The sequence below is a fragment of the Haliotis asinina genome, chromosome 2 (genome assembly GCF_037392515.1).
Source record: "Haliotis asinina isolate JCU_RB_2024 chromosome 2, JCU_Hal_asi_v2, whole genome shotgun sequence".
Taxonomy (NCBI): domain Eukaryota; kingdom Metazoa; phylum Mollusca; class Gastropoda; order Lepetellida; family Haliotidae; genus Haliotis; species Haliotis asinina.
Genome location: NC_090281.1, coordinates 633,202 through 705,290, shown reverse-complemented (window position 1 = coordinate 705,290; position 72,089 = coordinate 633,202). Strand labels below are relative to the sequence as shown.

General features: G+C 42.5%; 2 protein-coding genes across 2 annotated transcripts; one reads left to right on the top strand and one right to left on the bottom strand.

Moving 5' to 3' along the window:
• Positions 1-30,612: 30,612 nt before the first annotated feature.
• On the bottom strand, positions 30,613-51,145 carry LOC137272177 (barH-like 1 homeobox protein). Its single transcript, XM_067804528.1, has 3 exons — positions 50,423-51,145; positions 42,557-42,791; positions 30,613-31,866 (listed from the first exon to the last, which is right to left on the bottom strand). Exons 1-3 carry the CDS (start codon positions 50,769-50,771, stop codon positions 31,611-31,613), a joined length of 840 nt encoding a protein of 279 aa, XP_067660629.1. The 5' UTR covers positions 50,772-51,145; the 3' UTR covers positions 30,613-31,610.
• Positions 51,146-55,019: 3,874 nt separating this feature from the next.
• On the top strand, positions 55,020-57,586 carry LOC137274732 (uncharacterized). The gene is made up of 3 exons (XM_067808073.1): positions 55,020-55,034; positions 55,300-55,783; positions 55,815-57,586. The coding sequence occupies exons 1-3, from the start codon at positions 55,020-55,022 to the stop codon at positions 57,584-57,586; spliced, it is 2,271 nt and encodes a 756-aa protein (XP_067664174.1).
• Positions 57,587-72,089: the final 14,503 nt, after the last annotated feature.

Here is a 72,089-nt window from a genome sequence, read left to right as displayed (position 1 = left end):
CAAGGTACACTTCCAACTGCTGTAAACCTAACAAAAGACCTAATGTCTTTTTCTCAATGGTTGAATAATTTCTTTGGTGCTTGTCAAATTTCTTTGAAAAATAACAAACTGGATGTTCAATCCCTGAATCATCCTCTTGAAACTCTTGTAACATAAATGCTTTCTCAAAATTTGGTGCCTGCAATACTGGAGAATTCACGAGTATGACTTTGACTTTATCAAATGCAGTCTGACAACTGCTATCCCACTTGAATTTTACCTTTTCCCCCAAAAGGTTGGTAAGTGGAAATACGACATCTGAGAAGTTTTGACAAACCTTTCTGCAATAGCCAGCCATACTTTAGCATGAACTGGTTGTACCTGGCTGTGCACTACAACATGCCCTAAAAATTCAACTTGTGCCTTCCCGAATTCACACTTGGCGAGATTCACAGTTAACTTTGCCTCAGACAGTCTTTCGAAGAAAGCATGAGTCATTTTCAGATGGTCATCCCATTTTATGTCTTAATCGATGACGTCATCCATGTAAGCTTTGACACGATCAAGGCCTGATGTGACATTGTTGTCGAGTCTCTGGAACGTCGATGGAGCATTCTTCAGACCAAACGGCATAAGCTTATATTGATACAGTCCATCTGGCATAGTGAATCCCGATATTTTCCTTGTGAGTGGAATCTGCCAGACGCCCTTCAGTAAGTCAAACTTACTGATATAATTAGCTTGACCAATGCGATTAATGCAATCATCCACACTCGGAATAGGATACGAGTCAATCCATGAGAGCGCATTGACAGTTTTCATGTCAGCACAGCAGCGCTAACCACCTCCACTCTTTGGCACAAGAACACATGGTGAACTCAACGGACTGTCACTACCAATGGACTATCATTGTCCAGCATGTATTTCACCTCCTTCTGTAGAATTTCACGCTTCACTAGATTCATCCGATAAGGGTGTTGTTTTGCAGGCTCAGCATCACCTACATCTATATCATGGCTTACAACATCAGTTCGACCAGACACATCAGGAAGTAAGTGAGAGAACTCATAAATCAAATCTGACATTAGAACTTTTTGTTCAGGAGATAAATGTGATAGTTTCTCATCAAGGTGAGCTAACTCATCAGAATTTCTCAACTTTGGTGAAACATTATCACTAAGATCATCAAACTTCACATTGCTAACACAATCATAAATGTCATCAACAGTTTCACAATTCTCTTCAGTACAATCAGTAACTAGGGAGAGTGTGGCAATACAATTGACATCTTTGGTTTCTAACCTGTCATGATATTTCTTAATCATGTTGACATGACACAATCTCTTTTGTTTACGACAACCAGGCGTCAGAACGACATAGTCTGTGTCGCTAACCTTTTTGTCAATAACATATGGACCTGGATATCCAGCTCTCAGTGGTTGACCAGCAATGGGAAAGAAAACTAACACTTTCTCACCACAAGCAAAATTTATCTCTTTTGACTTTCTGTCATAGGTTAGCTTCATCTTCTCTTGTGAAACTTTCAAGTTTTTTTCTGGCCAACTCACTTGCTTTTGATAGTCTGTGTTTAAATGTAGACACATAGTCTAGGAGGTTGATCTCAGGTCTGTCATTGAGCCATTGTTCTTTTAAGTGTTTTAGTGGCCCACCCACACTGTGACCAAATACAAGCTCAAAGGGGCTAAACCCTAAACTTTCCTGAACTGACTATAACAAATGCACACCCTCATCCCAATCTTTCTCAGTCTCAAAACAATAAGTCTTGATCATATTTTTCAAAGTTTGATGAGACCTCTCTAAAGCTCCCTGTGACTCTGGATGATAAGCACTAGACTTCACTTGTTTAATACCTAACTGGTACATAGCTTGTTGAAACATCTTAGACATAAAATTTGAGCCCTGATCAGCCTGAGCAACATCGGGCAAACTAACTAAGGTGAAAAACTTGATCAAAGCCTTGACAATCACAGGAGCAACAATCCTACGAAGCGGAATTGCTTCGGGAAAACTGGTAGAAGCACACATGATTGTGAGAAAAACTGATTACCAGACTTAGTCTCAAGTAGAGGACAAACATAATCAATAATAACTGTACTGAAAGGTTCTTCAAAAGCCGGTATAGGTTTCAAGGGAGCGGAAGGAATGTTCTGATTTGGTTTTCCAATCTGGCATGCATGACAGGTCTTACGAAATTCAACCACACCCTGTCTCACACTGGGACAAAAGAAATGTACCAAAATTTTCTCAGAAGTTTTGTTTACACCCAAATGACCTGCCATGGGACCTTTATGTGCCAATGAAAGTGCATGTTTCTGAAATAATTTTGGTACCACAATTTGATGGTACAATTTACATTCATCCTCCACGGAACATCCAGCGACCTATATTTCCTCATCAGAACACCATCCTTGTAGTAATAACAGACGGGAACCTTGCTAACCTCCTCAAAAGAAACAGCCTTACTAGCCAACTTCTGCACTTCAACATCCTCACCCTGCGCACTAATAAGCTGCTCTCTGGAAAGAATGTGTTCACCACCTGACAAACTATCTGACTTATCAAAAAGTCCTGAAGAGCTACTACTCTTTGAAGATAAGTCACCTGTCTCCACCTCAGACAAAGAATGATCTATAAAAGTACCTGACAAATCATAAATGGTATCATTCTGCAAAGAAGTCTTGGAAGAAATGCCTTTCGACTTTGAACGAGTCACTGCACAAGAAGGAAAAATACCCAGAAATTCATCCTCCAACTTTTCTGTTCTATCTGAACTCTCCGGCGAAACAATGACAGTTGGATCAGCGCCAACTTTAGTCCCCATAAGATCATTACCGATCAACAAATCAACACCCTGGGAGAAAGTCAAGAGCACCAACGTTCACCTCACCTGAAATCAGATCTGAGGTCAAATTCACAAAATGGAGAGAAGCAGAAAAATTGCCAACTATACCCTGAAGCAAAACATCTGAGTTAGCTGAAGACTCATCAGAAAAATGCAAAATATCCTTCAAAATCAGAGATTGAAGAGCTCCAGTATCCCTCAAGATAATAACGGGCCTTGGGGTAGAATTATCTCACACAGAACCCTTAGACACAAAAGGCAAAAACTCCTTCTGAACTACAGAATCTGGAGACTTACACTCACAGACAAACTCTCCTCAGAACCGCCTGGAAAGAAAAGCTTAGGTGCGATGGACACAAAAGCATTTGGGGAACCTGGAGCCTGATTTTTTAACTGGAGTTTGTAACATGCAGAAATCAAATGACCTGGCTTCTTACAATACGCACAAACAGGATCAGAACCACTGGTAGTCTTGGGCTTAGACTGAGAAGAGTGTGACTGCTTGCACTAGGATTTGAATCTGTTCTAATACCACTGTAACCTGCATGTCCTGAAGTCTTAACCGGGAAAAAGCCCTTTGGGCCAGAAAACTTTCATTACCCAGAGACCTAAAAGAACTCTTGTGAGTCAAGCAGTAATCATCTGCCAACATTGCTGCCTTATGTAAGTCATCAACCTTTAGTTCATCCAAATAGGTCTTAAGGTCAGCATGAACACTCTGCTAGAAATCTTCCCCATCAACACTAATTAACTGTCTCATACCATCAACATTTGTGACCTCCTTAGACCCACACCACTTATCAAACAATGTTTCCTTTTCTCTTGCAAACTCTACAAAAGTCCCCTTTATGGGCATTTCTGAATTTCTGACGATAAGCCTCAGGTACTAACTGATAAGCTTTCAAAATTGTTTTCTTGACAAGATCATAATCTAAGCCTCGTTGTACTGACAAGGCTGAATAAGCATCCTGAGCTTTACCCTTCAAAACAGTTTGCAGTTACATAGTCCATGAATCTCTAGAGTAGAAGGAGAAGGAGAACTATGCATATTCTGGTTTATAACCATGACCATTCTTGCCTATAAACCATATATGAAACTAACCGTATGAGTTAGCTACTCCTAAGGCAAACCACCAGCTTCATAAATGATCCACGTTTTGCTCAATGTGTGTCCGAATACCTTCTGCGTCATTATCCTCAACCATAACCCAATGACTCAAAGTGATAGTAATACCTTTGATATCTTTTGAAGTACAGCACCCATCAAACAAAGTTTTCTTCTCTCCAGGAAACAAAATTAGTACCTCAGCTTTCTAAGTAGGCAAAGGTTTGGTCTGTAAGGTTCAGAAACTAATTCATAAGGTTTTGAAACTATTAATCAGAACTAGTAACAATATTTAAGGTAGAACAAACTTCTACTAAATACACTTTCCAACAGCAAGATCCAATGATTCCCAGACCATTTCCTATGGTTAGCCATCTTTTTTAAATGCAAGAAAAATGTTTCAACATCAACACCATCAACAAACTCAACCGACTTGAGAAGAAGTACATTCAGTCCAGCAACCACCTCACCATGTTTAGAAACTTCTCACTATTTCGTTGTATTCACATTTAGCTTGAAAACGATGTAAGAATCTACATCAAAACGTCGCTCAATGTAATGAACAAGAAGTTGTAATCCAGAAGTTGGAATATCATCGATATCAATCATACCAGATTTGATGTCAAGTTTGTAATATTGGCCACATGTACATGATGAGACTTCATGGGCACAAAGGTTTATTCCTTCAGAGGATAGTTATAACATTTCTCGGTACCCGTGGCGAGCCACCTCTTTGTAGTGGGTGCTGGGTAACACGAAGAGCTCGCCAACCCCGTTATGGACCCGGGTCAGCTAGGTCCATAGCACCCCATTGCTGGTCGCGGTGGGGTGTCAGTCGAGGACGGTAGTTTGGTGGTAGAGGGCAATAGGAGCCTGAACCGTGTTCCTATTTGCTCAACACACCACTTTGGCCCTTACTTCACCTAGACGGGTGGCTCACGGCTGGTTACACAATGCCCTGTGCATGGGAAATATTACTATTCCAAATACGTTTATAGTACTTCCAATCATTTATGATGTGTTTCTACCATGAACTGTTCTAGTTCCAGCTAATGTATTCCGTTAGTACTTCTGCCTAGAGTCCTATGCCAGAAGGCGGTGGCTCATGGGCCAGTCTGGCATTATTGACCTCCGGGTTCTAGTTGTCTTCAGGTAAGTGTTTAGGGCGAAACCAGCCTTGCATTTTCTCTGCCAACTGTAGCTACCTGTGTCTCTTTTGCTGGAGTATAGCATGCCTATAGCCCTGGTTTTGAAGTTGGCTTCGACTTACCGTCTTCATTGACACTCCGTGGCAGGTGGGGAGCAGAGATGCTGAATTATATCATCACAACATGTCTCAAACAAATTCTTCTGCTTCTGGCAAGACAATTAAAACGCTGACATGTAGACTCTACTTCTTCAGATGAAGATGTTTCTCCGGAAATTACAGATGCTTGGCCTCGGTTTATTGTGATATCATCTTCAGATGTACAGCCACTAAAATGAAATTGATTTGCTATCTCCAAAGGCATATAAAAGTGCCTGTGAAGAAATGGAAAATGTGACACGCCTTCGAAATGGCTCCATTCTAGTAGAATGTATAAGAAGGCAGCAGTCAATCAATCTGCTGGGTTTACACCAGTTAGTTAATACTCACGTTGTTGTGTCAGCTCACAAGACGTTGAACTCAAGCAGAGGCATTGTAGGAGATTTAGCTCATTGTCTGTCTGACATGAGCGAGGAAGAGATTGCTGCAGAACTGAAAAAGCAAGGAGTAACACGTGTTAAACGTTTCACAAGGAAAACTCCAGATGGCAATATTGTTAAAACGCATTGTTACCTGTTTACCTTTTCTCTCCCAGCTATACCAAAATGTATCAAAGCAGGTTACTTCAACTTCAATGTTTATGTACCACACCACTTCGGTATATCAAATGACAAAGGTTTGGTCATGGGGTCAAGTTCTGTCATAGCAAGGAGGTAGTATGTTGCCGTTGCAGTGGAGCACATGACAGCTCTTAGTCCACACATGATATAAAATATGCCAACTGATATTCTCTGTTGCTCTTCATCAGTTAAAACGTACTCAGCGACAATTTCTTCCCCACCTCCAACCTCTAGAATTGTTACTTCATCAATATCGGGCTCCCGTGGCGAGCCACCTCCTCGTGGTGGGTGCTGGGTAATGATAAGAGCTCGCCAAGACCTCCGTGTGGATCCGGAGGCATATTTGGTCAACCAGCCTGTTTGCCGTGGGTTGCGGCCCAGTGTCGGTGAAGGACGGAAGTCTGGGGATTGAGGGCACTGGGAGCCTGTAACTGCGTTTCCTTTGCTCAGCACAGCCCTTCGACTCTTACTTCACCTAGACGGGTGGTTGAATGGGCCCGGTTCAACCAATCGGCTGGTCATGCCGAGGCCTGAGCATTAAATTTCATTGATCAATAACTTTTTGGCTTGGTTTCATTGTACACAATATTGACATAATTAGTTTTGAGTATATATTGTATGCTATATGAATTTTCTAACTTGATGCAATTTGCCTAGATGCTGATGCTAGAAGGTGATGGCTCATGGGCCAATCTGGTAGACTGATTACTTGTTTAATTCTTCTGCTGGAGTACATCATCCCAGTATCCTTGGTGCTGCAAGTCGGAGATGCACTTGTATATAGCATTGTCTTTATGATACTCCGTGGTGGGTGGGGAGCTGGGATGATGAATCTATAATACTTCAACATGGCTCTGGAAACCCCAATGAAAAAGAAGCGTCAACTTGACAATGATCATGATGCTAATGAAGGCTGTCTACCTCTTAATCAAGTTGAATACTGGCCAAGATTTCTGGTTTTAGAATCTCCGGACAAGCAACCTATCAAATTGAATCCATTTGCGATTTCAAAAGGAGTGTATGGTATAGCAGGAGATGTTAAGAATATCAAGCGTATGAGATCTGGATCACTTCTAATTGAACGTGCCAAAAGACAGCAAGCCACCAATGTACTGTCTGTTGATACCTTGGCTGGACTCCCTGTTTCAGTGTCTGACATGGATGAATTCCATCAATCCTGAACCCTCCTGCATGTACAGACTCCTGTATCATCATCTACTGTTTCTGTAACTCCAGTTCAACGAACAGGGACACAGACTCATTCGTCACAAAGTTCACAGCCTCAGAAAAGAAAAAACCCTACGTTATACAGATATAAACCTGACTCTTCTCGAAACAATGAAACGGGTAGGGTATCAAAAGGCACTGATGATTCCATCAACCTTTATAACAATTTTGGATCACTTGAAGAGATGGATGTTTCAGAGAGCATCCCCCAGAGAACAACACGTTTGTCGCCGAAGCGTAGTGGGCGAGCAAGATCTTCAGTTCACCCACCAAAGAGATGAATAGTTCTCAGCCTTTGATTCAGTGGAATTGCAGAGGACTAAAGAATAACTTCAACGAAATACAGCTACTCATACAGGATCTTAAACCCTCAGCACTATGTCTTCAAGAGACATACATTAAAAATACAGATAACTTCAATCAGAGACAGTATAGTGATTATCACTCTTTTTCTCCTGCAAGAGGTAAAGTGACTGGTGGCGCTTCTATTTTGGTTCATCACAGCATCATACATAGCCCTGCCGCTCGAAATACACAATTGCAAACTGTTGCTGTACATCTTACCCTGCACATCGCGCTCACCCTGTGAAGCTTGTATATACCTCCCTTTTCAAACATTCAACAATCAGACCTTCAAAATGTATATGATTAATTTCCGAAGCCATGTCTCATCATGATCGATCTTAAAGGACACAACCCACTTTGGGGAAGTGTCAACACAAATACTAGAGGTAAAATCATTGAGGATTTTGAATCCGATAATAATTTATGCATTTTTAATGACGATTCAGCCACTTATTTACATCCAGCTACGGGAACATATTCTCCCCTTCCCTTCATTTGCTGATTCTAATTTATGTAATGAGTTTGAATGGGAGGTCCATGATGACCTATGTGGGAGTGATCACTTTCCCACCAATATCAAAAACATTACCCCTGGGGATGATCCACCTTCACCTAGACGAAACATCACCAAGGCCGGCTGGTCATTATATAAAACACTTTGCACTGATCACTTAAAAGCTGACGTTTTGTGAATTTCGAAGATCCTATACAGCTGTTTCCAAAATTAACTCTCGTACACCTGTAACAAAGGTGTGGAATATGATTCAAAGAATTAAGGGCAAAGGTTCCAAATCTACTGTCCACCATCTCGAGGATGGTAATAATATATTAACTGATAAGTCTGATATTGTCAATAGACTTGGTGAAACTCTCGCTAACATTCGTCTTCATCAAATTACGTGCCAGAATTGCAACGATACCAGAAACAACTGGAGAAGAAGAGAATCTATTTTAACTCGGACAATGGCGAAGACTATAATGAATTATTGTCATTAGATGAACTACACACTGTCCTTGAGCAAGCTCACGATACAGCAACTGGTGCTGATAACATACACTATCAGCTCTTGAAAAACTTACTGGAACCATGTTTGGAAACACTTCTAAATATTTTTTATTCAATATGGACTTCAGGGAATTTCCCAACTTCCTGGCGTAATGTCATTGTAGTCCCAATTCCAAAACCTGGCAGGCATCATACAGATCCATCTAATTACAGACCAATCTCTTTAACGAGTTGTGTATGGTATATTGAAACTAATAACCTTATCACAAATATTCAATGTGATTTCTGGAAAAATCGTAGTACCATTGACCTTTTGGTACGTTTAGAATCCTTTGTCAAAAATGCAATAGTAAATAAACAGCATGCAGTATCGATTTTCTTTGATCTCGAAAAGGCATACGATACTACATGGAAGCATGGTATTTTAAAGGATTTACAGGATTTTGGTTTAAGGGGTCGTTAACCTCTTTTTATGTCACAGTTCTTGAAAGGCAGGCAATGTCAAGTTCGAGTGAGTTCTACACTGTCTGATCATTACAGTCAGGATCAGGGTGTTCCACAAGGCAGTATTTTCTCCGTCACCATATTTAGTATTAAGATCAACAGTTTATCCAAGGTTTTAAACGATTCAATTGATGGATCACTTTTTGTGGATGATTTTAATATTTCTTCTCGCGGAAAGAATATCCATACTATTGAACGGCAACTACAGTTTTGTTTAAACAAAATAAATAAATGGTGTCTAAATTTTCTAAATCCAAAGCTTATTGTATACATTTTTGTAGAAAATATAAGCCACATAAGGACCAAGAACTATCTCTAGATGGCACTCCCATCAGAGTTGTTAAGGAGGCCAAGTTCTTGGGCCTAATCTTTGACTCCCACTTAACATTTCCGCCTCATATTAAGTTCCTTAAAACTAAATACCTGAAGGCTCTTGACTTGTTGAAAGTTGTTTCCAACTCAAACTGGGGAGGGGATCAAGCGACCCTCTTACACCTACATCGATCACTTGTCCGTTCAAAACTTGATTATGGCTCCATCGTATATGGTGGAGCCTGCAGAAGCAGTCTTAAACTTCTTGATTCTGTCCACCACCAAGGCCTAAGACTTTGTCTTGGGTCCTTCAGAACTTCACCTATTGACAGTCTCTACGTTGAGGCTGATGAACCATCTCTTGAGCAGCGCCGTATAAAGTTAGCTTTACAGTGCATTACTGAGTTATACTCTAATTAATCTAACCCTGCCTATAACTGCGTTTTTAATCCCCTTTATGAGGATTTATACAACAACAAATCCTCGCTTGTCCCGCCTCTAGGACATAGAATTAAACCCTTCCTTTCTTCGGCATTGAGGTGGAAATCATAGCTCCCTCCCGTCTTCGTTCTTCTCCTCCTTGGCAGTTGGTCAGGACCCAAGTGGACCTAACATTGACCACATATAAAAAATCAGAAACAAATGAATTACAATATAAACAAGAATATCATCAATTGAAACATAAATATAACAATTATAAATCCTTATTTACAGATGGGTCCAAGGACGGTGGCTCTGTGGCTTGTTCCACTGTCATTGGATCCAGAAAAATGTCTTCTAGATTACCAGACAACAGTTCTATTTTTACAGCTGAAACTAACGCCATATTAACAGCTCTTAAATATATCCAAAGACACCATAAACATAAACAGTACATAATCTATTCCGACTCTCTTTCTTGTCTTCATGCTATTGAAAATATTTCTTGTAAACATCCACTTTTAATTGATATTAAAATTGATTAATTGAATTGTATAATAATGTTGCCACTGGCCAATACGGGCACCCGTGGCGAGCCACTTCCTCGTGGTGGGTGCTGGGTAACGCTAAGAGCTCGCCGACACCCCCGTAGTGGACCCGGGGGGATATTTGGCCCACCAACCCGTTTGCCATGGGTTGCGGCCCTGTGTCGGTGGAGGAGGGGATCCTGGTGGTTGAGGGCAATGGGAGCAGGACCAGTGTTCCTATTGCTCAACACACCACTTTGGCCCTTACTTCACCTAGACGGGTGGTAGAACTGGCCCAGTTCTATCAATCGGCTGGTCACGCCAAGCCCTGAGCTACAACTATTTCATGCTCAAAATTTATGAAACTGGTAATTTGATTTTTCATGCTTGGCTCTTTGGAGATTGCAATTTGAAATTCATCATTTGATATATGTCGTATGCCCAGAAGGCGGTGGCTCATGGGCCAGTCTGGTGGAAATATTAATCTTTTGATTTTTCTACTGGAGTATATCATCCGGGTATCCTTGGTGCTGCAAGCTGGAGGCCCGCTTGCTTTAGCACTGTCCTTGTGATACTCCGTGGTGGATGGGGAGCTCGGATGATGAACCATTTAAAACCAACTATGGCTAACGAAACCCCCATTAAAAAAGCAAAACGTCCACTGGACCCTGATGAAGATGATAATGAACACAGACCGACCCAATCAATTGACTACTGGCCACGCTTTATAGTGATCGAGACTCATGATAAGACACCACTAAAGTTGAACCCGTTTGCAGTATCGAAGGCTATTCAAGGCATTGCGGGTGATATAAAAATGTTAGACGCTTGCGTTCAGGAGCTCATCTCATTGAATGTAGTAAACGACAGCAAGCTACAAACCTGATGACAACTGAAATGTTGGTAGGAATTCCCGTATCAGTCTCAGCTCACAGGACGCTCAACACTAGCAAAGGCATAATTCGAGATCGTGATCAGTTGTTTGCGGACATGACGGAATTAGATATTGGGACAGAGATGAAAGATCAAGGTGTCATGCATGTCAAAAGGTTTACAACCCGGAAAAATAAAGAAACTGTTCCAACAAACACATATTTGTTTTCTTTTTCCTCGCCAACTGCTCCAAAATCTGTGAAAGCTGGATACTGTAACATCACTGTTGATACCTATGTTCCTAACCCATTAAGGTGTTTTAAGTGCCAAAAATTTGGACATGGAGTGAATAGTTGTACATTGTCTGTCACGTGTGCTCACTGTGGTGAGCAGACACATACAACAGAAGATTGTACCAACAACTTTAAGAAATGCGTTAACTGCGCCGGAAGTCACTCGTCTTTCTCAAAAGACTGTCCAGTTTGGAAACGGAACATGGAAATTAACAAAATCAAATATACACAAAACATTAGCTTTACAGATGCAAAAAAACTTGTCCAAAGATCAGACTTAACAGAAACTTATGCTTCTGTTACCGGAACATCGCCTTCACCAACCGTGCATGTAATCAAGTCTTCTGTTTGGTGTCAAACCAACTTAACATGGATTAATACTGACACTCCTCAGACGTTGCTACCTGAATCATCCACTCAAACTGCTGACGTACTTCCGGAGCCCATGGGCGTTCAGGATGTACCTTGTACACAGGAGAAATTATCTCAGACAAATGCAAAACGGACGTCTCAATCCAATGTGAAAGAAACTGAAAAAAACAAGCTTAAATCTAGATGTGAATCTTCACAAAAGGGTCAAAGTGGAAGAGCCTCAAAGGGGTCTAGTAACAAAATCCAACTTTTTAATAAGTTCGGATCATTAGAAGATATGGATGTTTCCGAAAACATCCAAACAAGGGCACATAGCTTGTCGCCCTCCAAAAGAGTGCGGGTTAGATCCCCAATAAATCCCCCCAAAAGATAGTTTATTCCAATAATATTGTACAGTGGAACTGCAGAGGAGTGAGGACTAACTTACATGAATTACAGCTATTAGTCCAAGATTTTACACCTTCAGCGATATGTCTCCAGGAGACATATTTAAAACAAACAGTCATTATAATGCATATCATTCTTTTTCACCTCCGGGTGATAGGGCCACTGGCGGATCATCCATTCTTGTCAGACAAAACGTTATTCACAGCCCCGTTTCACTTAATACTCACATGCAGGCTGTTGCAGTGAGAATTACTTTACATGTAGCGTTTACACTATGCTCTCTTTATATTTCACCGTCTTCGGCGTTTGCCAAAACCGATCTTCAAGCTCTGTATGATCAGCTCCCGAAGCCCTGTATTATAATGGGAGACATAAATGGACACAACCCACTCTGGGGTAGTGTAACTACAAACACTAAAGGTAAATTGTTGGAGGACTTTTGTTCTGACAATGATTTATGTATTTATAATGATGGTTCCAACACATATTTACACCCCGGTACAGGGACTTATTCTGCTCTTGACTTGTCACTCACAAATTCAGAACTACTAAGTGAATTTGAATAGTCAGTCCACGATGACCTCTGTGGAAGTGACCATTTTCCTACTGTACTAAAATCTATAACTGATGTTCCTCCGTCATCAAGGCGGAATTTTAAAAAGGCTAACTGGGCTTTATATGAAACACTATGTGCTGAAAAACTTAAACCCGAACGTTTTATTGACGTTCCTGATGCTATTAAATGCTTTTCTGATGAATTGAACTCTATAGCTGATGAGTGCATACCAAATTCCTCTGCAGTTCCACATATTCGAAAACCATGGTTCAACGATGACTGCAAACAAGCTAGGAAGGCAAGGAAAAAAGCAGAACATTATTTCCGTCGCCATCCTATGGTGCATAATTTAAATAAATTTAAAATTTTAAATGCTAAAGCACGGCGTACTTTTAAACAGAACAAACGCCAATCTTGGCAAAATTATGTATCTAAAATAAATTCTCGGACACCCATGGCCAAGGTATGGAACATGGTCCAGAAAATTAAAGGTAAAGGTACTAAATCTACAGTCCATCATCTTAAACATGGGGATCAATTACTTACTGATAAATCAGATATTTCTAATAAACTGGGCGAAACTCTTGCTAAACATTCTTCCTCTTCTAATTATATACCTAAATTTCAGCAATATCAAAAACAACAAGAAAAGGAAACTATTAATTTCAATTCTGATAATGGGAAAGATTATAATGAAACTTTTTCTATTCATGAACTCCATACTGCTTTTGATCAAGCTCATGATACTGTTTCAGGAGCTGATAACATACATTATCAACTCCTGAAGCACTTACCAGAATCCTGTTTAGAGACGCTCTTGTATATATTTGATCATATTTGGACTTACGGGAAATTTCCTCCTTCATGGCGTGATGCCATAGTGGTGCCAATACCTAAACCTGGACGTGATCATACGGATCCGTCCATTTATCGTCCGATTTCATTGACAAGCTGTGTTTGCAAGACCATGGAACGCATGATAAATAATCGACTTGTTTGGTATTTGGAAACTAATAACCTTATCACAGATATACAATGTGATTTCCGGAAAAAACAGAAGTACTGTCGTTGACTTAGTGCGTTTAGAATCATTTGTAAAAAACGCACTAATTAACAAACAACACGCTGTGTCTATCTTTTTTGATCTTGAAAAAGCTTATGACACTACCTGGAAATATGGCATTTTACGAGATTTACATGACTTCGGCTTGTGAGGTCGTTTGCCTAAGTTTATAGCCAACTTTTTAAATAACAGACAATTCCAGGTGCGTGTGGGTTCTACCCTGTCTGATCATTACAATCATGATCAGGGTGTTCCACAAGGCAGTATTTTGTCTGTCACACTTTTTGGCATCAAGATCAACAGTTTATCTAAAGTTTTAAACGATTCAATTGATGGATCGTTATTTGTGGATGATTTTAATATTTCTTGTCGTGGTAAAAATATGCATACCATTGAACGGCAATTGCAGTTGTGTTTAAACAAGATTAATAAATGGTGTCTTGAAAACGGCTTTAAATTTTCCAAATCGAAAACTAATTGCATACATTTTTGTCGAACATACAAACCACATAAAGACCCTGAACTATCTCTAGATGGGACGCCCATTAAAGTTGTGAAGGAAGCCAAGTTCTTGGGTCTTATCTTTGATTCACATTTAACGTTTTTACCACATATTAAACCACTTAAAACTAAATGCCTGAAAGCACTTGACTTGCTGAAAGTTGTTTCAAATTTGAAATGGGGAGGGGATCAAGCTACCCTTCTCCATCTCTATCGATCACTCGTTCGTTCTAAACTTGATTATGGCTCAATCGTCTATGGTGGTGCCTGCAAAAGCAATCTTAAACTTCTTGATTCTGTCCATCATCAAGGTCTGAGACTTTGTCTTGGATCTTTTAGAATTTCACCTATTGACGGTCTCTATGGTGAGGCTGATGAACCATCTCTTGAGCAGCGCCGTATAAAGTTAGCTTTACTTATACTCTAATCATTCTAACCCTGCATATAACTGTGTTTTCAATCCCCTTTATGAGGATTTATACAACAAAATGTCTTCTCTTGTCCCGCCTCTAGGACATAGAATTAAACCCTTTCTTTCTGCTGCTGGCATTCTGGAAAACATAGCTCCCAGGCATTAGAACCTACATCCGTGATCTGATGCAGAAGAAGTGGGACACCCAAGTAGGCATAAATAAATTACATGAAATAAAACCGTATATTGGTTACACCTACTTGGGCTGTCAGTCCAGATTTGAAGAGGTTATTTTACGACGATGTCGTATTGGTCATACACGATACACACATGCATACCTATTGAAAGGTGAGGATCCTCCGTTTTGCATCCCTTGTGATGAGAGAGTCACGGTCAAGCATATCCTGCTTGACTGTGTTGAATTCTCCATCACAATGGATAAATATTTCAATGTCAAAACTGTCAATGATCTTTTTAACACTGTTAATTCTCATTTAATCATTGTTTTGTAAAGGAAATTGATTTCTTGATTGAATTATGAATAGCAAAAAGATGTATTTTAATGATTGGTAGTTTATATTAATAACTAGAATTGGTAGTGGCTGTACCCTCGAAGGGGGTTGAAGTATTGTAAAATTATTGTCCTCCTGAGAGGGTACTTAAGTCCCAAAACATTCGATGTAAATTTAAATCTGCTAGGTTTTTGATCGTAGTATTCTTGTTTTAATTTTGGCTAGCATTTTGTACACTCGCCCGCAGCTGAAGGGATGATGTCAATCCAGCTAGGGTCCATGCAGGTAACAAAGGTGCTGTAAGTCCCCACGGTCCCTAGTATGGTGATCTACCGTCTGTTGTTGCGATCTATAGCCTGATTTTATATTGTATTGTCTAAATAGTCATATTAGTTTTAACTTTTCATGCTTGTTTTAATTAAAATTGTGATATTCTAGTTGTTTTACTGTCCTTCGTTGACATATTTTTTATCATATACATAGATTCCTTTTTCAGGAATGCTCTCATCACCATATGGCTGCAATACTGCCGATGTGGCGTTAAATATTAACTCACTCACTCACTCATCAATATCGTGCCAGACTGACATCTCGTGGGTCCAGGATAAACAGGTTATCCTTGATGTCTCACCTCCGGGAAATCAATCAGTTTCCACAGCTTCATCTCAGACTGAACCAGAAACTGAACCCGATACAGTAAAGTTATCTGCAAAGGGAAAAAGAGACTAAGAAAAAACCAGAGCACTCCAGACAGTGGAGTCTTCTCCAGTTTCCTCTCTTGAGGTTCACAATTCATATGAGACACTTGAAGATATGAATGTGTCTCCTCATCCACGTGTACACGACAACAGTAAGTCGCCATGTGTTGGCAAACGTATATCCCCAGTACTTCCACCATCACCATGAGTCCTAGTTCTTTAATTCAGTGGAATTGCAGAGGTATGAAATTATTCATGTCTCCAGGAGACGTATATAAAATCTACAGACACTATTAAGTTACGGCAGTATAATGGTTATCACTATTTCCCTCGCCAAGGAGATAACGCAACTGGAGGTGCTTCAATTTTGATACACCAGGGTATTATCCATAGCCCTGTTGCTCTCCGTACCAGTCTCCAGGCTGTTGTTGTTCGTCTGACCTTGGGCATTGTGCAGCTTGTATATACCTCTATCTTCTACCATTCAACAAGCAGATCTTCAAACCCTGTATGATCTGCTTCCGAAACCATGCCTCATCGTGGCGATCTCAACGGACACAACCCACTTTGGGGAACTGCTCACACTAATGCTAAAAGTGCAATCCTTGAGGAATTAATTTTCAACAACAACTTATGTATTTTCAATGACAACTCAGCCCCTTACCTACATCCAGCTACGGGAACATATTCTTCCCTGGATTTATCACTCAGCGATTCAAACTTATATAATGAATTTGAATGGATGGTTAATGATAACCTGTGTGGGAGTGATCACTTCCCCACCATTCTCAAAACAGTTAACCCTGATGATGATCCACCTGTGTCAAGAAGGAACTTTACCAGAGCTGATTGGTCATTATATAAGATTCTGTGTGTTGAACACTTGACGCATGATCTTCTTAGGAACAATGAAGATCCTATACAGTCTTTTTTCGGATATCTTAAATGACATTGCTGACAGGGCAATTCCACATTCCTCTGCAACTCCACACATTAGTAAACCATGGTTTGATCATGAATGTAAACAGGCCAGAAAGTGCAGGAAGAGAGCGGAAAAACATTTTCGCAAACATCCTAAGGTCCATGATTTAGATAAACTTAAAATTCTAAATGCCAAGGCTCGACGCGCATTTAAACAGAATACGCGTCAGTCTTGGAAGAATTATGCATTAAGAATAAATTCACGTACACCAATGTCTAATGTGTGGAACATGGTCCAAAAAATAAGGGCAAAGATTCTAAATCTACTGTACACCATTTTAAGGATGGTGATAATCTCTTAACTAATAAAACTGACATAGCCAATAAAAATGGCGAAACTCTTGCCAAACATTCTTCATCATCAAACTATGTCCCGGAAGTTCAGAAATACCAGGAACAGCAGGAGAAGAAAAGAATTAATTTTAACTCAGACAATAGTGAAGATTACAATGAACTATTTTCACTACATGAGCTATATGGCTCATGATACCGCAACAGGGGCTGATGATATTCACTATCAGCTCCTGAAACATTTACCTGAAACATGCCTGGAAACACTACTAGATATATTTGATAAGATATGGACTACGGGGAATTTTCCAACTTCATGGCGTAATGCCAAAGCCTGGCCGGAATCATACTGATCCTTCGAATTACAGACCAATCTTTATAACGAGTTGTGTCTGCAAAACCATGGAACGAATGGTAAACAATAGATTAACATGGTATCTTGAAACCAATCACCTTATAACAAATATCATTTGGTACGTCTAGAATCCTTTGCTAAACATGCTATAGTATATGATTCCACCATGCCATTTAGAGAGTGGTCAAATGCAACATGTCATATTTGGGATTTCACTTTCTTAGTAAAGTACAAATTCTCGTACTTTTTTGGCTGAGTCCCATCCGGGATTCGAACCCACACCCTCAGAGTCAGGCACCTAATCGCCAGCACACAAAGTCAGCCGCCTAGCCCGCTCAGCCACCGCGACTTCCACAAAATCCCGAATGGGAGTCACCCAAAAAAGTACTAGAATTTGTACTTTACTAAGAAAGTGAAATCCCAAATATGACATATGTTGCAAATGCTATAGTAAATAAACAACATGCAGTATCGAGACCACTTGGAAGTATGGCAATTTAATGGATTTCCATGATTTTGGTTTAAGGGGTCGTTAACACCTTTTTTGTATCACAGTTTTTAAAAGAAGGCAATTTCAAGTCCGAGTAGATTCAACTTTGTCTGACTGTTATAATCAGGATCAGGGTGTCCCACAAGGCAGTATTTTGTCTGTCACACTTTTCAATATCAACATCAACAGTTTATCCAAGGTTCTAAATGATTCAACAGATGGATCACTTTTCGCGGATGATTTTAACATTTCTTGTCTGGGCAAAGATATGCATACTATTGAACGGCAGCTACAATTGTGCTTAGACAAAATAAATAAATGGTGTGTTGAAAACGGCTTTAAATTCTCTAAGTCAAAAACAAATTGCATACACTTCTGTAGAAAATACATACTGCAGAGGCAAAGGCCATATTAACAGCTCTTAAATATATTAAAAGACACCCTAAACATAAACAATATATAATCTATTCAGACTCTCTTTCTTGCCTTCAGGCTATCAAAACTTTGTCATGTAAACATCCACTTTTAACTGAAAGTATTGAACTGTATAATGATCTTGCTACTGGCCAATACATCTTCTTTTGTTGGTTACCAAGCCACGTAGGCATTTCTGGTAACATGATGGCCGATCTTGCTGCCAAGGCAGCACTCAACAAATCTGTGACACCACTTCTTATTCCATACTCTGATTACAAAGCTAGCATTAGAACTTACATCCGTGATCTGACCTCGGGAGAAGGCTTTTCTAAGTTGGATAATTTGTGCCCAATCCTTTTCTTAATGAATTAAATATGTTTAAATCAAATCAAATAAAACAAATCTGATGCAGAAGAAGTGGGACACCCAGGTAGGTATAAATATATTACATGAAATAAAACCGTATATTGGATACACCTACTTGGGCTGTGAGTCCAGATTTGAAGAGGTTATTTTACGACGATGTCGTACTGGCCATAGAAGATATACACATAAGTATTTGCTTATGGGTGAGGATCCTCCGTTTTTGTATCCCTTGTGATGAAAGAATTACAGTCAAGCATATCCAGCTTGACTGTGTTGAGTATTCCATCAGAAGGAATCAGTATTTTAATTCACAGACTATGAAGGGTCTTTTTAGCAATATTAGTCCTCGTTTAATTGTTTCATTTTTAAAGGAATTAGATTTGTTAATTGAATTGTAAATAAATAAATATTTTATAATTGGTAGATTAAATTAGTAACTCAAATCGTTAGTGGCTGTACCCTCAAAGGGGGCTGAAGTACTGTAAAATAATTGTCCTCCTGAGAGGGTACTTAAGTCCCAAAACATTTGAAGTGAATTTAAATTTTCCAGATTTTTAGTCGTAGAATAAGTGTTCGTTTACTTTATTGTGGAATCCGAGAAGGGACATTGTCGCGTTGTCGCCCTCTCAAAAACAAGCAAAATGAGGCAAAAATTAACCAAAACGCGACAATGCGATAATGCGACATATTTTGACCTTGAAAAGTGTCGCTATGTCGCGTGTCGCACTTTGGAGGAACAGAGAAAATGTTATTTGAAACGCGATACGCGACAATGCGACACTTTTCAAGGTCAAAATATGTCGCGTTATCGCAATGTCGCGCTTTGGTTAATTTTTGCCTCATTTTGCTTGTTTTTGAGAGGGCGACAACGCGACAATGCGACAACGCGACAACGCGACAATGTCCCTTCTCGGATTCCCTACTTTATGGCTAGATTTGTCTAAATTGCTAACAGCTGAAGGGATGATGTAAATCCAACTAGGGTCATGCAGGAAGCAAATGTACTGTAAGTCCCCATGGTCCTTAGTATGGTGATCTGCCTTCAGTTGTTGGCAACCTATAGCTCATTTTTATATTGTACTGTCCTCTATAGATACATTGTTTTAGGTCTAATCACTAGTTTTACCTTCTACTCGGTGATATTCTAGTTAGTTTTACTGTCCTTCGTTGACAGTTTTTTTCAATGTATGTGCTATTAATTCATTGGCATTTTTTATAATTAATCGTTCTCGTCTCGATATGACTGCAATATTGCCGATGTGACGTTAAATATTAACTCTCACTCACTCACTCACAAAAGCATTTCTCCACACTGAATAGAATGGGGCTTGGTGACTACTCACAATGCTGTAAAATATAATTTAAACTAAATGATTCCGACAAACATTTAGAATGTGTGAAACTTCTCTTCTGGACGAACCCAAAATTTCGTGACTTGATAATTTCCAGTGGGGCGGGAAATCAAACCATAAAAGAACTTTGTGTGAAAACATGAAACAACAAATAAATGGGTTAGGATTACCAAATGCATTCTAAAATTAAACGAGGTTAATTAATCAAGCACACGTGCATACCAGTGCATGTGTTCAGTGTTATACTGACGGAACATCACAAGTGTTCCTGAGTCTTATACTGACGGTACATCAACTGTGTACCTGTGTATATGCTGAGTGTTATACTGACGGTACATCACCTGTGTACCTGTGTATATGATGAGTGTTATAATGACATTGCATCATCTGTGTACCTGTGTATATGTTGAGTGTTATACTAACGGTACATCACCTGTGTACCTGTGTATATGTTGAGTGTTATACTGACGGTACATCACGTTTGTACCTGTGTATATGCTGAGTGTTATACTGATGGTACATCAACTGTGTACCTGTGTATATGTTGAGTGTTATACTAACGGTACATCACCTGTGTACCTGTGTATATGCTGAGTGTTATACTGACGGTACATCACGTTTGTACCTGTGTATATGCTGAGTGTTATACTGATGGTACATCAACTGTGTACCTGTGTATATGCTGAGTGTTATACTGACGGTACATCAACTGTGTACCTGTGTATATGCTGAGTGTTATACTAACGGTACATCACGTTTGTACCTGTGTATATGATGAGTGTTATACTGATGGTACATCAACTGTGTACCTGTGTATATGTTGAGTGTTATACTGACGGTACATCAACTGTGTACCTGTGTATATGCTGAGTGTTATACTAACGGTACATCACGTTTGTACCTGTGTATATGATGAGTGTTATACTGATGGTACATCACCTGTGTACCTGTGTATATGTTGAGTGTTATACTGACGGTACATCAACTGTGTACCTGTGTATATGTTGAGTGTTATACTAACGGTACATCACCTGTGTACCTGTGTATATGTTGAGTGTTATACTAACGGTACATCACCTGTGTATATGTTGAGTGTTATACTGACGGTACATCAACTGTGTACCTGTGTATATGCTGAGTGTTATACTGAGGGCACATTACCTGTGTACCTGTGTATCTCCTGAATGTTATACTGACGGCACGTCACATGTGTATCTGTGCACATGCTGAGTGTTATGCTGACGGCACATCAGGTGTACAAATGTAAATTCTGAGTATTATAATCAAGGCACATGACATGTGTGACAGTGGCGCAGTTGCTTGTGCCACTGTCATTGGATCCAGCACAATATCTTCTAGATTACCTCAGAACAGTTCTATATTTACTGCAGAAGCTAACGCCATATTGACGGCTCTTAAATATATTGAAAAACACCCTAAACAAAAACAGTATATAATCTATTCACACTCTCTGTCTTGCCTTCAGGCGATTAAAAACATTTCTTGTAAACGTCCACTTTTAATAGAAATTATCGAATTGTATAATGATCTTGCTACTGGCCAATACGACATCGTCTTTTGTTGGTTACCAAGCCACGTAGGCATTTCTGGGAAAACACTGTCTGACCTTGCTGCCAAGGCAGCACTCAACAAATCTGTGACACCACTTCTTATTCCCTACACTGATTATATAGCTACCATTAGATCTTACGTCCGTGGTCTGATGCAGAAGAAGTGGGACACTCAGGTAGGTATCAACAAATTACATGAAATATTAACCTATGTCGGTTACAGCTACTTGGGTTGTCAGTCCAGGTTTGAAGAGGTCATCATGCGACGATGTCGTATTGGTCACACCAGATATACCCACAACTACCTATTGAAAGGTGAGGATCCTCCGTTCTGGATCCCTTGTGATGAAAAAATCAGTCAAGCACGTCCTGCTTGACTGTGTTGAATACTCCATCACAAGGGATACCTATTTTAAATCACGAACTATGAAGGATCTTTCTAACAATATAAGTTCTCGGTTATTTATTGGATTATTAAAAGAATTGGATTTGTTGACGGATTTGTAAATAGATCAATATTTTATGATTGGAAATTTAAATTAATAACTCAGATTGCTAGTGGCAGTACCCTCAAGGGAGGTTGAAGTGCCCTAAAATTATTGTCCTCCTGAGAGGGTACGTTAGTCCCAAAACATTTGAAGTAAAATTTAATCTTCCACACTTTTAGATGTAATATTATTGTCATTTTTATTCGTGTCTAAACTTGCATACATTTGCCAATAGCTGAAGGGATGGTGTAAATCCAACTAGGGATCATGCAGGTAGCTAAGGTACTGTAAGTCCCCATGGCCCCTAGTAAGGTGATCTACCTTCAGTTGTTGGTGATCAATAGCCAATTTGTACGTGGTATTGTCTAACATAGTTTTCTGCTTTTAAAGATACATTCTAGCTACCTTTAACTCTTTTATATGATTCTCTAGTTATTTTACAGTCCGTCGATGACTGGTTCTTTAATTACTTGTATTTTTTTTGTGTGCATCTACAACATTTCCCGTGACTATATGGCTGCAATATTGCCTATGTGACGTTAAATTTTAACTCACTCACTCACTCACATGACATGTGTACCTGTGTATATTTTGAGTGTTATACTGACAGAACACGTGTGTACCTAGGTATGTGCTCAGTGTTATACTGACAGTACACCACGTATACAAGTGTATATGCTGAGTGTTTTCCTGACGGCACATCACATGTGTACCTGTGGATATGCTGTGTTTTAGTCATCACGTGTGTACCTGTGCATACGTTGAGTGTTTTACTTGACTGCTGAAAGAGTGTCCGGACGGAACTGCCTCGCTAACGTCGGTAATAAATCTCTTCCATTAAACATTGATACTGTTATTTGTTTCCATGATGAAACAGGGGCAAATTCTCTCATCCCACTATCAGAGCAAACCACTAATTGTCTGATCAGGGTTAACGAATTAAGATCTAGGTGTTACCAAGGGTTCCAGAAATTGAAATTTGAGAAGTTTGTATTTGCAACCAATCCCCTCGTATGTTCCTGTTGCTGGTGTGGTGTTGGGCATTACGGAGAGCGAGTAATGTTTACCCCACAACATATCGTGTATAGGGAGATTGCTTCAGCACCCTATGAAATATTCAATGACATCAGCTTGGCTTGTGACAGATAAGAGTGGGACAATACCGTGGAAGGAGCCTGAACGTTGGCTAGTTTAAACAACCACAATGGCGAGTCCTTCAGGCTTCAACGACAGATAATTACCTGAATAGAAAAGTATTGAAACAACAGAGGGCATGATTAAGATATGAGATGTTGTCAGTAGAACTGACTCTCGGATTAATTGCACAAAGGCGTGTGCCCCTGGATTAATAGATCTGCAGGACCTAGCTGTCTTTGATGTTGATTTAAAAATGGTTATCTTTATATCCATCATAACAATGTTCGTAATTTCTTCAGACCTACGCATGGTCTGTATATTTCTCTATGATCCATGGTCTGTACATTTCTATATGATCAACAGTCTGTAATTTCTATTTGATCCACGGTCTGTACATTTCTATTTGATCCACGGTCTGTACATTTCTATGTGATCCATGGTCTGTGCATTTCTATATAATCAACGGTCTGTACATTTCTATATGACCCACGGTCTGTGCATTTCTATTTGATCCACGGTCTGTACATTTCTCTACGATCCACGGTCTGTACATTTCTTTTTGATCCACGGTCTGTACATTTCTCTATGACCCACGGTCTGTACATTTGTATATGATCAACGGTCTGTACATTTCTATATGATCCACGGTCTGTACATTTCTCTATGATCCACGGTCTGTACATTTCATTTTGGTCCACGGTCTGTACATTTCTATGTGATCCATGGTCTGTACATTTCTATGTGATCCGTGGTCTGTACATTTCTATATGATCAACGGTCTGTACATTTCTATGTGATCCATGGTCTGTACATTTCCATATGACCGACGGTCTGTACTTCCTTCAGGTGGGGGGCAGTAGGTATGGTAGAAACCTAACAATCAGCACAGTCAATCACAAGACAATATGTATCTTAGTAACCTAACAATCAGCACAATCAGTCAAAAGACAGTTGTTATCTTAGTAACCTAACAATCAGCACAATCAGTCACAAGACAGTTGTTATCTTAGTAACTTAACACAAAGCACAGTCACCCACAAAGCAATGGCTATGCCAGTACGTAATAATCAGACCAGTCATTGTGGACAGTAAAGTTTAACAGTCATCAGTGTCAACAACAAGAAAGGTGAAAGTCTTGTAACTGCACCAATAACAATGAATAACTGTCGCTGTCCACTACAAAACAAATTGTGCTCTAATAACTGACCAATTACAGGAGTAGGCCAGTAATAACAGTTACAGTCAAGTGTAGACAGGTAGCCTAACAGCCTAGTAGCCAACAACTCCATACAGTCAACTGCAAGATCAGGAATAGTCTAGTCATATAACATAATCAGCTGAGAAACAAAAGTATTCAGTGAATAATATGACAACGACTATCCTAGTAAATGATGGATCAACATAGACAACTATGAGAGGAGCGGTCAATTAAATGAAGAATTTACAGTCAACGATCGGATAAGAGAGATTCTAGTAATAGGTATTAATCGGTAGTTGCGTGTGCATATTGTTCAGCTAGTAAAATACTCGCTGCCTCTTCGTTGACTTTGTTTCGAGGGCGGTTGTGCCGAGTCCAGACAAATTGTAAATGTGGTCAACATGATTCAACAATGTGAGTAGAGTGTACACAATGATGGAGAATGGCGCAGATTGTAAAACGTTTGGGACAATGGGTATGCCTGATATTGGGAATGTGAAATATGGTCAGTGCCTGGTGTCGACAGGTAATCTGTTCATTGATATATTTTGAAATGAAATGTTTTTTAAAACTGTGATGTACTTTCATTGTAACCCAGTGTTTGTTGCGAAAATACGGACATTATTCGTTTAGTCTGTTATAACAGAACCAGTTAAGGTCGCCTCATTGCCTTGTCAGTACATCGGTCGGGAACTCTACCACCTTACCGATGTAACCGCTGAGTGCTGACAGCGCGTGTCTGAAAGCCTGGAGGACGGGACGCGCAGTCGGGAAAACTACCCACCACTGCATGGGAGTCCCCACCGAGTCCCTACCCCTCTGTGAAGGCGTGGTGGTTGTAGTGGCGCTGAAGAACTCACGGTACAGTTTACCTGTGTATTAAGTACCAGGACCACATGTGAAAATTCATTAAATTCAAGGTTGGTTTATATTATTTCCATTCAGTTATTTTTAGGTTTTAGACCAAATCGCAGAGGTTATCGACGAAAGAGTAAAGCTGGCAGCCGTGTCCGGCAGTGACCTGAACACGGAGTAGAAAGAAACAGAAAGAAACAGAGGCAACATGGACATTTTGAGTCATCACATACTGAAACAGTTATATGGCATCTACTGAACAAATGGTGGTTGTTTGGGTATATTTGATCAGCGTCTGCAGTGCGGTAAACTTCATCTGTATTTCTGTAAAGGTAAAGCTGTTCTGTATACACATGGGATTTGAATGTTTAGTAAATGTGTTGCATCACACGTGAAGTCCAAGTGTCTTTTGACGAATATTTGTGTTTGTTAAAATTCTAGCACATGTAGGAATAAGAGAGAACGTTTCAGTGGAAACGCATGCATGGATACAGCGAACTCAAATGAATTCTGCTATGACAGAAAAGTTGTGAATCAGCAATATTACTTTTACACTGTTTGTCTCAGCCAAACATGTCTAGTGCCTAGGTATGTTGTACGAATGGAACTTGAACATAATCACCAACATCTCTGATCTGTACAAAAAAACGAAAGTAACACACGCGAAGTCCATGCACCAAGAAGGCATGGGCAATTCGGTCGGAACAGGTAATTTCAACAGCTGAAATATTCACCTCAGTATTAAGGTCTCGCTCACACAATGTATCTACACTACGTTTTGTATAATAATTTACACATGTTTGCATTGCGTTTTGCAACATAATTTGCACCACACTTAGAAAAGTAATCTGCAAAACAATTACCATTTTGATGTCATAAATGAATAATATAATATAGCTGTAGGTTTTGTTCAATAGCACAGAGGACCTGGTTCAGTGGTACAATATGTCATGATTCGTGTTAAAGACTCTGAGCAAAAACTCGTAGAAGAAGTAACAAGTATTTAACTCCACTAAAAGACAATCAAAATTTGTGGAAATTCTAAGATATGCATAAATATTAACCGACAATGTGAATATATTTTTTGGCACACTAACTTCGTTCACATGACCACAATCTTTAGAAATATTTGCAAGTGGATAGCTCACTTATATTTTCACAATTTTAGAAGCTTTGAGAATGAATTTACTCAACACAACAGAATTATGTCACTAATAATCACTGTTTTAGTAGCGTTCAAACCTAACATGCTGAAGTCATAAAGCTACGTGTGTGTACTTAAATCTGTCACATTGTGTCATCAACATTTTGAAATATTTATATCAAATTGTAACAATTCAATTATATAATTTTCAAGAAGACTTTTTTAGTTGTGAGGGGCTGTGTAAACTAATTTAGCTAATAGTGTCTATGCAGAGTTAACGGATAAACGTATACAATGTACCTTATACCATATGCTACATTTAATTTCGCTGTACTGGATATAACCTGCAGCCAGTTAAATGCTGCTGGCCTGCTGCAGGCGAATAAACAAGCCCCGTATGACCTCGGGGGTTCTCACGTGTATAAAACACTGCTTCGCGCACTGAACTCCACTTAGATTTTAATTAGCGCCATGGATTTTGGTGTTGATATGGAGAGAGAGAGAGAGAGAGGGGGGGGAGGAGAGAGAGACGGGGCCGTTATAACTGGTGTTTGTGCTACAGACGCCCTTCATGTTGTCACTGTGGCATTCACGGCGTCATCACTCACACACACACACACACACGCACACACACATTGGACATCTTACATACTGTCTGACTGAAGCTGAAATAAAATGTACACATTTGCTTTCTTGATTGCTGACAAATTTATTGATAAATGTTTAAACGAGCTTACACAATATCCAGCTATGCCAGCTCTCACCGCGCAGTACAGATTTCTACTCCCTTCCCCCGCTGCCGATACGTGTGGCTGTAGAATAAATAAACAATAAACTATCACAAGCACTTGGATATTATGATGGATGATAATTTCATTCTTTTGTGCAGATTTTTTACTCACTCATTGGTGTATTATGAGTCGGAAGGAGCTTTTAGAGGGAGCTCTTTCGTGAAAATATTGCCATTTTGTCACATACATCGGCCCCGGAATAAAGCCGCCATGCTCGATTAATGTGCCAGCGAAATGGAAAACCCTCGTCTGCTGAAAAGACCAAATCGATATAGCAAAATATTTGAGTGAATTACTCTACATATTCCATATTGGTAGTGTCCCTTACACTTGGACAAATTGAAACGTGTTTGGTATAATTCCCAGCGTTGTGTTAGCCAGATGAAACCTCTCACTCAGTGAAAACCCTCATGCTCAATACCTCATTAACACTGCCTTTAAACCCGTGCTTGCAATGTTTGCTAAATAGATTAAGAAATCTGATTAATTACTCTAAATCACTTTGCATGATGACCCATGATTTCAGTGTACAAATTGACTAATTTCAGTTCTAAACGTGCGTTTAGTCTATCGATTCCTTCAATCGAGGACGTTCACTGTTCGTAGTGACAGTGTGAGTGAGGGGTTGACACTGAAAGTGTGGGAGTGACAGTGTGGGTGAGGGGTTGACATTGAGAGTGTGGGAGTGACAGTGTGAATGAGGGGTTGACATTGAGAGTGTGGGAGTGACAGTGTGAGTGAGGGGTTGACACTGAGAGTGTGGGAGTGACAGTGTGAGTGAGGGGTTGACATTGAGAGTGTGAGAGTGACAGTGTGAGTGAGGGGTTGACATTGAGAGTGTGGGAGTGCCAGTGTGAGAGACTGACTATCCAAGTAGTTATGTTGCGACATTTTTACAAACAGATGATGCAAGAATTAATCTACATTAAAACTTCAAGAAAATTGATTAAGCAAATAGCTTATATGGAAATATTTGACACAACATGTTTAAAATGAACGGATACATCAACTTTGCAACTGATTCCGGTAAAAGGTAATCTCGATTATCCAGTAGATATGGGCCTTGTAGTGAGTCTAGTTCTAGCAGTTTGACCAGAAATGACTACAGAGCCCTTTCAAGTAAATGTCAGAAAATAAGACAGGTACCAATGCTTGTCCCCAAATTGAGATACAGACAGGCTGTAATTGAAACAATTCAATTTACTTCAGAGTGATTCTACTCACAATTCAAAAAACATTATGGGATGCGAAAGGTCATTTTTCCTTTTAATACAGTTTTTGCTTTTGTTTTAAATTTCTTGTCGGAACGCCGACCACGTGTACTCTAGTTATAGTAATTACTGCCTTGTCTAGTGAGGGCTGAAGATGTGTGCCCTCAACAGAAGTGCCCCTTTCCCACAGTCTGCTCACCATTGCCTCTGTTTCCCTGAACTCAAGCCACTTATGCTTGAAGGCAATGATTATGGTAAACAAATTCATTTATGTGTATGAATACAACTCAATGTGACACTCTCATTACCGCAACTCCTACAAATTCATGCTTTTCTCGGCGTGTCCAGATTGCTCATTTATTGCGTGGTGGTGAGCCAGGGTGCTCGTTTACCCCATTGCAAGTTAATTTCCTGCGATCTGCCTTCCCATTTATACGATTAATTCAGGAATTATGTGCTAATTGAAGATGTGTTACTTAAATCAAATAAGGCTGATAATTTGTCATCAATTGATGGCCTATGACCCGTCTCGCGCCACGCTAAGGAGGGAAGAAGACGAGGCCGTCGGGGGAGATTCATTGACTACAGTGTTGCAGCAATTAGTGTCATAATGAATGTTTGTATTTGAGCATATAGCATCGCACACAGCAAGTGCACGGACATATACCTACACATAACGATATTGTGGATGTGATCAAAGAGAATCCTCATGCAATCCAAAGTTTTGCTGGAGACATCCTCGTAGGATTTCACAAATCATTAACACCAATTCACACTTCCAACAAACCGAAAGTCTGACCAATATATTGCTGTCTGAACCAGGGTCTGGCAGACTTGTAATACCATATTGGAGCAAGATTGTTGTAACATTCTGGACTTAGAATTGTGTGGTTGTCGTGGTTGCATCACCACCATCACCTGTCATGTGGATGGTTTTGAAAGGCTAACTGTTAGTGATAATTGGATGACCATGGCAGTTTAAGTAACTGTAATGAATACGTGTCAGTTTTAATCTTGAGCAACTATCTTACCTTGCCGTTTAGTGTTGTATGAGAGTGAGACGGATTAAAGGTGAATGCAGATATGCCTTGTGTGAAAGCAAGGCCTGCCCCCAACCCTAGCCCCCGCCCACACCCCCCACCCCCCCACCCCACCCCACCCCAGCCGCTGACACTGTGTATCCTGGAACAATTGCTGCAAGGACTGTAGTGGCGACTGTACCTCTGTGTGGCGTGTCGGGTCTGGCGGGCCATTTGAGGGGGAAGATTAGGGGAGCATTTAAACAGGAAAGAAGCTTCAGCCCCTGACTAAGATGGCATGTGATTGAGTCGACCAGCTCCGGCCATCCCCTGCCCGACAATAGGCTTGTGTTACCCCCAGTCTCTCGCGGCCCTCATTAATTCAACTCCATGCTTGCACTGTATAAATACGCATTAGCTACAAATGCGCCTATATCCTTTCCATTACTCTGTAATGAGATCAAGTAAAGAGATCTGCGGAGCTGATTCAGGGACAATTTCGGCAATAATCAGTCTCCATTACAGCGCAGCTCCTTCTGACGTTCGCTCGACTTGCTCCGAAATGCAATAATTAAGACAACAAGTCTGATCGTTAGTCTCGTATTCTCATGGATATCGCGGCTTCCGTTGCTCTCACAAGCGCGTTTTCTAAAGCAAATTGAGTAAATTAGCCGACAGGGAAACAAACTTCTCATTCAAATGGCAAAATTGGGCTATACAGAGTCTTTTTGTTAGAAATCGAATTTGCACTTGCTCGGGCTAAATTTTGTTCTCGATTCCTGAGCTAGATTGATTTAAAAGGTTCATAATTTAGCCAATAAATTGGCTATGAATTAACGAATCAATCCAGTTTAAATCGAGAATGCCTTCAATAAACCGAAGCACAAAAGAATAACAATACTAATCTCTAGTTCTAGTCGGACATGATCGTTTAGACAATTAAATTATCATTTAAATTTGGAACTAGCATCAATTGGCCAGACCTGATTGGGAGCAGCTAACAGCTATTCTGCCTGCAGTGCGAAGTGAGAGCGACCATTCATGACTTGTTAGTGTAACTGAGACGAGACGTGACGCGAACACAATGGCAGACAACGGCATGATGACAGGAATAAAGAAAACTGATTTCAAGAAACTTTCATCTTTATTCACAAACCACATTGCGTGTCACGTGATGTGACCACGTGTCGTAACAGAAGAAACTCATGTGTTTGGTTTTCTTTGTGAGACACACATGCGATCTCTCCGCTCCGTCACTTCCGTTATTGCCTGCAGTAGTATTTTCTTGTTCTGACAACATAAATAAACATATTTCAGGTAAACGAACATTTAAGGACCATATCTAAACGGTGCCGTGTGGTAGGTGTTTGGTCTGTACATTGAAGCAGGCAGTGGAAGGCTCTGTTAATCTCAACCGAAAATAGTCGTGGTTCCGTGGAAATGATTAATACTGAACATAGCGTCCATATAGTATACGTACGTTTCAATTACGCATAAATAGTGTGTACATATAAATACAGCGTTCCTCTCGGATATATACATCGAGTCTCCCACTACTGTGTGTCCACAGTGATTCCGTCAAGCACGTGCAGAGCCGTGTCGGTATAGCCAAGTCTTTAGTCTACTGGAACAGCACCTTATAAACCGCACAGGTCCTTGGAGATTCGCTGTATATAACAGAAAAAGTACCCGGAATACGTGTTGACCAGGCAGCACACCTGTGTGTGCACACTAGTAAACCGCATTGTACACAACGTGTACGTCCAGCTAAACGATTGATCTTCAGTTTGTGCAGAGGTTCGACATGACGTTGGAACATCGTGAAGACACCAGGGCAAAGTTTGCCGCAGCTTCCAATGATCCAAGCGAACAACATGACACGTAACGTTGTACTTCAGTAAAATCCTCTGTCGCCAGGAAAACTGTAAGTGTTTCAATGGAAGGCTAATATTTTCTTCAGCACTTTAAGGACAAGATCAGTATCCTTGCTCTTAAGGTCAAGGTTAATATCCCTCAACTGAAGATCAAGGTCATTTTCCCTGCATTAAAGGTCATGGATCGACCTGAGTCTGTATCACAGCTACCCGTAATGGGAATGTGACAAGTCTTCTGGCTGCTTCCGGTTAGTGAGGTGGGGGAAGATGGCTCACGTGTTGTTGTAGTCCATGGATGAGCATGCGTGGGATTATAGGCCTGTTGACGGGAAGGGCTCCGACGCCATGTCTGTAGTAAAGCGCGTCCATATTGGAGAGAATGGTGGACGTGTGAGGGTAGGAGGACCAGTAGGGACTGGACTGGAGCATGCGCTGTACGGCGGCGTAGTTGCCAGCTTCGGCCAAGAGTTCCAGGCCGACGGCCGTCTGTCGCTTCCACTTGGTTCTGGAATCATATGACACCGTTAAACTCAGTACACGCGACATACGGTACAGGCATAGTGCAGTATTAAACTCAACACACATTATACATCACACCCGGCGACAGTGTTAAACTCAACATACAGTATGCGCCACACCCAAGGAACAGTGTTAAACGCACCATACAGTATACGTCACACCCAAGGGATAGTGTTAAACCCAACCAGTAGTATGCATCACACACAACCAGCATATGACACATACACACAAAGGACCGTGTCAAACTCAGCACACAGTATACCCCACGGACAATACACGTTTCTTATACATATGGCCCGTGATTCAGATATCCGAAAATTCGCTTATCCGGACAATTTCAATGAAAACACAAGTGTTCGGATAAACGGGGTACGACTATATACGTCACACACGTGTATGTCACACACAGTATATGCCATATGCAGTATACGTCACACGCAGGATACGTCACACATAGGATACGTCACACACAGTATATGTTACAAACAGTATACGTCAATATATGTCACGCAGTGAAACGCTTCTCTCTGAATATACATGATTTTAATAGTAACGAATACAGCCACTTGACATGAAAAGGAGCCTAGAGAGATTTGAAATTCAGAACGGAGGGAATGTAGACTTGCTTCATCTAGGGCATTAGCATTGAAGGTAGGACTAGGCAGTAGAGGACGTAATGTGATTCAGGGACTGTGAGAGAGACTACCTTGTCTGTGTATTAGATGGTTCACCGTGTACATTACCGGCTCCACTTCATTGTCTGGGTGTAATAGCTACCTATTGGGCTGAGTGTATGGATTATGTAAACGAGAGAACATTGACACACTATTTACACGTAATTTGTCAGTAGTGTGATGTACGCGCAGTGAGACGATACCTTAGCACCTATTTATATTCCAACTGTATATCCCCTGCTTTATTTATGTTTAACAGAAACAGTCAGCGGCGTCAGCTCCGGAAACTGCCGAAGACAAACGGTCCTTAACGAAGCTCCGATGTTTTAATGTTATGGTGATCAAGTATCGGTTTAGAGTATTCCTGGGTGTATGCACGGCGAGTTCTGGTCATTGAGGCCTTGGTGGCGCCTGTGTTGACAGCCCCGGGAGCGAGAGAATTGAGCTCAAGACCCCAGTGGCCTCGTAATGCAGAAGCCGGTCCGTCAGATCACCAGAGTCTGCTGCGGGGCGGCAGGGCGAGAAATATCTCTTAAGGCAAGCAAACAATGTGCTAAACAACGCCACGGATGATAGAACAGCTATCACTTTCCCATTTCTCCTCATTACTTTTAATGAAGCTGATCCCTATCCCTAGTTTAGTATCGCGATCTCAGGACGACATACAAATAGCGTGACTTTCCCCTTCATTTACCATAGCTCCCTCGTCACTGGGCGAGCGAGATGTGGCCAAATTCGCTTGTCGATGCGTGAAGATGTCATGAATTTGTTCGGGCGGCGACAAGGACGTCACAAACTACATCTAAACACTTCACGGCAAGTGTAATACGGGACTGGAGGGACGGTCTCCTCTCTCCCTGTTAGTATCATAGACATGCTGCAGGCAACACACCACTTACCCACGCACACCTCAACAATGGCCGACAAATACAATCCAGAGAAAAATTGAAAACTTAAACAAAAGAGACGCGATCGATGCTGCTACTTTAACAGAAAATTAATAAGTGATTGGAAACTAAACACTTACATTCTCTGTATTGGGACAATGGCTGAGTCTGTTTTGTTGGCAACAATAGCACGTGAAGTCATTGTACATAGTTTACAGCGAACGACTTGGAAGAGTTGAAATGTGATTGGTGACTAACGGCCATGCCTGTGTGATGTGCTCACGCATTATTCTCATCTTTAGAATTTTTTTGTTATTCCACTGAGAATCTAATAACGAACACTATTTTTTCCACGCGGCTTCCACCTCGACACCGTTGTGTTCTGGATCCTACAGTACAAGTAATAGTGATAGTAGTTGTATGGTGGTGGTAGTTATAGTAGCTGCAGTAGTTGGAGTAGCTGCAGTAGGTGTAGTAGTGAAGCCAGCCGCCTAGCCCGCTCAGCCAGTGGAAGTCGCGGTGGCTGAGCGGGCTAGGCGGCTGACTTTGTGTGCTGGCGATTAGGTGCCAGACTCTGAGGGTGCGGGTTCGAATCCCGGATGGGACTCAACCGAAAAAAGTACTAGAATTTGTACTTTACTAAGAAAGTGAAATCCCAAATATGACATATGTTGCAGGTGTAGTAGTAGTGGTAGTCGTGATGGTGGTGATAGTAGTAATGTTCCCGCTATGTCGTTATGACACAGATAATCACCATCGTTGCTCTTGTTGTCACACTGTGTCGAGTAGCACGCTACTCGACCGTCTACCGTGGTATTTGTCCTACTCCTGTTTGTTGTTGTGTAGAGTAGCAGGCTACTCGACCGTCTAGCGTGGTGTTTGTCCTACTCCTGTTTGTTGTTATCTAGCGTGGTGTTTGTCCTACTCCTGTTTGGTGACATTGATAGCTGTAGTTGTAAACCAGCCGGCAGTAGTCCTAGTGTCACCTCTCGATCTGACAGTTGGACTTCATGAGTATTCTTGCCATACATCCGTGTTGAAAATAAGCACCACCCTGTATTTTTACCAATTAATTTGAAATGAAATCCGAAGCTCTATCCGAAAATAAGCTTTATCATTTGATAGAGCAAGAATTTAACATTTGAAAACGAAAACTTCATCGCAATTGCCATTGACATTGATAAGGACAATTGCCTTGATGTAAACCACGTGTTTTCCTGTTCTAAGACAAAAGTTACCTTATTTTCAAAAGTGACGGTAATAAATGATTGTTAGGCGGCCTATAAATTTGTTATTTATTGTGAATGGATGAAAGTTTCTAAACTAAAATCTAGGTAACAAACAAAAACAGTAAAATTCTGAAATGTATTTAAAGTTGCTTCACAAACAAAAATCAATAGATTTTAGCTGTAGTTATCATTATCCGGCATAGAGAAGTGTTTCTTCATTACAATAAACTCAAAATCATAAAACATTTATTCCAAAATCCTATTTCAGTTTTTGTCAGGTAGCCATCTGAACTGTTGGGAAAAGATCTGAATCTTGGACAAACGGGGTCTTCCTGATTATGCATAATTAAAGCTTACTTGATGTGTAAATGTTATGTTCCTATATAACAGAAGTGTTATCTTTGGTCAACACGTAATCTAATTGTGTAGTTTCAGCAGAAGACGAATAGTTTCCAGGGGTTAAAAGTCAGTCCCATCACATTTGTATCGACATGTTCTTTCATAAAGAATGCAAAAGGTCTGGTGTATGTAAAACTGTCAATTGATAAAGAAGCTTAAATTGATGGCTATACCCTAAATTGTCTGAAGCATTACATCTTATTTTCAACATACGACGGTGCCTTATTACTGCACGGTGTATATTTAATTGCTGCTGTTGTAGCACTTTATTCTGCTTTAAAAAAAATGGTCGAAGCATTGATGGTTCGGATGATCCTCGCACCACCATGTTTCAGTTCAAGAAACAGGGAGACGGCCCCTGTCCAACCCAAAACCTTTCCGAGAATGTGCGGACACCCTTAACACTGCCGCCTTCTGTATTTCCCTACGTGTTAGAAGGACTGTGTTCCCGGCAGTGACCTCAAGTACTCTCCCAAGTTCAACTGACCCAAGTGAGGTAACCTTCGACACCAAGACCAATGTCGAGTCCCACAATTTGTGCTTGGGATGCAAACGTGACATGTAGTCATGCCCGAGTTTTGTCAGTACCACTGTTGTTACAAGGACCAGAACATTCCACGCTGTAACTAATTCCATTGGTTTTATCAAAGATGCTACTGTGCCTAGTCTCCCAGGTGTTATTAAAACAAGATCTGTTGGCTTGGATATGCCTGAGACAGTATTACGGAGCTATTGCCGAGAATATATTGACGCCTTCACATATTGTGGGTCGTACCGTGGATGTATCTCTAGGTTCGAACATACTGTGTTTGTGTCAGAGCTGGGCATCAGCTGACAATGCGTTGGACAACTTCCTTTATTTCGTGTGGTTGACGTTTCGATACAAATACTCGGTACAAGTAGGTACAAGAATCTCTGTATCGGAACGTCGCAGGCAAGAAATAAAGGAAGCTGGTATTCATAGAAATATCATGATTGTAGTTCCCGACCTCAAAATACTCCTTTGATGATTAATTAAATTCATTGTGCCATAATATTTGCTCTTCTTACTATGATTGTTATTGCTGCTTCTGCGCCTTGGTGTGCAGAGGATTGCCTAAGTGAAAAGCTGCTCGTCCGCTGAACGCTCGTGCCGTGACGAGATGAATTTCACCTTTGACCTCTTATTTTAATGTCCTGGAGGGTAACGTCTGTCACTGCAGGGTTTAACACGTTCTCCCCACCCGCCCCACCCTCAAGCAGTCCATCCCTGTATTTCATTGTTGCCTGAGTTCTCATACATGTTAAAGCAGGTTGAGAAATACAGATGAGCCACCCCTCCCCTAGTTCCACCCCTAATCCACCCGGCGTGTCTTGTATCTGTTTATATTGTCCCATATGTCGGGCCAGGTTGTGGGGCGCTGATCACTACACGCATCAAGGGAGACAACCCATCAGTGGTCGGTGGAGCGTGGAGCAGGGGCCGGAATCGTGTATCTCAAGTCGACAAGAAGAGATGTTATCACCAGTGCATGGAATAATTAAATGCTATTACATTATCGTTAAATACTAGTCGTTAATTTTGCCAATCCCCGACCAGTGAATTTTGGCTGTGCCGAGAAACTGACTAATTTGCCCAGCAGGGGTAGGAGGGGTATGAATAAATAGTGGACGTGAAGGGCTCGTGGAAACAACAGAGAAATCGCATAGCGTTTAGAAACACTGAGAGATCCTTACAATTAGAATTGTCTGAAATGCTTAAGAGGAAATTTCCTTCCTTAACAGTTGATGTGGGATCGTTAGAAGCAGGTGCCCGCATGTGCTCCTGGGCTTATCATCTGGCTCGACGTTTAGCCACCGAGCTCCTTCACCATACTGGTGGTGGTGGGTTTTGAGGGGAGGGCCTGCGAAGATATCAGTAGGAGTGTAGGGTGTGGATGTGGTAAATGTGGTGTGGGGTGATCCCTTATATACAGACTGCACTCAGTCTACATACACACCAACAGTCTACTGCACTCACGCTACATACACACCAACAGTCTACTGCAATCAGTCTACATACACACCAACAGCCTACTACACTCACGCTACATACACACCAACAGCCTACTGCTCTCAGTCTACATTCACACCAACAGCCTACTGCAATCAGTCTACATACACTCCAACAGCCTACTACACTCACTCTACATACACACCAACAGCCTACTGCAATCAGTCTACATACACACCAACAGCCTACTACACTCACGCTACATACACACCAACAGCCTACTGCACTCAGTCTACATACACACCAACAGCCTACTACACTCACGCTACATACACACCAACAGCCTACTGCAATCAGTCTACATACACACCAACAGCCTACTACACTCACGCTACATACACACCAACAGCCTACTGCACTCACGCTACATACACACCAACAGCCTACTACACTCACGCTACATACACACCAACAGTCTACTGCAATCAGTCTACATTCACACCAACAGCCTACTACACTCACGCTACATTCACACCAACAGCCTATTGCAATCAGTCTACATTCACACCAACAGTCTACTGCAATCAGTCTACATTCACACCAACAGTCTACTGCAATCAGTCTACATACACACCAACAGCCTACTACACTCACGCTACATTCACACCAACAGCCTACTGCACTCACGCTACATACACACCAACAGCCTACTACACTCACGCTACATACACACCAACAGCCTACTGCGTTCAGTCTACATTCACACCAACAGCCTACTGCAATCAGTCTACATACACACCAACAGCCTACTACACTCACGCTACATACACACCAACAGCCTACTGCTCTCAGTCTACATACACACCAACAGCCTACTGCAATCAGTCTACACACACACCAACATCCTACTACACTCACTCTACAAACCTATCAATAGCCTACTGCAATCAGTCTACACACACACCAACAGCCTACTACACTCACGCTACATACACACCAACAGCCTACTGCTCTCAGTCTACATTCACACCAACAGCCTACTACACTCACGCTACATACACACCAACAGCCTACTGCAATCAGTCTACATACACACCAACAGCCTACTGCTCTCAGTCTACATACACACCAACAGCCTACTGCAATCAGTCTACATTCACACCAACAGCCTACTGCAATCAGTCTACATACACACCAACAGCCTACTACTCTCAGTCTACACACACACCAACAGCCTACTACTCTCAGTCTACATACACACCAACAGCCTACTGCTCTCAGTCTACATACACACCAACAGCCTACTGCAATCAGTCTACATACACACCAACAGCCTACTACACTCACGCTACATACACACCAACAGCCTACTGCTCTCAGTCTACACACACACCAACAGCCTACTGCTCTCAGTCTACATACACACCAACAGCCTACTGCTCTCAGTCTACACACACACCAACAGCCTACTGCTCTCAGTCTACATACACACCAACAGCCTACTGCTCTCAGTCTACATACACACCAACAGCCTACTGCTCTCAGTCTACATACACACCAACAGCCTACTACACTCACTCTACATACACACCAACAGCCTACTGCAATCAGTCTACATTCACACCAACAGCCTACTGCAATCAGTCTACATACACACCAACAGCCTACTGCTCTCAGTCTACATACACACCAACAGCCTACTACACTCACTCTACATACACACCAACAGCCTACTGCAATCAGTCTACACACACACCAACAGCCTACTGCAATCAGTCTACATACACACCAACAGCCTACTGCAATCAGTCTACATACACACCAACAGCCTACTGCAATCAGTCTACATTCACACCAACAGCCTACTGCAATCAGTCTACATACACACCAACAGCCTACTACTCTCAGTCTACACACACACCAACAGCCTACTGCTCTCAGTCTACATACACTCCAACAGCCTACTACACTCAAGCTACATACACACCAACAGCCTACTGCTCTCAGTCTACACACACATCAACAGCCTACTGCTCTCAGTCTACATACACACCAACAGCCTACTGCAATCAGTCTACATACACACCAACAGCCTACTGCTCTCAGTCTACATACACACCAACAGCCTACTGCTCTCAGTCTACATACACACCAACAGCCTACTGCAATCAGTCTACATTCACACCAACAGCCTACTGCAATCAGTCTACATACACACCAACAGCCTACTGCTCTCAGTCTACACACACACCAACAGCCTACTGCTCTCAGTCTACATACACACCAACAGCCTACTGCAATCAGTCTACATACACACCAACAGCCTACTGCTCTCAGTCTACATACACACCAACAGCCTACTGCTCTCAGTCTACATACACACCAACAGCCTACTACACTCACTCTACATACACACCAACAGCCTACTGCAATCAGTCTACATTCACACCAACAGCCTACTGCTCTCAGTCTACATACACACCAACAGCCTACTACACTCACTCTACATACACACCAACAGCCTACTGCAATCAGTCTACACACACATCAACAGCCTACTGCAATCAGTCTACATACACACCAACAGCCTACTGCTCTCAGTCTACATACACACCAACAGCCTACTGCTCTTAGTCTACATTCACACCAACAGCCTACTGCAATCAGTCTACATACACACCAACAGCCTACTACTCTCAGTCTACATACACACCAACAGCCTACTACACTCACTCTACATACACACCAACAGCCTACTGCAATCAGTCTACATTCACACCAACAGCCTACTGCTCTCAGTCTACATACACACCAACAGCCTACTACACTCACTCTACATACACACCAACAGCCTACTGCAATCAGTCTACATTCACACCAACAGTCTACTGCAATCAGTCTACATACACACCAACAGCCTACTGCTCTCAGTCTACATACACACCAACAGCCTACTGCTCTTAGTCTACATTCACACCAACAGCCTACTGCAATCAGTCTACACACACACCAACAGCCTACTGCCCTCAGTCTACATACACACCAACAGCCAACTGCTCTTAGTCTACATTCACACCAACAGCCTACTGCAATCAGTCTACATACACACCAACAGCCTACTACTCTCAGTCTACACACACACCAACAGCCTACTGCTCTCAGTCTACATACACACCAACAGCCTACTACACTCACGCTACATACACACCAACAGCCTACTGCTCTCAGTCTACACACACACCAACAGCCTACTGCTCTCAGTCTACATACACACCAACAGCCTACTGCAATCAGTCTACATACACACCAACAGCCTACTGCTCTCAGTCTACATACACACCAACAGCCTGCTGCTCTCAGTCTACATACACACCAACAGCCTACTGCAATCAGTCTACATTCACACCAACAGCCTACTGCAATCAGTCTACATACACACCAACAGCTTACTGCTCTCAGTCTACACACACACCAACAGCCTACTGCCCTCAGTCTACATACACACCAACAGCCTACTGCAATCAGTCTACATACACACCAACAGCCTACTGCTCTCAGTCTACATACACACCAACAGCCTACTGCTCTCAGTCTACATACACACCAACAGCCTACTGCAATCAGTCTACATTCACACCAACAGCCTACTGCAATCAGTCTACATACACACCAACAGCCTACTGCTCTCAGTCTACATACACACCAACAGCCTACTGCTCTCAGTCTACACACACACCAACAGCCTACTACACACACGCTACATACACACCAACAGCCTACTGCAATCAGTCTACATACCTACCAACAGCCTACTACACTCACTCTACAAACCTATCAATAGCCTACTGCTCTTAGTCTACATACACACCAACAGCCTACTGCTCTCAGTCTACACACACACCAACAGCCTACTGCAATCAGTCTACATACACACCAACAGCCTACTGCAATCAGTCTACACACACACCAACAGCCTACTGCAATCAGTCTACACACACACCAACAGCCTACTGCAGTCAGTCTAAAGACACACCAACAGCCTACTACACTCACTCTACATACCTACCAACAGCCTACTGTTTCGACAACCAATGATACACTCACGCATGTAAATCACATTATTTATACTGAAGGGTATCGACGGGTATCAGGGAGTATAGGCCACTCGAACTGACTCACCCTGGCTGTGGGGTGTCGGAGCTGTCGCCGCTGCAGCTTGGGGGATGGGGAGGGGGGCGACAAGGGAGACAGTGAGGTTGGAAAACAGTGAGGTGTGAAGCTACTTGAGTCCGTCAAGAGGATATATATATTAGAGTACAACTGGAGGGTGTATAGGTGTTTAACACCGTGTGTATCTCGGAGGGTACCACACATGACGCTATCTTTGCTAAACGAGACCGCCTATTTAAACAGAATGTTTTCCCTCGGTCTTTATGTAGCATCAAAGATGGTGCATCTGTGGAATAACATTAAGCCTGCTCTCTTCGCTGGCTCGACACAGTTGCAAAGGGGACACTTTTCTCCCCTACAAATAGTAAGCTAAGTCAATATTGACGGTAACATAACGTCTAAACCATGATTAAACCTCCCGATTGTCTGAAGGAGACTTCAGTAACTGTCTCGCCACAGGCAACACATGGCTCTCACTGTTCCTGGCCGGGGAACACCTAGGCCGGTCTTAAGATGATGAAAATATTTATCCACATGCCCCTGCATATATTGCTGTCAGCACTCCAGCTGATGGTGGAACACCTGGTCCACAATCACGTGACTAGCTCGCCATGTCTCACCAGAGCATTGCCATCATAATCATCATAATCATCATAATCATTAACAGGTCGCCTGAGTGTGGTGAAGAGCATGGAGAGTGGCTGACTGATTTCTCAAGTCATGTGTTAGATGATTTCTTTAACACCCTCTTCACAAGGTCGTCGTTATTCTTATTAATATGATAGTTGTTGATGTGGTAACACAGGATTTATTTTAATAACATTATGGGTGATGCAGAAACTATTTGAATGGTATACCGGGTGTTCTAGCACTATGTGACCATTGCTATTATTATGATGATCATAGTTGTTGAGGTGGGAAGACAGGAATAGTTTAATAGCATAGTGTATGCTCTAACATGCTCTTCACTGTGATGTCAAAATATTTTCAGATTTAGGATTCAATTATAAGCAAAACGACAGTTCGGGCATACATGGTCAAGCTGGTTAGGACTAATTGTTAATATTATGTTTAAGCTGAGATATGTCTCGCCCATAGTCACAATGAGGGTGTTCGCAGCTGAGATATGTCTCGCCCATAGTCACAATGAGGGTGTTCGCAGCTGAGATATGTCTCGCCCATAGTCACAATGAGGGTGTTCGAAGCTGAGATATGTCTCGCCCATAGTCACAATGAGGGTGTTCGAAGCTGAGATATGTCTCGCCCATAGTCACAATGAGGGTGTTCGCAGCTGAGATATCACTCTTCCACCGATAAAGTGAGAGTACTCTATACTTGATCTCACCTTCTGTTTTGGTACCACGTCTTCACTTGGGTGTCTGTCAGGTTGAGTTTGGCAGCAAGTTCCATCCTGTCCTGGACACTGAGGTATTTCTGTCTCTCAAAGCTTTTCTCCAGACAGCTCAGCTGGTGGTCAGTGAAGGCCGTGCGAGCCTTGCGGGGCTTCTTAGACTTAGAGGGGCAGTTAGGGTTGTCGTGGGAGTGGTCGTGACACCCCGCAGCGTCCGTCTCGGGCATTGCTGGAATAGACAAATTAGTCAGCGGATAGCTGAACATGGAACCTACAAATGGCTGGTCTCAAATAACTTGTATCAGTTTTTGTCACATGTTAAGATGCAATATTTTTATGTGAAGACAGATAAATACACATAATTACACGTAAATACACGTACTATGTATATCTGTTCTTACATATGCAGGTAAGAACCTCCGATTCTTTCTATTGATATTATGTCAGGACATATGGTTATTCGATATATACGCATATTCTGTTTTTTTTAAAAAAGTGTGTTTTCATGCATTAATTCATAAGCAGGTGCCCATCACAGAGTCGGTATTGTTCAAACTGTTGCTAACCCTTTGTTGCTAAGGAACTTTATAAATCCGTCTGACATTAGTACGAACATCCGTCCATCCTCATTGTTGTGTGTTAACGATCAGATGTTTTGTGGAAGGGACCCCAGATGTTTTGTGGAAAGGGGAAGGTTTGGAGAAGGAGTGTTTTGTTGAAACAGACATGTAATGTTATGTATAATGCACGTGTCACTGCTGGCACAGGACTGGAAGACATGAGCGGCGTGTGTAACAGGACAAAACTGAGTAACACTGGAAACAAAATCACTTCATTACATACTTTACAGTTCAAATAATTGTTAACAAAACAAATGGTGTCTTCATGATCGGAGAATAAATCGTTTAGAAGTTTATAAATTAGTGGTCGCCGTAGAGCGCTACATATTGAATATGTTTACTGATGGAGACGGCACAGACTTGGGGGGTTTCTACAACAGCAAAAACATGTATGTGTTTTAATTACATCTGTACACCGAAATAGATATTTTAATAAATGCATCTGACTTCCATGTACAGTAAATTCTTTCTTTCAGCTATTTGCACCTTCTAAACTATGGTCTATAAAAGTAGTAGACTATATTGCACCTTCTAAACTATGGTCTATAAAAGTAGTAGACTATATTGCACCTTCTAAACTATGGTCTATAAAAGAAGTTTCATGTTGCTTATGTACGTATATCCATTACGGGGAAATGTCACTAAGCTTGGTTATTTGCAGGCTTTGATAAACATAGGGTTGTATATTGAATCAGGTTCCAGCTGTCTGTACGTTTCTATTTATGCCGAGTGGACCGATCTACGTCCCTGCAGCAGCCAACATTCGTATCATGTTTTGTAAAGGATACAGAAAATTAATTCGAACATATGCCAACGTGTGTGTTAGGCCAATACTTCCAGAAATTCATTTGTTTTCGGCAAATGAAAAAAAATTCTTTCCAGGATTTTCGGGAACATTGCTTCTTCCAAATTATAACAGAAAGATTTCTCAGTTACTACCTGTACTAGTATATGGGTGTATGGATATAGATAAGCAACACTGGTTTGATGGTTTGGATAAGTATCATAAGTTTGTATCGTTATTTTATGCAGGAGGCATGCTTTGAAAGTTTACCTGTCGTGTATACCTGTGAAAAATGTTTATCGTCTTGAGCTTTTATCTCACCGCTGCTCTAATCACAAGTTACTGATACAAGAAGGCAGAAAATAGGTTCAAATAGAGAAGAAAGGCTCCGTCCTTTGTGTGTAGTTAGGAACATAGAATCACGTTTGTGTCGTGTGTCCATATCATGATGCTCTTAGTCCCTTTATCATTCCTGCATGTTACTATGCATTTCCTTCACATGTAAATGGTTGCACCCCCAAATACCCATGTATTACCACTGTTTGCAAAGTATGTATTCCTGGGATTTAAATTACGATTGGCGTTTTATACAGTCACAAGTATTATATATATATCAGGCACTTCATAATGTTTTATCCTGTATGTTGCACCTGTATAGTGGGTCAGTGGCCCCCATATTGTCAATAAACTCATTCATTCTGTACTAGTACCATGTGACACTGACGTCCTCACCCTGTTCCACTAGGCATGAGTGGAGTGTTGCTTCAAAGACCAATAAATCAAGGGACTTATAGGGAAACTTGATAAAACATCTATGTCCTGAAACGAGTTACTCTTAACAACAGGCTTTCAACCCATTTGACTCAGTCAACCTGGCTAAACACAGAATACTAAGGGAACAGATAAACGAACGGTCACTTGGTGTTGGAAGCAGTTACGCTGACCAAGAATCTGATAACTTTAAGATTGACTTTTTAGAGGGTGTACCCAGGTTACGATGTCCCACCATATCACTGACCACATCACTGACCACATCACTGACTATGTCACAACAGAACGAGGTAAGGTAGTGAGAATGCGAGGTACGCATCCACCCGGATGTATTGAAGGGGTGTATCCTGTCCTGTCGATATTGTACCTGGAATAAACATCGTCCGTAACAAAACCTGACCCTGTACCTCGTTGCTGCCTTCCTCTGTCGTGGTGCGTGAATTGCAATATTTGCAGTTGTACCAGGAGCTTTGAAGGAAATTAAACCATATCAACCGTGTCTGTTTATAGTCTCATTAGTTTAACGGCCTCTAATTGGTGTAGTCGTAACGATAAACAGATCCACCAGTCACACCTGAACACGACACCTGTCCAGTAATTAACACACCTGTCAGAGAGCTAGTTCAGGTAAGGGATCCCTGTGCCGTCATCGAGGCATACGACGCAGCGCAATGGGGGAAGCGGAGAGACCTCTTACACCACAAAGAGATTCACGGATTATCAGGTTTAAGCGATTAGCTGCACACCGTGTGGCGAGTCGATCAGGGGCGACTTCTTTCAACTGTTCTCGTACTTCTACTCAACTTATCTGATTTCATCGTTGTAGATGGCTGGGATAGCGAGTCAAAGGCGGGAGGGTAGTTAAAGACAGCATTTAACGCGCTGACAAAACGTTTTACACAGATCCGATTACATGTTTAGGAGGTAATAGACATTTAAATTTGAAAAGATAACAGGTTTCGAGTTCTATCCTATTTTCGTGCACGTTAAAGGCTGGTAGAGAGTGGAGAGTTTGGAGCCGCGCTGTCTTGTCCTCCAGATAACGCTTAACAAAACTCATTGTGCAGACTGGAGTCGACTATATCTGCCCGCATCTCTCGTGCTGCCAGCAATTAGAGGACTTGAGAACAAAGCTTCACATACTGTCTTCACTCACAGCCATACAACATTTCAGCAGGGACAATGAGGAAGACTTAGTAGAAATTGTTGACATTTCTCAGGAAAGTGAGTCAACGCAAGTGATACGGCATGTCATGGTCAACACCTTATCAGACATAGCACTAGAATTACTCCCCCACAATTAGCAAGAATTAACAATACCTATACGGACCACGCGACGTCAGCTTTCCAACATCCTTGTTGACCACGCCCCATTCACCATGGACAAACGACGGAGTCGGATAGTCCGTTATTACTGGGGCGGGCCTTACTATTACTTCCGCCCGCGTGTAAATGTAACTGCACATCAATAACGCTATGAAACATATGACCAATGACATCCATATTCTGTCAAATTAGTACCAATAAAATTTGAGGTTATCAGTATGTGGACATACTAGTACCATTACCATCACGTGTATCTGTACATGATCAAAGGTGTACCGATACACTTCAAAGATGTAATGTACCAATGCAGCAGTATCTTCACATGTATCTATGTGTGTAGAAACTAGTACCAATACAATTTCGAGGACAAGAACTATTCATACAAGATTATAAAAATGTTAAGTACCATATTTGATTCCTATGATGTATAGTGTCTATTCTGTATTGGGCGAAGCAGGAATTCACGGGCATGCTCGTAATCAAAGTCATTTGAAAAGTTTTGATTTAAGACGGAACCGAAGACCTAAAGAATACAAGCATGTGTCTTGAGAATGCCTTTCAGTCACCTAACTAGGGATAAATTACTCCATAAAATTGTACATAACGAATTATTTCGATAACATCCAATAAAGACCGATAACAAAAGCCCCGTAGGTGCTGTCTAAGGCCTGGGTAGGGCGGCGGCTGTGTGTATCCATCTAAGGCCTGGCAATATACAGTCTGTCTAAAATCCGCACAAAAATATGGGACCAGATCTAATGTTATAGAGAGAACATTGTTGTTCAGCCTCTGCATGGCGTCCTAGCGGAATGTGGACGGGGTCACATGTGTCGTGCAGGGGAGCACTTCGTGTTAGAAAGTCCTTCACCAGACACACTCACACACACACTCAGCACTGGTTACCAACAATTCTGCAGTCACGCTGACCGAGGACAGATGGTGTCGATAAGCCAGTAATCGCACCCCTGTTCCCCTTCCCCACCTGCATCGTCCACGCCATGTGTAGGGCCTCGCCGCCCATTTCATTGCCTCATCCCCTGAGATCCAACAACCAGGTCGAGATGACAAGGGTACCACTCACCATCCATCCCCCAGAGCACCATACCTACCCTTTCCCCCTCCCCCACCCACACTTCCACCCGCGAGTCCTCAGGACACCATAGAACCTACCCCCGGATCGCCATGACTCCCGTAAACCCATACCACCCCAGACTCCACCGGGTACCCAGGACACCATTTAACCCATGACTTGCTCCCAAACTTACACATGTTCCCTTTCCCAAAAAAGTCCCACTCTACCCCCTATCCCTTCCCATATCGTTGTGCCCACAGTCATGGTCCTGACCCCGTCAGGTGTAGGTTTGTACCCTGTAGACGACGCTAACCAGGAGAGTCCATGACGGTCATAGGTAGCTGGTACACCCTGGGTGAGAGGAGACCCTCCCGGGTACATATCGGGTTCTGAGGGCTCAGTCACACCGGCGCGATGTGGGGTAGTGTGATATGTCTCCGCTCTGCACGCGATAGATCAGTTAGTATTGGCTTTCCTCAACAACTGCTCGGCGATTTGTCAACTTACAGGGTCGTTTGACTTGAATATCACCAATCATTTCCTCGAGTTGGCAACTTAGGAACTGTCGACAAATGGAGAGGAAATAGTATGTTGGCATGCGGGGGCATAAACACAACCTCTAAAATAGGAGGGGGAGGGACGTGCTAGCTTCAGTTCAGGAGGGAGACAGAATTTATTTATTTATTTATTTATTTATTTATTTATTTATTTATTTATTTATTTATTTATTTATTTATTTATTTATTTATTTATTTATTTATTTTTCACTATTTTATTTATGCTAACATGTTGAGATTATGGTTGGCATATGTATTTTCCATCACACGCCACATATTTTGTTATTGAAAATAATTGTATAAAATAACTAGGACGGGTAGGTTCGCTTTGAAAGATTCATTAATTGCCAAATACGACATTCCATGCCAAGGCATCAGGCAGTCAAGTTGAAGAAGAGTTGCACGCCGGCAGATTCAAACTAGCAGTGCATTGCTGATCAAAGCGGGTTTCTACGGGAATTTCTTTAATAATTAATTTTAACCTGTATACAAATATTGCCGCGTGAAACTAGCCGTTGTTTTGCAACAGCGTGGCAGTGCCTGGAGATCAGAAAAATTATGTATTTCCCAGACGGAAACGGTCTGGCTTGTGTACAATGACATGCACATTAAACATAAATGACGTGGATGCGGGTGGATGGAGAGTTTTATCTAAGGTTTAAGGAGTGTAAATAATTTATACGTTCATCATCGGAAACTGGTATTACGTCTAAAGTATGTTAAACCTGTTCATTGTTAACCGCGCGGCACTAGCGATTTCTCTGTGTGAAAAGTGGCTTGTCGAACAGTTACCATAGAGCGTGGATGTATGCGACACCGTTATATCACTGAGAAAATATCCGCTGAGAAAATGGATGACTACTCGCATATGCCTTCTCCACTTAATGCTTAAATAATACACAGACTTGTATCAACCGGCATTAAACCGACATGGAAGACAACGGCATCTATACGATAGTCGGACGCTGATGACAGAAATAAATCGAGACTTTACAGAGGTTTACAATTCTGATTTACAAGACTCATCTGTTGTACTTGCATGGATTGCAAAGTACAACTCCCAAATCTGCTACATTCACCCACAAAGACAAACTGGTTCACACAGTCGGGTGACGTCCTGGGTGAGACGTTTATTTATTGCTGACTCGTTTACGGAAAATATTCTTTCGTGACATAAAACTATCTCTCTGTCATACGTTCAAAATTATCTCCACAAAGTTGAACTTCAGGTGCGAAATAATTTAGATTAACACACATACAAAATGAACTCTTTCTCTCAGTGTTTTGCATGTATATTTATTTTTTGCTTTAAAATTTCGTTGGAACATAAATATTTCCGCGGATCAAACCGAAGGAACAAATACCGAAATGTAAGGACCGATGTTTCCGACATACCCGTGGCGTCTCTCACAACATTGTTATTATTCGACAGAGAACGGGGATATAAGGTAATTCTACAACAATACTCAATACAATTGTACAATAATACATAATAATGTGAATAGTAGCCAAACGTCAGTAAAGGTTTACGATGATGTATAAAACAGATTGTTGAAGACGAATATTTGTGAATAACTCATGAAAGGTATCTCAGTTTCGCTTCGAAAATATATATTTGTGAAATTTATTCGGACTGGAACATTGCTTGTACTTCTGTGTTGGTCGTTTTCAGTGAATTATGACACGATTGGTTATCATTGAAACAACATTTATCACAATTGTGTTCGTGTTTTATATAACAAGGGTTTAAGGTATCTTAATAATGGTTAAAAGGAATAAAAGCACCAAACATTTACGAAAAGTACTTTTTCATGCCCTGTTTGTAACCTATTCTACAAATTCGTTGACAATTTCTTTGTTCACAAACTAGACCTGGTTTTAATTTATTATTCAAGGAAAACAATACTAAGAGACTACAGTTCATTTTAATTTCAGGGGGTTGATTGGCCAGCTTTGAACGCACAAGCACACTTTCAAGCCGATCAACAATTAATAACTTAGGATTTAAAAAGCCGATCAATATCTAAAGTTGAGAAATGGAGGAACATAAATACATGACACTTTTCTTCTGGATTACAAATTGTTTATTGGTTGTTAAGGGCGATAAACGAGGAGAAGTTGCCCTAAATAAACAATAAACACTTTGGTTCCAGTAAAAGTGTAATGTATTGAAAACTAACATAACGCAGAATTAGTCAAATGTTTTTTCCGATGTGTTTGGGATTTGCTTGGCAAGCATTATTATGTAGTTACGCATTTGTTTTCATTTTTAAGGACTTTCACGCATGAACATGCTCCCTCGTCTCCCCTAGCATGTTCTTCTCCTCTAGTGTGGGCAAACAATTCGGAGATGCTGCCAGAATAAGATGTATGAACAACGACACCACGCGTGAATATTCCAGGTTCGGCTCAAGTCGGGTGTGTGACAGGGTGACTGAACCGTTCCGTGTTTAGCCTCCAAGGAAAGTGGATTGCGAGGTGTAAGAGAGTGGGACATCTCAAATGAAAATGTGTCGTATCTGCACACTTGATACCATGTGGTTTTGTTTTGTTGTTTTGTTGTTGAGACCGGTCAACAGTTACTGCCTCTGATCGTCTTGATTCACTGTGGACAGGACCTATCCCACAGTTTTGGATTATACGTGTACAATAACTATCATCCTATGCTATACTCTACGAGTATAACTGTCTCACTATAAGGCGAGTGTATAACTGCTGGCATATACTTACAGTCACTAAGTTTATCGTCGTTGTCGTCGTCCTCCGGTTGTCTGATGAAGTAGTCTGGGTGCTGTAGTTCGGGTGTTGGGTCGGTCCGATGTCTGTACAGATGGGGGTTGACTGATGGAAACACTGTGTCTGACCTCGGGGGGCCTTTGTCTGACAAAATGTCTGATATAAGAAATGAGGGTTTGCTGTTGGGTGGTGAATATTTGACACCACCCCTTGGTGACTCTCTGTCCTCAGAGTTATCTGCCCTTGTTGTTGTTGTTGAAGGACTTTCACACTTGTCATCACCTACTCCGTCGCCCTCGCTGTCGCTGAGGTTGAAGGCGACACTTGACTTAGAGTCGGACATGGTTGATGTACAGTTACAAACTCCAGTAGATGTACAATGTCAGTGGTAAGGAGAATGAGCAGACGACCAATACTTCTATTCAAATAACGCACAAGAAATGGTTTTTCCCACAAGAAATACAGAAATCTCTCACTTGGAAACTCCAGCGTTGCGTGAAAATCTTACTGAAGGTTCTAGGTGGCGGTCATCGCTCTGTGACTGGGTTGTAAAACGACTTCATTCCAGCCAGAAACACTAGTTTTGATAATCAGATTTAATCAGCTTTCAACCAACCACTGCCCTTCAGTTTATCCTGTCTTGCGCTTGTTCTGCTGCGATAATGAGGCAGCGGCTGATGTGAGGCCTATTGGGCGGCGCTCTCGCTACTTACTGGGCGCAAATTGTCACAGTCCGTGGTAATCAATACTCTTCAGCACCGATCACTGCAATTTCGATTTGTTTGCAAATTATCTCGACTATGCGCGTCGAGCGGTGGGACATCTATCATGTTTTACCGTGTTATTCGCCACGACCTGTCCATGTGCGTCAATAACAACTCTATTGACACGCATTGAGCCAATCACTCAGCACGGGGTGCGGCTACTGAGGGCGAGGGCGGTACTAGTGTGTATTGACAAACGCATGAAGCGAGGCAGGGATACGTTCACTCTCGTTTATGGAAGGGGGAGGGAAGTCAATGTAATCCTAACATTATTCGAGTGACCTGCCAACAACATGACAGCACGGAAACACCAGCACATTAGCACGCGTCCAGCATGTTGGCCTGGGCAAGTAACTGACTCAACTGGGAAACAATGGCGAATGTTGGGAGACATCAATGGAAGAAGCACGGTTCTGGCTGCCAGTATATCATAAGCCCGCTCAGAACACACGACCACAAGAAGGGGTACGCACGGAAACACGCATACGCACAGCCACACACACTCGCACACGCTTACTTCAGCAAAGATATCTAAAGCTGCAGGCTTTGCTGAGTAGATAATACACAAAGAAAAGAAGAATCTATTTAAATTATTGTTTTTGTTGTTTCTTCAGTTAGTTCACATATGATCAGAACAGATCGATCCCTGATTCAGCAATTCCTTCACAATTGATTACATTGCCTAATGTGTGAAGCCCATTTTCTGGTGTCCCCCGCCGTGATATTGCTGGAATATTGCTAAAAGCGGAGTAAAACTTTACTCACTCACTCACACATTGCCTAATGGGACACATTGTCACCGTAAGCTCCACTGCTCAGTAATGGCACAAGTGAGGTTATTATGTCACAGTGAACACACCTACATTCACCACTAACAATTGATCTATCGTCTCTACCAGGAAATACATCCTCATTCACCACTAACACATGATCTATCGTCTGAGTAACTTCGATCAAGTACCGGACATTACGTATTACGAAAATGCGGTAACTGCTCATGAACGCAAGTTTGCACACAGATGCATGTCTCCCCGTGTAACTGTCAACATGAAAGCTGTGTCCCACCTCAACTATCACCATCACTTGACCCCTTTGTTAACAGCTCCTAAATGATGAAAAACAACTTTTAGACCATGGCATAAGGCAGTGATTAATAAATAATTTGTCATAATCAAAACACATGCAAATTGCCAACGTTGCGGTGTCGCGACTCTAGTCTGATCAATATGGCCGCCCCCAGTGTGTGCTGCAATATGTCAAATATGCATGACATCTTGCTGTTTGTCTGTATGGCCGCCCCCAGTGAGTGCTGCAATATGTCAAATATGCATGACATCTTGCTGATTGTCTGTATGGCCGCCCCCAGTGTGTGCTGCAATATGTCAAATATGCCTGACATCTTGCTGATTGTCTGTATGGCCGTCAGTATGGTATACAGTTTTTTAATGTGTTCAAGAAAACAATATGGAAGTTTTTTTTATTGATATCGAAACAATTAAACGTGTGGAGATTATTGTGTTTACGGAATGAAACCTATGGCGGCTGTGGCGATCCACCGACATTGAGACAACACACTTAGATGGTACTGTACTCCAGTACTCGAATCACATACCCATGTCCCATGTCCCACGCCAATCCACGTTTTGTCCCTCACATCGACCCAAGCCCAATCTCTCATACCTCCTACTCCTTCAGACCCCCCTCCCCTGCTCCTCCTCCCACCCCTCTTGCAACGTTTCTGCACTGCTCTCCTTCCTGCAGCTTCTGTTACCCTGCAACTGTGCCTGCAGTACCTGTCCTGCCATACTTCCTGTAGCTTCTGTCACCCTGCAACTGTGCCTGCAGTACCTGTCCTGCCATACATCCTGTAGCTTCTGTCACCCTGCAACTGTGCCTGCAGTACCTGTCCTGCCATACGTCCTGTTACTCCAAACAACTCACTTCGATCAGTGTCCCCCCTCGTTCCCTGATATTCCTGGATCGACAATGATACAGCCATTTGTAGAGAAAATGTTGAAATCTACATTTTATCAGTATAAGCACGAACTTAAACAGACGTGATGCTATCCCTCGTTCAATAGTTTACACCTACATGCAGAAATTCTGCTGTAACTGTTACTGGGTGACTGGGTGACTGGGTGACTGGGTGAATCCGGACGTTCGGTTCGACGTCTGCTCCAAGACTCATAGAACAGGTAAAACAAACACTTCCGTCTCCCACAAGATACAAACACACTTTTACACCAGAAGCCGATTTACCACCACAGAGATCGACTTCCAGTCACAAAGAGCCTCCAACCAAAACACACTCACCGCTTTCCTCCGACCTCCCACACATAATCAATCCATGACAATACAAATCCACCTCACATCCGACACATCCATCTCCCACCACACACATCCACCTACCACCATATACATATCCATCTACAACCACACACACATTCACCTACCACTGCTCACACATGCACCTACAACCACACACACGTACACCTACCATCACACACATCCATCTATCATCACACACATCCATCTACCATCACATACACACACATCCACTTACCACCATATACACACACATCCACCTACCACCACACACATCCACCTATCATCACACACATCCACCTACCATCACACACACATCCACCTACCACCATATACACATCCATCTACCACCACACACACACATCCACCTAGCACTAGCTCACACATCCACCAATAACCACACACACTCATCCACCTACCATCACACACACACATTCACCTACCACTACTCACATCCACCTACAACCACACACACATCCACTTACCACCACATACACACACATTCACCTACCACCACATACACACACATCCACTTACCACCACACGCACATCCACCCATCATCACACACATCCACCTACCAAAACACACATCCACCTATCATCACACACACATCCACCTATCATCACACACACATCCACCTATCATCACACACACATCCACCTACCACACACACACATCCGCTAACTACCACACATAGATCCTAGTAACACCACTAACAACAGAAAACCATCCATCACGGCACGGAACCACCTCTCATCACAGAGCACCACCTCTGACGACCGATAAGCACCTCACGTATGACAGATACAGCTATGATCAAACAGACCCACCTCTCGCCACATACACTCTGAGGCATACATATTACGCATGAGTCAATCGGCAGCAGTCCCGTCAGTTTCACCGATGAAAGAGAATGTTATTCTGTCGACTTTTGGTTTGTGTTGAGGAGAAATCTGATTGGAGACAATGAGACGCGGTATCCAGTAGCGCAGCCCAGAGCAACGCTGAGACTCTTCCACGGCGGTAACGTGGGCTTTCTTTGTACAAAATAATTGCATTTTCGTTGAGTCTTGTGCTTACGTTAGGAGTTGTATGTTGTGGAGAATGATTTTCCGTTACGGGCCAATCTGCTGCATGGCCTCGGGCTATGGGCTGTGCTGCCCAGGCCATTCTTCCCTCTTGCTAAATCCAAATTTCATACAGTCAGCAGCCCTTTAGATGAGGTTAATCTTTTATTGAAATGTCAATCAAAGGCAATGAGATGTGTTGCGAGGACACAGCATCAATACCAAGTGCTTTTCATGGGTGGATTGTATTGAGTGACTGTATCTTTATGTCACAAGTTAACATAGTGACCGTGATACCTCAGAGTGGGCGGCCTGAACTTCTGTCACGTGATCTGCTGAGGGTGGCGGGAGGAACATACAAGTGGTGGTGTTAAGGTGAGGTTAGGGATATGTGTCAAGTAGTGGGATAAGTTCAGTAGGAGATATGAGCGTGGATGTCGTCTACTGACGTGAGATGCAGCATCTCGAACTTTGGTAGACTGCTGAAACTAATGCAGAATTTAGGTAAAGTAAAGGAAACGAACTTATTCATTATTTACTATGTAATAAACTATATTTTCTACACAGGTAACTAAACTAGGAATATGGACTATTTCTGAAATTTACCGAAGAGAATGGGTTCGCTTCAAATTACGGAAGGTGTTAGCTAATCCGTTGCGGCAAACATTACATTGTTCTTGGTTGCATTTAATAGACAGTATCGTTTACGTACAGCCGGGTGAGAGTATTCCAGGCCCCCTTTGTCCGAGTTCTGTCGGTAACAACGAGGAAACATTACCAAAAAAGTTTAAATTAAACACCATCACCAGTACTACCACCAACCCTGCCACCATCACCAGCACCACCACCAACCCTGCCACCATCACCAGCATCACCACCAACCCTGCCACCACCACCAGTACTACCACCAACCCTGCCACCATCACCAGTATCACCACCAGCCTTGCCACCATCACCAGCATCACCACCAACCCTGCCACCACCACCAGCATCACCACCAACCCTGCCACCATCACAACCACAACCACCAGCCCTGCCACCACCATCAGTACTACCACCAGCCCTGCCACCATCGCCAGCACAACCACCAGCCCTGCCACCATCACCAGCATCACCACCAGCCCTGCCACCACCACCAGCATCACCACCAGCCCTGCCACCATCACCAGCATCACCACCAACCCTGCCACCATCACCAGCATCACCACCAGCCCTGCCACCATCACCAGCATCACCACCAACCCTGCCACCACCACCAGCATCACCACCAACCCTGCCACCATCACCAGCATCACCACCAGTCCTGCCACCATCACCAGCACCACCACCAGCCCTGCCACCACCACCAGCATCACCACCAGCCCTGCCACCACCATCAGTACTACCACCAGCCCTGCCACCATCGCCAGCACAACCACCAGCCCTGCCACCATCACCAGCATCACCACCAGCCCTGCCACCATCACCAGTACCACCACCAACCCTGCCACCATCACCAGCACCACCACCAGCCCTGCCACCATCACCAGTACCACCACCAACCCTGCCACCATCACCAGTACCACCACCAACCCTGCCACCATCACCAGCACCACCACCAAACCTGCCACCATCACCAGCATCACCATCAACCCTGCCACCATCACCAGCACCACCACCAAACCTGCCACCATCACCAGCATCACCACCAACCCTGCCACCATCGCCAGCACAACCACCAGCCCTGCCACCATCACCAGCATCACCACCAGCCCTGCCACCACCATCAGTACTACCACCAGCCCTGCCACCATCGCCAGCACAACCACCAGCCCTGCCACCATCACCAGCATCACCACCAGCCCTGCCACCATCACCAGTACCACCACCAACCCTGCCACCATCACCAGCACCACCACCAGCCCTGCCACCATCACCAGTACCACCACCAACCCTGCCACCATCACCAGTACCACCACCAACCCTGCCACCATCACCAGCACCACCACCAAACCTGCCACCATCACCAGCATCACCATCAACCCTGCCACCATCACCAGCACCACCACCAAACCTGCCACCATCACCAGCATCACCACCAACCCTGCCACCATCGCCAGCACAACCACCAGCCCTGCCACCATCACCAGCATCACCACCAGCCCTGCCACCATCACCAGTACCACCACCAACCCTGCCACCATCACCAGCACCACCACCAACCCTGCCACCATCACCAACACCACCATTAGCCCTGCCACCATCACCAGCAGCACCACCAACCCTGCCACCACCACCAGCACTACCACCAACCCTGCCACCATCACCAGCATCACCACCAGCCCTGCCACCATCACGAGTATCACCACCAACTCTGCCACCACCACCAGCATCACCACCAACCCTGCCACCATCACCACCACAACCACCAGCCCTGCAACCACCACCAGCACCACCACCAACCCTGCCACCATCACCAGCATCACCACCAGCCCTGCCACCATCACCAGTACCACCACCAACCCTGCCACCATCACCAGCACCACCACCAACCCTGCCACCAGCACCACCACCAGCACCACCACCAACCCTGCCACCACCAGTAGCACCACCAACCCTGCCACCATCACCAGCAAAACCACCAACCCTGCCACCAGCACCAGTACCACCACCAACCCTGCCACCATCACCAGCATCACCACCAACCCTGCCACCATCACCAGCACAACCACCAACCCTGCCACCATCACCAGCACAACCACCAACCCTGCCAACATCACCAGTACCACCACCAACCCTGCCACCATCACCAGCACAACCACCAGCCCTGCCACCACCACCAGTAGCACCACCAACCCTGCCACCATCACCAGCACCACCACCAACCCTGCCACCATCACCACCACCGCCAACAACCCTGTCACCACCACCACCAACAACCCTGCCACCAGTACCACCACCACCAACCCTGCCACCACCAACAGCACTACCACCAACACTAACCCCACCATTACATGGGTGAGGTGGTTCACGTAGGCATACATGGAAGTGGGAGTTAGTCATTGGAGTATATCTCTCCTCCAACGCACCAGGTTACCTCCGGGATGTTTACATGTATGTTTATAATTGCGGCATCCAGAGGACGTACTATCATCTACCAGGTTCCCGGTACCTGGTTTTCATTGCGTTTGGCGCGTGATCAGTCATGCAGGTGAAAAGATTGTCGCCCCGAGGTAGGGTTATATAGCAATAAGCTATAGGCTGGGTGGTCACACGTGGATCAGAAGAACGCAGTTGGGCTGCCCATAATAGCTAGTCCAGGAAACTGGGCTTTTTGTGTGCACTGATCCACTAGCGGGAAATTGATGCAGCAGTTTGCACAATGAATCATCCAGTAGTGTGAACAAAGTAGAATCATCTAGTAGTGAGAATAATACACCAATACTAAGAACAATGGTTCAGAAGTGCAAACGATTGTCCAGTCGTGGAAACAATGGCCCAGTAGAGTATAGAGACATTCGGGCGTGTGAACAGGTATCCAATACTAGGAGCAATGGTTTATTAGTATAAGCAATGATCCAGTACTGAGTCAGTGCTGTACTGATCATGACTGCAAACTATAATCCAGTAATTTAATCAATGATCAAGTACTGTTAACAATGATCCTTCAGGGTTCAGTACTGTAAGCAAGGATCCAGTACTGAATAGTGATTCATTACTGTTGGCAAAGATCCATTGTTTTGGACAATGATTCAGCAGTGCAAAAAATCATCTGGTCGCATGACGAATGATTCAGTACTTAGACCAAGGAGGCGATATTGCAAACAACCCAGTGCTGCCAGCGATGACTTAGTAGTGCAAACAGTGATCCAGTAAAAAGCTTAGAACTTATAAAAGTCAACTTATGTATATCAGTAAATCCTTACTTCTTTACCAGGCGACGGTGTATATTCTCACCATAACATACACGTACATATCCATATATTCCCGCCTTTATGCGGTTTTCTTGACAGTTTCTCAACAACTTGTATATATACACCGCTGATAGTGTCTCGCAAGTCGACATAGAGGTAATGTGAGGAATACCGACAGTGTCTCAGATGTAGGCACGTGAGTACTGCTGACAGTGTCTCAGATGTAGGCACGTGAGTACTGCTGACAGTGTCTCAGATGTAGGCACGTGAGTACTGCTGACAGTGTCTCAGATGTAGGCACGTGAGTACTGCTGACAGTGTCTCAGATGTAGGCACGTGAGTACTGCTGACAGTGTCTCAGATGTAGGCACGTCAGTACTGCTGACAGTGTCTCAGATGTAGGCACGTGAGTACTGCTGACAGTGTCTCAGATGTAGGCACGTGAGTACTGCTGATAGGTGTCAGATGTAGGCATGTGAGTACTGCTGACAGTGTCTCAGATGTAGGCACGTGAGTACTGCTGACAGTGTCTCAGATGTAGGCACGTGAGTACTGCTGACAGTGTCTCAGATGTAGGCACGTGAGTACTGCTGACAATGTCTCAGATGTAGGCACGTGAGTACTGCTGACAGTGTCTCAGATGTAGGCACGTGAGTACTGCTGACAATGTCTCAGATGTAGGCACGTGAGTACTGCTGACAGTGTCTCAGACATAGGCACATGAGTACTGCTGACAGTGTCTCAGATGTAGGCATGTGAGTACTGCTGACAGTGTCTCAGATGTAGGCACGTGAGTACTGCTGACAATGTCTCAGATGTAGGCACGTGAGTACTGCTGACAGTGTCTCAGATGTAGGCATGTGAGTACTGCTGACAGTGTCTCAGATGTAGGCACGTGAGTACTGCTGACAATGTCTCAGATGTAGGCACGTGAGTACTGCTGACAGTGTCTCAGATGTAGGCACGTGAGTACTGCTGACAGTGTCTCAGATGTAGGCACGTGAGTACTGCTGACAATGTCTCAGATGTAGGCATGTGAGTACTGCTGATAGGTGTCAGATGTAGGCACGTGAGTACTGCTGACAGTGTCTCAGATGTAGGCACGTGAGTACTGCTGACAGTGTCTCAGATGTAGGCACGTGAGTACTGCTGACAATGTCTCAGATGTAGGCATGTGAGTACTGCTGACAGTGTCTCAGATGTAGGCACGTGAGTGCTGCTGACAGTGTCTCAGATGTAGGCACGTGAGTACTGCTGATAGGTGTCAGATGTAGGCATGTGAGTACTGCTGACAGTGTCTCAGATGTAGGCACGTGAGTACTGCTGACAGTGTCTCAGATGTAGGCACGTGAGTACTGCTGACAGTGTCTCAGATGTAGGCACATGAGTACTGCTGACAGTGTCTCAGATGTAGGCACGTGAGTACTGCTGACAATGTCTCAGATGTAGGCACGTGAGTACTGCTGACAGTGTCTCAGATGTAGGCACGTGAGTACTGCTGACAGTGTCTCAGATGTAGGCACGTGAGTACTGCTGACAGTGTCTCAGATGTAGGCACGTGAGTACTGCTGACAATGTCTCAGATGTAGGCACGTGAGTACTGCTGACAGTGTCTCAGATGTAGGCACGTGAGTACTGCTGATAGGTGTCAGATGTAGGCACGTGAGTACTGCTGACAGTGTCTCAGATGTAGGCATGTGAGTACTGCTGACAGTGTCTCAGATGTAGGCACGTGAGTACTGCTGACAATGTCTCAGATGTAGGCTCGTGAGTACTGCTGACAATGTCTCAGATGTAGGCACGTGAGTACTGCTGACAGTGTCTCAGATGTAGGCATGTGAGTACTGCTGACAGTGTCTCAAACGTAGGCACGTGAGTACTGCTGACAATGTCTCAGATGTAGGCACGTGAGTACTGCTGACAGTGTCTCAGATGTAGGCACGTGAGTACTGCTGACAGTGTCTCAGATGTAGGCACGTGAGTACTGCTGACAGTGTCTCAGATGTAGAAACGTGAGTACTGCTGACAGTGTGTCAGATGTAGGCACGTGAGTACTGCTGACAATGTCTCAGATGTAGGCACGTCAGTACTGCTGACAATGTCTCAGATGTAGGCATGTGAGTACTGCTGACAGTGTCTCAGATGTAGGCACGTGAGTACTGCTGACAATGTCTCAGATGTAGGCACGTCAGTACTGCTGACAGTGTCTCAGATGTAGGCACGTGAGTACTGCTGACAGTGTCTCAGATGTAGGCACGTGAGTACTGCTGACAATGTCTCAGATGTAGGCACGTGAGTACTGCTGACAGTGTCTCAGATGTAGGCACGTGAGTACTGCTGACAGTGTCTCAGATGTAGGCACGTGAGTACTGCTGACAATGTCTCAGATGTAGGCACGTGAGTACTGCTGACAGTGTCTCAGATGTAGGCACGTGAGTACTGCTGACAGTGTCTCAGATGTAGGCACATGAGTACTGCTGACAATGTCTCAGATGTAGGCACGTGAGTACTGCTGACAATGTCTCAGATGTAGGCACGTGAGTACTGCTGATAGGTGTTGGATGTAGGCACGTGAGTACTGCTGACAATGTCTCAGATGTAGGCACGTGAGTACTGCTGACAGTGTCTCAGATGTAGAAACGTGAGTACTGCTGACAGGTGTCAGATGTCGGCATGTGACAGTGTCTCAAACGTAGGCACGTGAGTATTGCTGACAGGTCTACTAACTGCTAAAATGCAACATATGATAAAGCAAGTGTAGACTGTCTCCTCCTGAAAGATGACAAGACTGATTTATTTTTGACTGATCAAACAGTATAGTAACTATACATAACTAACTATTGCATCAGGTTTACAAAGCAAGCAAGTTTACCAGGTTTACAAAGCAAGCAAGTTTACCAGGTTTGCAAAGCAAGCAAGTTTACCAGGTTTACAAAGCCAGCAAGTTTACCAGGTTTACAAAGCAACAATTACTGTAAGTAATTACAATAGCATTACAAAACAGTGTCGCTTTCTGATTGGCCGAGCCCTTTGCCATCTATGCCGTTTACAGCGAGTAAAGTTTCTTTCTACCTTGCAATGCCGCACTGTTTATCTCGATTAACACTGAATCACATGGACAGCAACAGGACGATGCATCTTCTTCCATAAAGCTTGTCCACACATTACTCTCCAACTTATAAATAATGCCACTTAAAAAGGAATAACATATGATGTTCAGAAATTACCGATTTTTGCGAATGTAAATCGATGGAAGGGAGTTAACTCTAAATCTGTTTTTCTTGCCTGCAAAATCTAACTATGGCTACAAAAACCATGCACCATGAACCATGTCCCCCTCGTGAACAGTGAACATGTTATAATGTTTCACAATAACTCAAACAATAACGTCATGTTTCACAATGTCTCCCACCTCCACACAAGTGAAACCCGTGAAGTCCTGGTAGGAATTCATCTTCAGTAACTCCTGTTTGTCGTAAGAGGCGACTAAGGGGATCAGGTATTCAGACTAGCAGACTTGACTGACAGTTGTCAAGAATCGGAAATGTAACCAAGTCACGTTCTGCACTGTCATACTGCTCTACGTACAACGTTCTACCGTCCATATGACCCCTACAAATCTGGAACTGATTACATCACCTCGGCGCACTCAAACAGGAGACCTTCACACCACCCGTTTTATTGTACACAAGTAGATGACAGCAAAGTCTCCGGCGCGCGGTACTGTCATATAGCACGTGCTCTTGTCCAGCAGACCACGCGCTATTACACACAGGTGTATGTGGACACTCTGTAAAGTGGACATTGAGGCTCTTGTAATGTCCTAATGTAAGTCAATAGCTGGCATAGAGTGTTACCATTAGAACTAGACTATTAGGGAGCATTGCAGCGACTGTAGCGAGCAGCGTTAAGATAGCAGGGAATGCAACTAATCTGGCGGAAAATTCCAGTAATAGTCACACTGGTGCGTCAGTCGGTGGCTCGCTATTTTCTCTTGCATCTTTAAAAATGTTTAAAAGTGTTGTGTATTGTGCGGGGTTTTCTGTATCCCCACAGGGCCCCCGTCCGTTATACACTTGGCTTCTCACTTATTGTTCGCTCATATAAATCGAATCCATGTCACATCGCCCATATGAAATATTAACCTCCCTATGATCACTAACTAAAGTTCTTTTGTATCGTCTAATCGGTCTCGGATATTCCATGCTATTCACACGTCCGATCGCGAGAAGAACTTAGATTGCGTCAAAACACTGTAGCGTTCCACGCGGCATGTTATGAATAGCGGCATAAATGATTGGTGTGCACGAAGTGATAACAGTGTTTAGTGCCGTCCCTCGTCGACTGAGCTTACGATTAAACTTTAAACACCGATAGTGGAGATGTCGACAGTCCTATGTATCCCCGGACATAGACAAATAACAGACTAAGCTGACCTCGATGTTCTGAATAATGCATGACTGTAGGGACGTAGGGAATGTCTCAGGAGATTAGGTTTGAAATTTTAACGCTTGATCGTTTTGCCATGACGTGAACAATTAGCATCCGTCTTCATGGTAACTGACGTGCCAGGACAACGTATGATAAACTGTCAACGGTGTCTGTGTACACACAGTACATGTATGTGTGAAACTTAACGTCTATTGGGGTGGATATAGTATATGTCCAACAACTAACTACTGTTGGTGTATACATAACATATATGTGACAACTTACTAATGTTGGTGTATGCATAGTACATGTATGGCAACTAACTATTGTTCGTGTATACATAGTGCATGTATGGCAACTAACTATTGTTCGTGTATACATAGTACATATCTGACAACAGATTATTATTGATGCATACATAGTACATGCGTGTCAGTGATCTAAGCCACTCAGGTACCGCCGCTTCTATGGACCTTGAAGTCGGACAACTGGTTCTCAAAGTCACGACCTTTGTGGATCCTTCTGACCGTGGAAACTGTCCCGACTGCCAGGTAGTTACCCAGACACAATGCCATTAAGAAAGCGGTGTACCCTTCTGACCGTGGAAACTCTCCCGGCACCAGGGTAACCCTAACCCTGCCATTAGGAAAGCGGTCATATGTGACGCGGCATTTATGGAATTACTCTCTCAGTAAATAAAGGAAAATGCTCACATGCTCACAGCCCACATGACAGAACAACAAGATACTCCCTGTTATACCACTTTGTCACAGATACATGGCAGAGCAGCAGGATACTCCCTGTTATACCACTTTGTCACAGACTACATGGCAGAGCTGCAAGATACTTCCTGTTATACCGCTTTGTCACAGATACATGACAGAGCAGCAGGATACTCCCTGTTATACCACTTTGTCACAGACTACATGGCAGAGCTACAAGATACTACCTGTTATACCACTTTGTCACAGGCTACATGACAGAGCAGCAAGATACTTCCTGTTATACCACTTTGTCACAGATACATGACAGAGCAGCAGGATACTCCCTGTTATACCACTTTGTCACAGACTACATGGCAGAGCTGCAAGATACTTCCTGTTATATGACGTGGTCACAGACGACATGACAGAGCAGCAAGATGCTTCCTGTTATACCACGTGGTTACAGACTACATGACAGAGCGTGCAGATACATATACTCTGTGTTACAGCACAGGTTTCCCGACTATATGACAGAGCGTGTATATACATGTACTCCGTGTTACACCACAGATTACCCGACTATGTGACAGAGTGTCCAGATACACCTATTCCCTGTGTACAGCACAGATTACCCGGCTATGTGACAGAGAGGATACTGTAGATACACCGTTGTTCATAATGGCAGTATCCTGCGGTGCTCATGGTGTGCCTGGAAATGGTCAAGCGGAGCTCGCCGACTTGTGTTCCAGGAAAGAGTGTGAGGATCGCCTGCATGAAGAATACTGGAGGCACTTAGATGATCTCATCTCGCCTCCTTAAGGTATTACAAATCTTTTGTCTTGTTAATTGCGAGGCAAATACCTTGTGTATAGATTAATTACCGCCACAGGATACAGTAGCTGAGCGAATCTTAAATCTCTCGGAGGCAAAGAGTCGGCATTCAGGGATGAATCGGCAGAGGAAGTTGTCTAAATAGCTCAACACTTTCGCTGTGACTCGCCGGAAATTGAAGCGAAATAGCGCGGAAAGAGGGAGCAATGGCCTCGCATGCCGCAAACCAATAGAAAAGTTTGGAAACGGGCAAATAGCGCAATTTGGTTGCAAATTCGCAGTGAACGTTTGGCTGAGTAAAACCAGTATCGAGTGAAGTGGCCATCACACTAAAGATTATTCAATAAAAAATGAAATCCAAAAATAACGTTTGAACAGACGTTTTGATTATTTTGTTTTAGGCATCATTGTTTTTTTAACTTTTAGACCGTCCATGACAGGCTGTACGTTTTTGACAATATATTTGAAAATATTCTAGTCAAACTTCAATAAAAACTCCCTTACATTGTCTACGGTACTGTCAGAGAGCACACGGACTTGGATGATATTTCCGGCTAGGAGAAAGCAGGGGAAATATGTATCATGTTGAACTGGAAATTGTTTGTGGTATCTGTCAGACACAAGCTGAGAAATCATAAAGAAAAATAACATTGGACAAATATCTTAATTACGTCACGAAACTGTTATGTCGTAGATTAAGGGGAGCGAGGGGAAGAAAAGGTAGTGAGAATGGTGGAGGGGAAGAGGGGATAGTGAGACTAGAGGAGAGGAAGAGGGGATGGTGAGACTAGTACACCAGAAGAGGAGATAGTGAGACTAGAGGAGAGGAAGAGGGGATGGTGAGACTAGTACAACAGAAGAGGGGATGGTGAGACTAGTAAAGTAGAAGAGGGGATAGTGAGACTAGAGGAGGGGAAGAGGAGATAGAGAAACTAGTAGAGTAGAAGAGGGGATAGTGAGACTAGAAAAGGGGAAGAGGGGATGGCAAGACTAGAGGAGGAGAAGAGAGGATAGTAAGACTAGAAGAGTAAAAGTGGGTATAGCGAAACTAGTGGAGTAGAAGAGGGGCTAGTGAGACCAGTGGAACGGAGGAGGGGCTAGTGAGACGAATAGAGTAGAAGATGGGGTAGGGATAGTGCAGGACAAGATGCGATAGTGAGACTAGTGGAGTGTACAAGAGGACAGTGAGACTAGGTGAGTGAAAGTGAGGAAGAAGGGACAGAGAGGTTGTTGAAGGAAAGCGAAGAAGAAGGAACAAAGAGGTTGGTAAGGGAAAGCGAGGAAGTAGAGACAGAGACGTTGGTGATTGAAAGCGAGGAAGTAGGGAGAGAGAGGAAAGGTTGTTGAGGGAGACCGAGGAAGAAGGAACAGAGACGTTGGTGAGGGAAAGCCAGGAAGTAGGGACAGAGAGGTTGATGAGGGAAAGCGAGGAAGAAGGAACAGAGAGATTAGTGAGGGAAAGCGAGGACGAAGGGATAGAGAGATTAGGTGACTGAAACAGATAGACCAGAGACTTGAGAATGGTGTTGATCCTTTCTGTGAAAGTTTTAGTTGAAAACGTATGAAAGAGGAATAGTTGTTCTCTTTTTGCTGAGCGACATGAAGAGAGGAAGATACTGGGAAAACCAATAACATTCTGGACAGGGAGAGTGAGAAAGGTGATTAGGAGGGGAAATGAGAGAAGAAAGGAAGACGATGAGGAAATGGTAGAAGGAAGTGACCGTCTCTGTGTTTTACAAACTGTCACAGTTTAACTCGTCTTGTGAGCTCACGGGGGGAAGTTCCGTCTGACATCTTAATGCGCAGAATCGGATAACTGCGAAAATTGTTGAAACTCACACCTTGTCCGTGGAGCCGACAGGTCACGTGATGGCGGTGTTTAGTTCCCGGGCGGAGTGAGTGATGTGGCGGTGGAGGGGTGGTCACTGGACTGCGAAAAGAACTGATAATGATGAGGAAATTGGAGGAGCGGGGAGAGTGGCGGGTGTCCGTGACAAATAGGACACTCGGAAACGCGGGTAAAAGACGCACATGGCCAAGGTTGCAGCCAGCATTCTCCCGGAAGTGACGGGATTGCCGTGACAGCCTCTCATTACGGCAGTACCTGAATCAAGCTGGCCTCCCATAGCATATTCATAGAGTGCGTGAGTGAGTTTGATTGAAAGTCACCTGGAACAATAGTGTTGTGATTTCACAGTGTCTTGTTATAACAGCAGACGGAAATGTAAACGTGAGGCCCGTTCTACAAATTGGCCAGGACACCTATATGGTGTTGTCAGCTCACGGAATCGTATCCCGGACAAGGGTCGACTCGTCCTGGTTCTGTCTCTTATACAAGCGTTCACAACCTCTGAACAAGTTACTCGTCCACAAGGGTACTGACCACGTCCACAAGGGCTGAACAGTCATTACAATTCTAGCCTTGGTACTCGGCTCCATGTACCTGTTCCTTGCATGGAGCTGACATCTCCATGTGTCTACATCAACACTTGGGTAATTGCAAAGCGTGTTGTTAATAGGTTGCACTTTCAGGTACCAGCTAATTACATGTTTGCTCATCTTGAAACACAAGTATTGTTGTAACGTGTTTTGTGTCCCTCTGCCTATCTACCTGAATACACCACAGCACGCAGCTCATGTTTCTGACTTGCAGCAACAAAAATGTCGCTTTTTATTCCATTCGGTTTTGGTATCCGACTTTAAAGAGACAGCACAAAAGGTAATTGTTGCATAGATTTTAATCTGCATTCTTTAGTACTGAATAAAATTACGTTAAATTGTTTCAAAAGGACCAACTCGACGCTTGTCAACAGACTAAGTGTTAACACAGCAGGTCGATTAGGATACCATAAACTGTGACATCTATTGAAGATATGGCCTGTAGATTGTCTTGATAGTACTGCGAGTCATATCCCATATGAAACAGCAGAATCCTGTTTCATTTTAGTACAGATGTAGAACATCCACGCCTGACCACACAGACTGTCAGGCCTTACATATGCTTCTTCCTGCATATTAAATCGTACATCATACTGTTTATATTTTACTTCTCACTTTATGCACCTTACTTCATGTTTTATGCATTCATTCTTTATATATCTCTATTCTTGTTTTATAACCTTACGTTATGTTTTATAGATGTTGATGCATCCCACTCGATACTGTGCATATTTTACTTCACATATTATCAGTGCTGCTCTCTCCGCTACACATCATACTAAATGATTCATAAAACATGCTAAATACTATCCGAGAGAGCTGGTATTTATGGAGAAGTATTGGAAGAGGAGTAAAACACTCACGCTCACTCATATAAATGCGTCTTTGTGACACATGCTGTATCTCATCTCATATGCTGCGTCTACATTTATACATGCTGTATCCCATCTCATATGCTACGTCTACATTTATACATGCTGTATCCCATCTCATATGCTGCGTCTACATTTATACATGCTGTATCCCATCTCATATGCTGCGTCTACATTTATACATGCTGTATCCCATCTCATGTGCTGCGTCTACATTTATACATGCTGTATCCCATCTTATATGCTGCGTCTACATTTATACATGCTGTATCCCATCTCATATGCTGCGTCTACATTTATACATGCTGTATCTCATCTCATATGCTGCGTCTACATTTATACATGCTGTATCCCATCTCATATGCTGCGTCTACATTTATACATGCTGTATCACATCTCATTTGCTGCGTCTACATTTATACATGCTGTATCTCATCTCATATGCTGCGTCTACATTTATACATGCTGTATCTCATCTCATTTACTGCGTCTACATTTATACATGCTGTATCTCATCTCATTTACTGCGTCTACATTTATACATCCTGTATCTCATCTCATCTCAAAACGTTATGTTTTATAGATGTTGATGCATCCCACTCGATACTGTGCATATTTACTTCACATATTATCAGTGCTGCTCTCTCCGCTACACATCATACTAAATGATTCATAAAACATGCTAAATACTATCCGAGAGAGCTGGTATTTATGGAGAAGTATTGGAAGAGGAGTAAAACACTCACGCTCACTCATATAAATGCGTCTTTGTGACACATGCTGTATCTCATCTCATATGCTGCGTCTACATTTATACATGCTGTATCCCATCTCATATGCTACGTCTACATTTATACATGCTGTATCCCATCTCATATGCTGCGTCTACATTTATACATGCTGTATCCCATCTCATATGCTGCGTCTACATTTATACATGCTGTATCCCATCTCATATGCTGCGTCTACATTTATACATGCTGTATCCCATCTTATATGCTGCGTCTACATTTATACATGCTGTATCCCATCTCATATGCTGCGTCTACATTTATACATGCTGTATCACATCTCATTTGCTGCGTCTACATTTATACATGCTGTATCTCATCTCATATGCTGCGTCTACATTTATACATGCTGTATCTCATCTCATTTACTGCGTCTACATTTATACATGCTGTATCTCATCTCATTTACTGCGTCTACATTTATACATCCTGTATCTCATCTCATCTCAAAACGTTATGTTTTATAGATGTTGATGCATCCCACTCGATACTGTGCATATTTACTTCACATATTATCAGTGCTGCTCTCTCCGCTACACATCATACTAAATGATTCATAAAACATGCTAAATACTATCCGAGAGAGCTGGTATTTATGGAGAAGTATTGGAAGAGGAGTAAAACACTCACGCTCACTCATATGCTGCGTCTACATTTATACATGCTGTATCTCATCTCATATGCTGCGTCTACATTCATACATGCTGTATCTCATCTCATTTACTGCGGTTTCATTCATACATGCTGCATCTCATCTCTTCTGTGTGCATGTCTGGTATGTATGCTATATCTCACCTCGTCTGTGTGCATGTCTAGTATATATGCTATATCTCACCTCGTCTGTGTGCATGTCTAGTATATAAGCTATATCTCACCTCGTCTGTGTGCATGTCTTATATATATGGTATATCTCACCTCGTCTGTGTGCATGCCTGGTATATGCTATATCTCATCTCGCCACAAGAACAGGAAGGATCGTTTGAAAGATGTCTTTCAAATTTATGATAGTTCAATCCACTACAGCCTAGACGAAGCCTGCAGTGAATAATTTGAAAAAATCGACTTCCATGATTCAGATCAAATCCAAATGTATGTCCAGGCTGTGAGGTTATTTTTTCAATACATGCCTTTTGGGATTGTATCGTCATCTACGTCATTTGGAAAAGTATTCCAAAGATCTACTGTACTTGGTAAGAACCAGCTTAAATAAAGAATTGTTTTATGCGAATGTTTTGTAAGTTCAGTAAACCTCTTAAGTTGTATGAATTACTTGCCGAAACGCTGTCTGGGAAAAGAGTACATAAGTAGTCTGGTGCTTTGTCGTTTATCATTTTATGGAAGAGGGTTGATTTTTGTATACATCTTCTCTCAATAAGAGGAATGAACTTAGTCACTGCATATAGTTTGTTGTGGCTTTTTCCTCTTGTTGCCTCACATATTGTCCTTAATGTATCTAACTGTAATTTTTCTAAAGTGGTATTCTGAGCAGAGGTGCAGTTGTCCCAAACGTGACTGCAATAATCAAATAACGGCAGAATGGAAGGCTGGTACATAATCTGAAGTGACCTACGTGATAAACGATGTTTCAAACTTCTCAAGCGGTTTGTCATAGGAGTAACTGTATCTACAATATTATTAATTTGAGCAGCCCAATTAGCATCCTTTTGAAATATAAGACCTAAGTGTTTATGTTCATCAACTTCATTCATAGGAATCCCTTGCATAAATAATGGGGGCTTGGAACTGGCAATCCGTTTTCTGTTAAATTGAATTGTTTCCGTTTTTTCGGGGTTGAATTTCACTTGCCATTTATTCGCCCAAACTGATATTCTTTGTAAGTCGTCATTAAGACTGTTTGCTGTTAAAACTGGATCTCCTATCACTACATACAAAGATGTGTCATCAGCAAAAAGACGTATGTTACAATCAATATTATCCACAAGGTCATTAATATATGTTAAGAATAACAAAGGCCCTAAAACTGAACCCTGAGGAACTCCTGCCAACACAGGAATATATTCAGAGTTATGTCCCTTTATAAGTACCTTCTGGACTCTGTTACAGAGATAACTACTTAGCCATTCCATCACTTTACCACTAATTCCAAATGTCTGTAATCTATTTAAAAGTCCCCTATGCCATACCTTGTCAAATGCTTTACTCATATCAAAGAACACTGCTCTTACTTCTTTACCTTTGTCCAAAGCACTTGCAATAAAATTGTACCAATCCATTCACTGATAAGCTGTAGAATCACCGGAAATAAATCCGGGAGCGATCCGTATCTGGGACAGTAGATTCACTCACAAAAAAGTTATTTAAAATGTTTGCTATTTATTCTTGATCGTCGTACATTACATTTTCATATGATATAAGTGAAAATGATATACATGTTTCCTTTCTTCTAAGAAAAGATTTTATCAGACGCCACCATGTGTTACTATCACAGTTTTCATTGATAGTATTGACTAATTTCTTAAAATATATATCCTTTCATTTCCTTACAGCTGATACCACTTTATTTCTTAAGTTCCTAAACAATTTCCAGTCAGTGGAAGAATTTCTTCGTTTGGCTTCGTTTGGCTTATCTTGTATGCACATCTTTTATACTTGCCATATCTGATCTTGCGGTGTGTGCATATCTGGTATATATACTACAGCTCATCGTTTGTTGTGTGCATGTCTTCCATACATGCTATATCTCATCTTGTGATGACTGAATGTATCTGAAACATGCCATATCGTATCCTGTGTTGTGTGCATGTCTTCCATATATGTTATATCTCATCTTGTGATGACTGAATGTGTTTCAAACATGCCATGTTGTATCCTGTGTTGTGTGCATGTCTTCCATATATGTTATATCTCATCTTGTGATGACTGAATGTATTTCAAACATGCCATATCGTACCCTGTGTTGTGTGCATGTCTTCCATATATGTTATATCTCATCTTGTGATGAGTGAATGTATTTCAAACATACCATATCGTATCCTGTGTTGTGTGCATGTCTTCCATATATGTTATATCTCATCTTGTGATGAGTGAATGTATTTCAAACATGCCATATCGTATCCTGTGTTGTGTGCATGTCTTCCATGTATGTTATATCTCATCTTGTGATGACTGAATGTATTTCAAACATGCCATATCGTATCCTGTGTTGTGTGCATGTCTTCCATATATGTTATATCTCATCTTGTGATGACTGAATGTATTTCAAACATGCCATATCGTATCCTGTGTTGTGTGCAGGTCTTCCATGTATGTTATATCTCATCTTGTGATGAGTGAATGTGTTTCAAACATGCCATGTTGTATCCTGTGTTGTGTGCATGTCTTCCATACATGTTATATCTCATCTTGTGATGAGTGAATGTATTTCAAACATGCCATATCGTATCCTGTGTTGTGTGCATGTCTTCCCTACACGCTATATCTCATCTTGTGATGAGTGAATGTATTTCAAACATGCCATATCGTATCCTGTGTTGTGTGCATGTCTTCCATACACGCTATATCTCATCTTGTGGTTTGTGCATA

Coding starts and splice junctions, on each gene's coding strand:
- LOC137274732 (XM_067808073.1), top strand. Junction 55,784..55,814: donor CAACCCTGCCACCATCACCA/GCATCACCACCA, acceptor CACCATCACCAG/CATCACCACCAACCCTGCCA.
- LOC137272177 (XM_067804528.1), bottom strand. CDS start 50,771: ATGTCCGACTCTAAGTCAAGTGTCGCCTTCAACCTCAGCGACAGCGAG. Junction 42,792..50,422: donor CGACGATAAACTTAGTGACT/GTAAGTATATGC, acceptor TGTCTATTCCAG/CAATGCCCGAGACGGACGCT. Junction 31,867..42,556: donor ACGTGGTACCAAAACAGAAG/GTGAGATCAAGT, acceptor ATATGATTCCAG/AACCAAGTGGAAGCGACAGA.